The sequence below is a fragment of the Melitaea cinxia genome, chromosome 1, assembly GCF_905220565.1.
Source record: "Melitaea cinxia chromosome 1, ilMelCinx1.1, whole genome shotgun sequence".
In the NCBI taxonomy this organism is placed as follows: domain Eukaryota; kingdom Metazoa; phylum Arthropoda; class Insecta; order Lepidoptera; family Nymphalidae; genus Melitaea; species Melitaea cinxia.
In genome coordinates, this window is record NC_059394.1 from 20,547,128 (window position 1) to 20,619,216 (window position 72,089).

Below are 72,089 nucleotides of genomic sequence, written 5' to 3' on the forward strand. Positions count from 1 at the left end.
TAATATTAAAAATGCGAAAGTAACTTTGTCTGTCAGTTTGTCGCGCTTTCACGTCTAAACTACTGAACCGATTTAAATGAAATTTACTACACAGATAGACTAAAGAGTTAGAAAGAAGAAAGACATTAAAAGGTGGGGATGAAAAATTGTATAGAAGTATCGCCATTTTTAGAGCTAGAAGCTTAGAACTTTTTTTAGGCTGTTGATTTGATATAAATAAATATCAAACGCTTCAGCCTGTAATATCCCACTACTGGGCATAGGCCTCTTTCTCCATGTAGGAGAAGGATCAGAACTTAATCCACCACGCTGCTCCAATGCGGGTTGGCGGATATATTCCCTACTACGAGTAACGATCGCTATCAGGTGTACATGATAACAACCGGGACCGACGGCTTAACGTGCTCTCCGAGGTACGGTGGGGAGACCCACAAGGACTGTACGAACACCCAGACCACGGCAAACACCTGTATGGCCAATACAAATGCTTGTCATGTGCGGGGATCGAACCCGCAACCGCCAGCGCAACAGATACAATCCATGGCTGTAACCGTCAATATATCGACATCATCGGCGTCAAATATGACATAAATAAATAAATATGTCATTCAAAATTTACTATCCTTCCCTTACTCGTTCCCGTATCGTTACTCATAGTAGGAAATTTATCCGCTAACCCTCCTAGGGGCAGTGTGGTGGAATAAGCTCTAACCTAAGAAGCCTATGCCCAGCTGTGGGATGTTACAGGCTGAATCGTTGATAGGTTTTCGTTGTAGCAGGAATCGATATCTAAGATAATGTAACTTTCACACCACTTTCCAGAATGTTAGCCAAGCAAGTTGATGTTGGAAAAGAAGAAAGATCTACCAATTTCTTTCATGATAACATGTAAACGCTCATCACTTCCACCGCGGTATAAGCACGGAGAATGTACGCCGAGCCCGAGGCGGCCACAATTAGATTGTTCTCGAATGCCCCCGAGCCCGGCGCCGATGACAGAGACCACGTCGGAACCTCGTGTGAGCCTCTTATATACAGCCATTTACTTAACACTGTTTTACACATCATCATCATATACATGTACATCATTATTTCTTAAGAAAATTTGATTAATTTTCATAAGTCGTTTCTTGTTTATCTGACGGAAGATGTGAGGCCTTAATCAAATTTAAAATTACATTAACATGTTAAAAGGGAAAAATTATGTAATTAGTATTTAATGGATAACATTTCCCGTATCATGAAAAAAGTAATAGCAAAAAAAAGTGACGCTTTAGACCAATCGACTGAAGTAAAACTTTTCTAGCTCCATCTATACTCCCTCTCAATTTCCATTCGCCTCGTACGATCACAATTTTCGTAACGCTCTCGTCACGCATTCACCAGCTTACTCCCCGTAAATAAGTTTTACTAGAAAATATCAAAATCGTTTTAGCAATTTAACTGAGATCACAAACAATGTTAGCTTCACACGATAAAAAGCCTTAATACGATATATAATTAAAATAAAAAAAAATATATAAATTAACCTTTGCTCGGATCGAACATTCACAAGTATTTGATTGTGAATAATTCGCATAGCAAAGGATCCTATTCGAAATTATTGGAAACCACTTTCGAGCTCGCCTTTGAAAGCTGTTGTTCGAATGTCGGCATGGTTTAAGAGCAAGGCCTATCCCGTGTCACGGAAATGTCACCCCTAAGTACATGTACCATAGGAGTTATTATCCTAGATGCGTACAAATGAACGAGGCTCGTATATGTTAACGCGTGTTGCGAAGATTACATTAATTCCGAAGCATGTTCGAAGACGTGCAATACATTTATCGGTACTTAAAATTTAAATAGATTACTCGGAGTATTTTAGTATGCCGAGGCTGCGGATCCATTTTGCGGTTTTCAAACATAAATTATTTATAATTAAATGTATTTAATAAGTAAAGGAAATATTAAATTTGTATTAATCTAACTGAACTAATCTAACATAGTTCCGCTACCACCTTGGAACTTGAAAAGCCGACCGATGACGGGATGACCAACTGCTGGCTTTGAAATACACAGGCCGAAGACGGGCAGCAGCGTCTTCGGCGCGACAAAGCCAGTACGGTCACCAACCCGCTTGCCCAGCGTGGTGACTATGGGCAAAACACATGAGTTCACGTTATTTTTGGCGTAAACTTGTGGAGGCCTATGTCCAGCAGTGGACTGTATGGGCTGTAATGATTGATTGAATAAGTAAAGCAAATATTAAATTTGTATTAATCTAACTGAAGTGGGATATAGCGGGATATATCCTATTCAATTCCTGTGGTGAGTGAGGTGACCAGAGCTCCTGCGGGATTTGGGGTTGTTCTGGTATCGAAGGCCTCTATAGGCTACGGTAATCTCCTACCATCAGGTGAGCCGTACGCTTGTTTGCTGACCTAGTTGTATAAAAAAAGAATAATTATTACTGTTGAACTGTCTGTATAGGTGTTTCTTTGTCGCTTTGTCTATTATATGTTACCGCTTACCATCAGGTTGAGCGGTACGTTTGCTTGCCGACCTACTTGTATGAAAAAAATATACGTTTCGAGACAAAATGATCTTTTAAAATAAATTTGTGGTCTGCAAATTAATTTTCGGTAACAAGCACAGTGGTCATTAGTGGTAGGTTGCCTGGTGGTCACGTTTTTAATGCTGTGTGTTCGGACACCAGACTCACTCACATCCGAGGTCCGCTGATTCAAGATCATGATTCAGCCTGTAATATCCCACTACTGGACATAGGCCTCTTTTCCCATGTAGGAGAAAGATCAGAGCTTAATCCACCAAGTTGCTCCATTGCTGGTTGTCGAATACTATTAGTAATGATCACTATCAGGTGTACATGATAACAACAGGAACCGACACCTTAACGTGCTCTCTGAGGCACGGTGGGGAGACCCACAAGGACAGACAACCAGAGCGGATATAAATATTTGTATTAACGTAAATATCCACTCCGAGTGGGAATCAAACCCACGACCTCCAGTAATTATACGCCGCCGACACGGCACACGCACCATTACACCAGAGCGGCCGTTTATTCTAAAATTTCAATTACTTAATTTGGTCTAGATTCATTCTAAGCTTAAGATGGCATAAATCTTCATATCATAAATCTTTAGCTTTATGAAGGACTCGTAAATTAAGGCAATACTAATACAATCAGTTTGTCGACTAAAGGAATTTGATGATATATAAGTGCAAAATCATTCAAAATGTGAAGTTTCACTGATACACACACACATCGATACACTGGTCACATATTATTTATTTCATTTCAATCATTTTAATCAAATATTTAAATTAACAAAGGAAACTATTTACTATCAATTAAAAATTTTAAATACAAATCGCTCTGTTAATCTGTAATTTAAATTATTCATTAAATATGCTTTTGACTTAATCTACAGTTTATGTAACAGCATTAACATTGAATAATACTGACATTACCGATGCAAATGTAAACAGATTGGAGACAGTGTCTTGTCTTATATAAATATAGCGCATCGAAGTACATAAGGGGTATGTAACGAGAAGTTACAATCTGAATTTTGAATGATTTTGACTACCCCGATCTCACCGACTCATTAAAAAATGCGTTTTATTGTAATATTGGCAATATCTTGAACCGATTAATACTCTTCAGATACTAAATTTTTTAAAATGTTTATTATTTTTTAAAATGTGTGTAAAATGGGTGTTTGTGCAGTCCTTGTGGGTCTCCCCACCGTGCCTCGGAGAGCACGTTAAGCCGTCGGTCCCGGTTGTTAATGTGTACACCTGATAGCGATCGTTACTCATAGTAGGGAATATATCCGCCAACCCGCATTGGAGCAGCGTGGTGGATTCAGCTCTGATCCTTCTCCTACATGGGGAAAGAGGCCTATGCCCAGTAGTGGGATAGTACAGGCTGAAGCGAGATAAAAAATTTATCTATTTATTTATTCCATCATACATCTAACATTACAGGATATTATCCTAATGCGTTAGTGTCGTTGTCGTATTAAATACGTGTCATATGAAGATAAAAATACAAAAATTGACCTCACTTTCAATTCCATTATTTCATTTAACAAAACAAAACTAAGTTATTACTAAAATTCACAATACATACTCAAATTACATAATCTATATTAATATAATTGTGTTTGCTCGCAAACGAAAAAAAAAACCGACTTCAATTACATCGACAAGTAATACAACGTAAATCGACGAAAAAATAGTCAAGCAACTACGCGTTATTAAAGACTACTCAAAAAGTAGTTATCAGATCTCGATAAAATTTAAATGGGACCAATTGGCACACACCACCTTTCGATTAAAACAAAATTTGTCGAAATCGGTTTACCCGGTCAAAAGTTCTGATGTAACATACATAAAAAAAAAAAAAAAATACAGTCGAATTGAGAACCTCCTCCTTTTTTGGAAGTCGGTTAAAAAACTATAATAATTTCGTAAATTTAATAATTTTCAAAATGTTTCAAAATGTTTTAAAATAAAAACTTTAAATTTATTTTCATCAACATGCCCGATATATACGTGTAAAAATTCAATAAAGCTCCGTACAGAGTGTCGAATGTCCGTAATTTAGGTAATACGATTTGTACCCGAACGCTCGTCCGTGTCCAGAATTAGATTAAAAGTTCCCGCCTCTCTGGTACTTGAATTTTGATAAACAATTTAATAGTTGTTTTGTATTAGCAGTGCTGTAATATATGTATTAAAATTAGCTATAGTACATACAAAAGTGCTTATCCTTGTTTTATCCATAACTTTTTTTTTATGTTTACATAACTATTTTTATGCTATCTGTGATAATCTATAGAGAGAGAGAGGGTTCCACCATTGGCAAGAGGAAGGTTTACGGAACGGCTAAGATTTTGATGAGAGTTTCACTGGAAGTTTGCCGGGAAAACTTTGTGACACACTAATTTCAACGCGGGCGAAGCCGCGGGCACAGCTAGTATTTATTATAATTATCCGACAAATACGTTAAAACTCATTCTGAATTAGAAAAAAATCAATGATATTTTGTTACTTAATTTGCGTATTTTAACAAGCCTTTTGCTCGTAGTGCTTCATTGTGGAAACCATATTTCTAAACGTTTGAAACGTTTTCTAAACGTCAACTTCTTAAAATGTTTGACTAAATTAATCTTATATTAAATTTACGAGAAAATCAAAACTATATAATATTATTTTTCTTATTTTTATAATTGTTGAATGTATGAGAAGAAAACCTACAAATTTTTCATTATTAACACGTTGATCATATAAGCTGTACTACGATTACAATTTACTGGGACTTAATCGCAGAGATATCGCATGACAGAGGCGACGACCGGCGACGTAGTTCACAGCATAGAACATAATAATCGATAGAAGTTCTATATTTGGAGAACTGTCAACAACATCCGTGTGGCGTATGAAATTAAATTTTCATGCCTTTAAGCTGCTATTTTTTGTGCATATTGTTTTGAGCTGAAAACGATATGACTTACAGTCATCCATGAACATCCACTGAATGCTACCTAATTTGTTGATGTATGAACATTGTCACCTTAATTTCTATTAAAATATTAATCGTAAGGGTAACAGATGATACCTTTCCAGGACTTAATAAAACTAAAATTCCAGTAATATACTATATATCGACGACGCGGGTTCGAACCACGCATATGACAAACATTTGCATTGGCCCTACAGATGTTTGCTGTAGTCTGAGCGTTCATAATTGTGTATTGTGTGTGTTTTCCGACCCCAGACATAGGAGGAAATTCTACTGGGGGTCGTTGAATGTGAAACATATCATGTAATTTGCAGGACGAAATTTAAAGATTCCAAAATACTACTAGTGTGTGATAAGAAAGCGTACTATCCGCCAGATGGTGAATGGACATCGTAGCTTGTGCACACATGCGATGCTGGAAGTATTGTAAGTACGTTACTGACCCTACACCCAACCCTCACCAGGATCTTTGACTCCTTTACCACATGAACTAAACACTACTTAAAAGCTAGTCGCTAGCTAGCATTATTATTTTGCTCTAATCTCCCTTGTTAGAGTTTCTGAGTTAGTAAAATACTATGCCACTTTTAGCGCACTCCTTGCTCCGAGGCTAGCAATATTAATAACAGGCGCATGTAGTGACGCAGTTACCTGAGTCTGTTGCATCGACCCGATGCGTGCTTGCGTCATCATATGAAACCGTACTACTACTGAATATATTAAGGGGAATGATTTTAATTAAATTTTTAAATTTAATTTTGTGTAATAAAATTTATAACAACGCCGCGTCGGCGCAGCGGTCACACCCATGGATTGTACCTGTTGCGTTGGCGGTTGCGGGTTCGATCCCCGCACATGACAAACATTTGTATTGGCCATACAGGTGTTTGCCGTGGTCTGGGTGTTTCTGCAGTCGTAGTGGATCTCCCCACCGTGCCTCGGAAAGCACGTTAAGCCGTCGGTCCCGGTTGTTATCATATACACCTGATAGCGATCATTACTCATAGTAGGGAATATATCCGCCAACCCGCATTGGAGCAGCGTGGTGGATAAAGCTTGATCCTTCTTCTACATGGGGAAAGAGGCCTATGTCCAGTAGTGGGACATTACAGGCTGAAGCGATGAATAAAATTTATAATGTATTGAAATGTGCGTAGAATATTCTTCAATCCCATGTAAAACTAAAGCCTATTTTACATAATTCATAAAGAATCAGTGTTTTCTCTGCTGTAATTGGATTGTGTTTCTAAAACATAATTGCGCAATTTGGTTTTGCTAACATATAAGAAATGAAATTGAAGGATAAGTCAAATCATTCTCTTTTTGTGTATGTCTCCGACTGCATGTCGTGTACGATGTTGCATAAAATTTCGAAGGACTACCGCATTGATATTTTTAAATGTACAGTAGGTATATAATGTTTGATATTGTTTCGATTTATTTCACTGACTTTGTCTAATTATTGAATTTTTATCTTGCTCCAGCCTTTTCAGTTGATTTTCTTTTAGTTTTTCTTCACGGAGGCGGGTTTTTAGCTTTTACTTAATTATTATTTTTTTCATTAAATAATTAGCGTCCTAATAAGACATAGCTGTCCCATGTCGCATTATCTCGACGACTTCTGTACCATGTATTCAACGTTCAACTCTCATACGTACCTCATATTAAAATACATTTTATAAAGACCAACAGAATATTTTTTCATGACACATCCTAAATAAATATACAAGAACGTCTTCTGATCTTTCAACATTTATCAAATTTCCATTTAACTTCGTCATCCTCCAAGTATCTAACTTCAATATAACTTTGTGATAGTGAAGATCAAAGGTCGGCCAGTGGAGCAATTTCTACATTTTAATTCAGTTTCAAGCGACGACCGTCCGTCTACAACTAGTCCACTGGCTCTCAAACTCTGACACTATTACTCCCGGTTATAAGAACGTAGTAATATTATTTTTTCCCCTATTTTAGTTGAGATGAACTTTAAAATAATAACATTGAAATTTAAATAATTTTCTGCGTAAAAATAAAAATATAAAAAAATATAAAATAAAATTGAAAACTTTATACCAATATGAGATTTTTTATCTATTATACACCAAATTATTTGACAAAATATTTGTATGATCAATACTAATATTATAAAGCTGAAAAATTTGTTTGTTCATTTATTTAATACACTTAGAACTAGTTCGAGTTGAATAATTATTTTTGTATTGAATACACCATTTACCGTGCAAGGCCAAAAAGAAATATGAAGGTCTTAAATTAATGTCAAATGTATATTTTTCCTCAAGTTCAACTCGTGTAAAACCGCTGGACACGGCCAGTATGGAATATAACGTGAACAGTAAAGTTGATCAATAACAGTAGTTATGTAATCATTGTCTTACAAACAATAAAAATGGTATAGTCAACAAAATACCAGTTATTAAAAATATTTAATACTTAACAATTAAAATTAAATATTAATTTATTTAAGTAGACTTGATAGTCATTTTACAAATCTACTACAACATACACAAGTGATAATCTGATCATTTGGGTATGTTATATAAAAAGATTGAGTACCTCTGCACAAGCCCTTTTGCCAGTAATATCTCTTTATTTCGTTAACGTGTGGGCGGCAACTGCTTTTTGTTCATAAATATTTCGTAATCACGTTACTCGTATTCATTTTACTTACATTTATATATAAATACTTACACAATAAATTCATATAATGAATAAATTAAGTACACGACATTTTGTTTATTATAGACATAGTGTTTCTTTCTGGTGGTTGTCCATCCTGATGGATCTCCCCACCGTGCCTCGGAGAGGCACTATATTTTATTTTTATCGTCTTTCTTTTATATGAACAGACCAACTAAAAATACTAACAGATTTTCCCTAGTTGCTTCTATTTTAATGTATAATATTGAATTATATGTAATTTTGTTAGAGGTAAATAAATTAATTTACAATCAGTACCCAAAATTATTATTGACTCACTAGCTTTTGCCCGCGGATTCGCTCGTGCAGGAAACCTACCTAAGGAAGTACCTAAGGGTACCTAAGGGTAGGTACTATTTATTTTCTCAGTCTATGCTGAATGACAATGAAAATAAATATAGTTAATGTTAATGTTATAATGATGTTTTCAAAGTTTGAAAACTTATAATTACTTGTTTTTTTTATTGAACAAACAATTTAATTAATTTTATGTCATGTCCGCCGTCTAGACTTCGAAATAACTGCCATTTTTGCAATCAACGTCCCAAAAAACATAAATAACGACAACCATGTCGATTATTAGGTTTATTTATCCCATTTCACCCCCTAAGGAGTTGATTTTTGGAAAATCACGAAAGACGTATTTGCTTATTTACTTTTGGGAACACTCCTACGAAGTTTCGAATCGAAATGTCTATTCATTATTATTTCGCCATACAAATTTTGAACCACCATTTTACATTTTTAGGGGTTGAATTTCGAAATATCATTCCTTCTACCTCGGTTAATATTATTTTATTGGAAAATATTACAATAAATTTGTATTACATTGACTCACGCGAATAATCTCAAAGAGTATTTCTACATAATGTGTGTGTTTGCACAAAGCTCGTGTTACGTCGATCTGAATTTCGTCGGGCCTTTGACGAGTCAACTATTGAAAACTTTCAGAGTGAAATCAAGGGCTTAGTGGCCTTTAATGTTTTATATTAATAGTTCATATATCTAATATATAAAATTCTCGTGTCGCGGTGTTTGTAGTTAAACTCCTCCAAAACAGCTGGACCGATTCTCATGAAATTTTGTGTGCATATCGAGTAGGTCTGAGAATCGGCCAACATCTATTTTTCATACCCCTAAGTTATAGGAGGAGGGGGGTTAAGACGGTAATTAAAATATTATGAAATTTTGTGTGCATATCAAGTAGGTCTGAGAATCGGCCAACATCTATTTTTCACTGCCTTAAGTTATAGGGGGGGAGGTTAAGGTTAATAAAATATATGGCAAAACAACGTTTGCGGGGTCAGCTAGTATTAATATAATCTTGGAATTTAAAATTCATATAAAATATGAACTTCGAACCTTGTGTGCTTGACAAATATCCATAGATGCAACTGTGGCAATATATAGTTATAAAATGATATCAATAAATCACTATTTAACCAGTTGTAGAGAACGCTTTTTGACGGATAATGATATCCGTCAGAAACTTTTTTATTGTATTAACGAGATATTTCTATTTACACAAATAAATCTTCAATATACTATAAAACAGTAAGAATGTACAAAATATACAAATAATAATGTATCCCTAATCCCTAATAATATTATAAATGTGAATGTAAGTTTGTTTTTTACGTTTCCATACGAAAACTACTTCATCGATCATCGTGAGATTTTGTACACATAGTCTTGAAGGTATTAGAAGTAATTTAGAATACTTTTTATTTAAAAAAATCAATGCAAACGCAGCCTCGGGTCAAAGCTAGTAAGGAAATAAGAAAAATTTACAGTCGCCTTAATTACATCATACGATTAATAAATTTTGATATTTGTAACAGCGTAATATAGTTGTTGCAAATGGTCCAACAATCAGAGTGTGGGTCGACAAGCAGACATGAACTAATTTGTATATGGCTATTTACATTCGCTGATAATGAGCGAACTCCCGCAGCGCCAATCGCGGGCTACGCGGTTCAAAGCTTGCGCAATCTTTAATAATTTACCATTACTATTGATCATTAGTTTTTATATTTTTCTATTAAACTGTGTGTCAATAATAGATTATCAAAATTTACAGAATTGTTTTTTCGCTCAAGTTTTGTCCGAAGACAGCGAAAGAACGTGTTCAAAAAAACTGCACTTTTATATATTTGAACCGAGTAATTTTTATTAATTTCTTTTTAACTACTATTATCAAATTATTACTATATATTTATTTAATAGTATTCATACGATGGGAAAAAGAAAAGTAAGTTAAAGATGCATGGAAAATTACGTTACAAGCCTGTAATATCCCACTACTGGGCATAGGCCTCTTTCTCCATATTGGAGAAGGATCTATGATCCTATAAGCTATGGCTTAATCCACCACGCTGCACCAACACCCAGACCATGGCAAACACCAATGTATGGCCAATACAAATGTTTGTCATGTGCGGGGATCGAACCCGCAACCGCCAGCGCACCAGGTACAATTCATGGCTGTGACCGTTGCGCCAATTATTAAGATAAAATCAATAAGTCTAAACAAAGTGACTTAGTTAAAATATGTTCTTAACCATGCATATACAATACAATTACAAGAAACCTATGGACATAGTCCAGCGATTGCTCACAGTTAGTCAACTTATAACCAATCCGCCGCATCTTTTGTACCGTATAATTTTAAACACGTTCCAAATCCCTCTACAGAGTATAGAGTATTTTCCCAGTAACGGACGTGATCACGATCCAATAAATATTATAATATTGCTCTTTTAAATGTATTCGAAATAACATCAATACGCAATTGTGTTATTTCATTTTGTTTCTTATTTATTTTTAATTTAAATGTGTGTTTGAATGAAAATGTTATTTCGTCGATTGAATCGATGTTGATTAATGAAAAAAGCTCGTCAATCGTAACGTAAGTCTCGACTAATATTTACGATTTGAATCCGGACCAAAAAATTATTTGGTGTTCCGATTAAAGCAATTTTCTTGCAAATAAAAAATATTCGTTTTTTTAGGCCGTCTATGATTTATATGTAAAATTGAAAATAACCATGTTTGCCGTTGGTCGTTTCCTGTTCCCGATATTTAGGCACTTTAATAAGTGCAATGACATTCCTGTACTTATTAACAACTTAAAGTATGTTACCACGAAAATGATGAAAACATCTATACCTCTAAAACCTGTTAAAAAAACTAATTTTGGAACGAAGTTTCTTACGGTAGGCTTAAAATTTGGCTGGGCGACCGAACTGAAAAAAATGTGATACTAAAACTGTAAGAAAAATATATAACGGAAGTGACGTAATATGAGTCAACTGTAAGAAAAATATATAACGGAAGTGACGTAATATGAGTCACGCGACTGTATAGTATGACGTTTGTAAAACCAAAATATTACTAGTAAACTTTTTTTTTAAATTATGTATGTAATTTCAAAGTGTCGACAAAAATAAATAAAGACACATGTTTTTTTTTGTTTCACTTAATAGTTTGAATTATTATTATTATTTTGTTTGATTTATTTTATTTTACGGTAGTGTTGTGTTTCTGAATTGAGTAAGGTGACTAGAGGTCCTAGGATTGGGGGTATTGGGAAGATTGCGGTATTCACTCCTCGTACTAATTGTATATAAAAAGCAGCGCTCGTATAGCAAGCATTCTTTTAATTGTATAATAACTAACTATACAATTTATAAAACATTTTAAATTGAGCCGTAACCGTTTCCAGCTACCGAACAGTCTAACGAACTTAAAGCCCCACAATCTTTATAAGGTCGCTTCAAATAACTTCGCTCATACATAAAGATACGAAATTACGTCGCCGCGCCGCACTGGAGCGTACTAGACACTCACAATAAATGTATATACAACCTGTTTGTGTTTAATTTGATTTCATCTCATGTTTGTATCAGCTTGTAAGCTGATGACGAGTTGGGGCAGTGGTTACAGCAACTGGCTACTGTGGTAACGGTTGGGTTAAGTCCCCGCATATGGTCTCAGGATATGAGCCTTGTTTTGTGTGTATGATTAAGCAATTATTTATGAAAAACCTTGTAAATACAGAGAGGTGACAATTGGACAAAGATCTCCTCTTCCACAAAGAAGAAAAGTTGGAATTAATTTTACTACTCTGTTCCACTCCATGATAACAGATATACATATCTTTAAATTTATTTCAGAATGTTTGTTTTTCCCTAATATTTTCCTCAAAGTCGAATATTAACTAAGGTAGGGCACAGCAGGAATTTCCTGCTCAAAATACGGAGCAGCCCGACTGGGGTAGTACCTCGACCTTACAGAAGATCACAGCTAAACAATACTGTTTTCAAGCAGTATTGTGTTCCTGTTGGTGAGTAAGGTGACCAGAGCTCCTGGGGGGATTGGGGATTTGGTCGGCAACGTGTTTGCGATGCTTCTGGTGTTGCAGGCGTCTATAAGCTACGGTAATCGCCTACCATCAGGTGAGCCGTACGCTTGTTTGCCGACCTAGTGATATAAAAAAAAAAATATTAAGGAAAACATAATAAGTCGTAATAAAATAGATGGCGAGATGGTGCCGGCTTGGATTTGAATTCGTGACTATCTGTCGATTCCTATCTATACTAATATAATATACCTGAAAAGTTTGATTGTTTGTTTAAGCTTATCTCTGAAACTAATGGTTCGATTTGAAAAATTATTTTCGGTATCGAATAACCCATTTACCCCTCATATTTCCCCTCTAATTAACTTGTGTTAAACCGCGGGGCTTAACTAGGGCTCTATATATCACGCTGATCAACTTGACCTATCATCGTTTTTCATAAGTCACTGATTATATATTTGTTTCCGTTTATAAAATCATAACAAACACCCGTTCAACCCAACGCTGACCTTCATAAAACTTGGCTAACTCAATCCCTTTAGCTGTGCTGGGGATTACTCTTTTGTACCGATATAACTGCTCATAACTTAAGTCTCGTTACAGAAACGACAAAATTAGTTTTCATGTATGTATAGATTTCTTTCAGTGACAACTCAATTTTTATGACACACACAACAAGGAAATCACACACACACATACACACACACACACACGCTCGTCTGTATCTAAAGTAAGCAACTTAATGCTTGTGTTATAAGTAACAGGTGACTGTTATAGCTACACAGACTTCTTTTTAACAATTATTTATAAAATGTCTATACAAAATAAAAATAAATAAATTTCCCATCCAATTCTCCAATTCTCCATCAGCTATAAGCAAAATCTGTTGATATTCTGCGACTTATATAATCATTTACTGCGAAAAAAGAGGTGTATTGACTACTTAATTTCAGAATACACACTTGTTCAAAGCATTTTATTTATTCATCTCTGTCATCAAAATCAGTTTGACTTTCTTTCTTCTTCTTCTTCCGAGACTCTGGCTCCATCAGCTTTTTGCCTATAATTTTGCCAATGACAAGTGCTAAAAGTGAATCACAAAAGTCCGGAGACAGGATCCGGTTTTGACAGTACATTCGTGGGTTAAGCCGCGGCTAATTGACTATCCACTCTTTGGCCAATTATAGTTTTATATCATTGATTTCAATAAACTTAGCTAAGGCAACACAAAAAGAAGTTGGTATAGCACGTGTTATCTCCTAACAACTCGGGAATACCTCGCTTTCTTTGTTACAGTCTGACAAATAAAATTTACCTCGCAAAGTCATAATAATCATTACTATCCATGAAAAATTAAAATGAAATCCAAATAATATTAGTGTAGAATAATCCAATTCCACTCCAAAAGAATGCACTACAAATCACAGCTTTATGTATATCAGCAATTAATCAGATGTCCAATAATTTAGTTTCAACAGTAAATAAAGTCGAATTAACTGAATTATAGGGCAATCAACTTTTGCAGTCACCCGTTCATTTAGCCGTATGTACGGAGCTATGTACAGAGTACATAGATAATATGGGTGTGTGAGTGAGTTACGTCATCTCGTGTCATCGATCCGCCCCAACCAATTATTCACGTACGAGGCTGTGTTCTCCGATATTGTGACAATTATTTCGGTCAATTGTGGATATTAGTATATTCGACACTTATCTTCGTATGACTACTTATAAGCAATCTCTGGTGTAGTGTTAATGTATCTGGTATAAGTGTTTGTTGATGGTATTTGACATCCAAAGTAACTGTTGTGCTTTAAGTGTTACCTTGCAGCTCTTTTTTAAGGCTATCAGACTTCTTCGCAATCGTATGATTCGCAAATCAAAATATTTTTTCGAGTCGTGATGAAACTGTGAAGAAACTTGTATGTTTTGGAGTAAAAAATAAAATGTTTGTTTATCCGCCAACCCGCATTGGAGCAGCCTTGACAATTAGGCTCAAATCCATTTCCTACATGGAGAAAGAGGCCATTGTTTAAAATTGGGATGTGACATGTTCATACAAGACTATATATCACATAAGTAAACCCAAATAAAAAAATAAAAAAAAACAACGCAGCAGTACCTGTACAGTCAATATTATAAGCACAAAATATTGAAGAACATGAAACATTGCGTATTCTAAAATTTGAGTTCACTTTTTTCACCTATGTCCTGCATCATGGTAACCCTGCCTGTATGCATTTTAGGTTCTATACATCATAATATAACTGGAGCACGCAGGCTAGTGAAATGTGATATTGAACCCGATGTAGTAGGAGTTTATACCTTAAGGGAAGTAATAATATTCAGCTATTTCACGACGCAATTGTACAATGGTCACTGCTTTGGCTGTTGTTTTTGGCCACGGGCTCGATCTCTGCTCAAGACTAATATTAACAACCTATGCAGGTCATGAAATGTTTGCAGTTGTCTCCTTCAGTCTCCAACAGAGGGATAAATCCCACTGGGGGTCGTTGAATGTAATCGTGAATCAGTCTGTAGCATCCCACTGCTGGACATAGGCCTCTTTCTTCGTGTAGGAGAAGGGTTGGAGCTTAATCCACCACGCTGATCCACTGCGGATAATTAAATGTAAAGCGTTTATTTAATAATTATTAGAAGTGTTAAATTAAGGTGTATGTTGATATAACCCTTATTGATATTGTTATTGCGTTGTCAATTTTTTTTTTACAACTAGGTCGCCAAACAAGCGTACGACTCACCTGATGGTAAGCGATTACCGCAGCTTATAGATTCCTGTAACACCAGAAGCATCTCAAGTGTGTCGCTGATACTACCCCTTATTCCCCCTCAGGGGGATTTGGTCGCCTTACGTACCACAGAAACACAACATTGCTTGTAAACAGTCTTAATTAGCGGTGATCTTCTTTAAGGTAGAGGTACTTCTCTAGTTGGGCTGCTTTAGATTTTGAGCAGGATAATTATGGCCTGCTGTGCCGTATCTCAGTGAAATAGATTATATAAAGGCCTACAGAAGCAATACTAGTATTCGTCAATATAAATTCTATGTAAGCCAGGTAATTTGGATATTACGGTAGCATACCACTTCCGACAAAGGGAAGTTTGACTATCAATAAAAATTGGTCAAGTGGATGCGGGTCGCTTATTATGATGAGTTTAGATGCCAGCTAAGGATGGCCCTGTTTTTAAAGCTGAAAAGTGCCTAATACTAATGCAATTATGTAATTTTGACTTAATTCCAAGAGTTATGATGTCTGCAATTTCTGAACTAACAAATGAGCCTTCCTCTAACAAATGTTCATTGAACAGACTATAAACTAATTATTTTCTAAATATACGAAAAATGAAATCAGACAATGAGTCTATATTGTTGACTTCCTTTATCTAAAGGGAATATTCTTTAATTTCACGATAAAAAGTACCCAAAGCTTAAAATTAATGAACCTTCAATAAGTTTAATTCTTTTACTCATTAAAAATGTCTTCTAGATACAGACATTGTTCACACATGACCGTCAGTCAGAAATATGACACTGATTTAGTGCCTCGACTACATGACGCAGTGTTGTACTGCAACCTTTGACAAGCGGTGTGTGAAATTGCCGTTGCGTTAATAGGAATCATTCCGGTTCATCGGAGCATTATGCAAATTTGAGCTTTAAACACGTATGGATGCTCGTGACCCGGTCAGGGCTCGGTTTCACAGAACACTAGATTGGAAGTGGCATTGGACACATTCAGGGCACTTGATTTTTGTAACACTAGAAATAAATTGTAATCAATATTTAGTAATTGGTCACGTTGAGATGGTACGCAAAGACTCCGGTCTTAAGAAGAAATTATCTTATGCATGCATCAAGGAAATAATTGGAAAAAAATCAGCGTATTTTTATAAATATTATGGTTATTTACTTTTACCATCTTATTAAGTAGTACAACACTTACAGGTTGTTCCAGTTCAATACAACAAATGTATTTGAGATTGAGTGATCGGACACTTGCTCAAATTGGATTTTAAACACGAATTCAATTTCGACAAATTCTAAGATTCCTTTATTTATCTGGTTTTTTGGATAAACAGGGAGCCATAAACAAAATACCACATTACAGAAAAGATACTAATGAATGTACGAATAATTCAAAATCAAAATCAAAAACAGCTTTATTCAAATAGGCTCTAAGAGCACTTTCGAATCATCATTTCACAAATTAAAACTTAAAAATTAAATTATTATTTTTATAAAAGTAAAGCTACCACCGATTCGGAATGTAGATTCTGCAGAGAAGAATCGGCAAGAAACTCCACAGTTACTCTTTTGAAAAATAATATATAAACTGTGTTTTAGTACAAAATTAGTAACATGTTGCATAAAATACAGCATCACTAAGTCCACACATTACACCACAATTAGGTACATAGGTGTATATATACTGGTTGAAAGGTTTGAACCTTTTTAAAGATTTATTAAATGACAAACTATAACGAAGGCTAACGGCTTCCAGCGACAGTATCACTGTGCATAATTCCTATTCTGTGATCTGTATCACAATAAACTGACACAGATGGTAGCGAACTGAAACGTTTCCTCCGGGGCGCGGTTTTTATTAATTTTTATTGCCCATAACAGTGCAGCTTTTAACTCGTATTTGCGTTTGTATTCACCAGTGTCATATAGACGCGGGCTATCGCTGACAATATTTGCTGTAACGCGATAAATTCTAATTTTACCCTAAAGGCAAATATGGACGTTGATCCAACACGAGGTACACGCTGTCGATTAACTTTCCCAATCCAGTTAATGTTGTTAGATGTGGGGTATTATCACATAATTATTTCGTTTATTTACGAATAGACACAAATGTATATAATGTAAACTGTAATATAATAAAATAACAAAAAATAAAAAAAATTTAAAAAAATAAAAAAGCCTTTATTTCCTCATCCTTAATTTCCATTTCAAATGTTTGTTAGTGTTTGGTTAGTTATTAATAATATTTTTGCTTATTGTCTAAATGCAGTAGGTATGAATGATTTGCTTATTGTCTAAATGTTAGTAAGTTATTTTATTTTATTTTTTTTGCTATTGGATATGGACCCCTCCTCGGGTGAAGGCCTTCTCCAGTCCTTGCCACTCATCTCTGTCCCTGCTGATAGTTGGCCAATCTTTTCCTAATAATTGGGTTATATCGTAAACTGTAATATATAGATAGTTAAATATTCCAATTATAATTATGTATTATTATGGCCAATAACTGAAAACTACTGAGCTAGGATTATTTTACATGATACGTGATCAATTTCACCTACAGAACCCTCCATTTGAAGGGACGCAGTTAGAAGTCGAACAACCTGTATATCAATACACCTGTTTATACCGTCCAACCCAGTAGTTATGCCAGGAAAATTAAAGACAACCCAACGTTTGTATTTTCTACGGACTTGACGAGGATTGACTGACTGACTTCAACTTATTATATTACAAATCCTGCTCAAAATTTAAAACACTCGACTATGAAAGTAACTGAATTATAATGTGAACGAAAAACGATGTAATGACGACATACCTAGCACTTCAAGTGTCACGACACTTCATTTATCTAAACCAGATGAAATCACAAGCTTGAATGACTCATTTGATGTGATTTGAAAAATGTGTCAGTTTGATATTAAAATTATAGACGTTTCTAGAAAGTATAGCAAAATAAAAACATTTATATATTATACTGAAAGTGGTCAAATTGACGTTTATTATATTTTTTATGTTGTGGGTTCGATTCCAAGTGTAGCCTTATTATTTATACATGTATAGAGTATTGAATGCTTGCAAATATGTATATCAATCAGCTGTAAAAAAATTACAATCCTATAATCCCCCCCCCCCACTCCCCACTTACAAAGTATACTTTGTAATGTTGTAATACGTATATCTCATCATAGTCAATGTAAGTGAGTGTGTGATCTTTAAAAAGAAACAGAAAAATAACGCAATACATAGGCCACAGGGCGTAATAAATATGGGCGTAATATCACGGGTTGACTGGAAGAAAACTTTTTTAGAGATAAGTTTGCCTTTGCCTACTTCCTGTATTATAATGACTATTGTAAAATTACTTATTGCAATAAAGAATATAAAATAAATTTAGTCGCTTATATTCGATCAAAAGCACGCGCTTGAAATTACAAGGAATGGATTACGACCAACGTTTAGCATCACGTTGGATTGCTATGGATTATTTAGACCAATAACTGCCAAACATACCCAAGCATATCCAATTTTGGGCGATTATCTCTGCCAACATCAGTAATAATATATTCAACAAGGACATGCAGTATTGTTATACCTACTAATTACATATTAATCATAACGATGAAGCGTAGATATGTATCAATGTACGAATGCTAATAATAGGTCTTTACTAATTCAAGGGTAAAAAACCTGACACCCGAGAATATACCCGCAACCTGGCAACGCATTATTTAACCACGTAATATTGGGAGAACCCCCCCCCCCCTCCTCCCTCTTTTATAAAAGGAATAATAAATCTGTTAGATTAAAAAAATAAAGTTATATAACTCCATAAATATAGCTCAATTAACTCTTTCATGGAGAAAATGGCCTATAACCAAAAATGGGATATTACAGACTGAATCCAAAAAATTCAATATGTAAAAAATCTGGAAAAGAAGCTGGCGTTACGCATTCGAAAATTAAATATCTAGAAACAGAAAGTCTAATACAAAACTAATTACAATAGTTTATTCATTAAAATGTCCAGAAATTAAATAATACAATCCATCTAAATGTTTAATGGAACAAAAGGCATTAGGCTCTATTTTTAATGGGTATTTCCCTCATTATCGGCGCCCTGTTTTGCGTATTAACTCATGATAATGACGAATTTTAGATGTACGGATTAATGAGCAGACCTTAATTAAAACTGCTAAACGTATGAAATAATCGTTTTTAATTAAAATCCAGCTGTAATTGTGGAACCTGGCATGCTGTCAGTATATAAAAATAGCACATATGGATAGGGTAATGATGCCTACAGGTAAAATAGCCTATATTTTAGGCTTTATTACATCGTAATACATAAATTATCTAGTACTATGTGACAATATGGAATACATTGCATCTCGATAGTTATAAGAAAGTCGCTTCAGCGTGTAACATCCCACTGCTGAGCATAGACCTATTTCCCCATGTAGGCAAAGGATTAGAGCTTAATCAACCACACTTCTCTACTGCGGCTTGGCGGCTATATACCCTACAATGAGTAGCAATCGACACACGACAGCTTAAGACGCTCTCCGAGGCACGATGGCGTGACCCATAATGATATACAACCAGACCTGAAATAAATATTTGTAAAAATATCCACAATTGACCTGAAAAAAATATCCACCCGTGACCGTCGGTGTTTAGACGCCGCCGACACGACAGACGCACCATTACACCAGAACGACGAAAGTGAAATATAAAGATTAAATGCATGTAAAGCCACGTTTTAGCTAGTGTTGTGAATCCTTTGAAATAATCGTATTTCGAACTAAATTCAGTGTAACTATTGGTAACCGTTCAGGCAGAACGGAACCATCAACGGATGAAAGCAAATTGACCGCAGTGGACCGCGGAGCCACTAAACCTAGGAGAACATCAAACGAAATTCTGCAGTTTAGTTCAATCACTATTTTGTATTACCAAATCATTATTATTGTTGAATATTTACAGACGTAGATGCAATATTATTGACTCGACTGCGCTCTTTGTGACCCTGCTTTCTGCGCCGTGGGTTGTGGGTTCGATACCCACCTGAGTTTGGGCGTATTATTTATATATGTATTATTTCCATATTTATAACAAGAATATTTATCTATAATCAATCGGCTGTTACCTGTAACATCAGCATTACGTTGCGTACCTTAGGAGCAGATGACATTGTGTTAGTGTGTTAATGTAAGAGATATTTATTTGTATTTATATTCATTTACGCTTCAGCCTGTAATATCCCACTACTGGGCACAGGCCTCTTTCCCCATATAGGAGAAGGATCAGAGTTTAATCCACCACGCTGCTCCAATGCGGGTTGGCGGATATAATCCCTACTATGAGTAACGATCGCTATCAGGTGAGCATGATTACAAACTAGACCGACGGCTTGACGTGCTCTTCGAGGCTCGGTGGGGACACTCACAAAGACTGCACAAACACCCAGACCACGGCAAACATCTGTATGGTCAATAAAAATGTTTGTGATGTGCGTGGATCGAACCCGCAACCGCCAGCGCAACAGCCACAAACCAGTGCAGTGACCGTTGCGCCAACGCGTGGTTATATTCATTATTAGACATATTTAAATTTAACAATGTCAATACTGCTAATTATTATATGCAGATGAAAGAGATATAGATCAGTAACAGACAGCTGAGATGTACAACAGATGTGATACGATATCTTTAAAGAAATTCATATCTATACAAATAAATAAAATTGGAGTGTCTGTTTGTAATATTAAAATAACCGCTTTTAACTAAATACATATGTATGTATAAACGGTTCATATACCTAAATAACATTTTTTACGATTTTTAGTTGTCGGTCTGTCAGTCTATTTGTTTTGGCTAATTTCTGAAACGTTGGACCGATTTTGACGAGACTTTCACTGGCAGATAGCTGATGTAGTAAGGATTAACTTAGGCTACTTTTATTTTTTAAATTTATTTATTTTCTGACTCTGCAAACTGAACAATAACTTTTTTGTTAAATTCAACGCGAACGAAGTCGCGGGCACAGCTAGTTATAAATATTATGTCAGTATTACAACCATACTCAAGGACCATAACAAGAAAACGCGGTCACTGACAACTGAACCAACAAACCAGCCATATTATTATTACCTTTAAAATTTCACTCAAAACTATTTATAACATTATAATAGTTTGAAAATAATACTTACAATAAATGAATCATCTCGCTAAAACTTCAATATCTTCCAACGAACACGTCTTAATAAATTAAGCAATATTGCTGTAAAACTGTCTGCAGCGAACTCCAACTGATAACAATAAACTTCTAAATCCCGATTAAAGTGCAAAAGATTTGCCTTAAAGGAGTTCGGACGAGTTTCGTACTTAATCCTAGACTTAGTAGTTTGAACACAGACCCGGCGAAAAATAATTAACTGACAATGAGACTGTCGACTCGTTGCGAGGTTTTCTTAATTGCGTATTAAAATCAAGCTTTACTTGGGGTTTAATTAGCTTTAAAATAGAATTACGGGAAATTAATTAAAATTTCAAATATTAATTGGTTCCGTTTTACCGACGCTTTCAATCAGATGTGTACAAATATAAACATTGTAACTCGAAGCGATATTGCTTACAAACCAGGGGCGATTCCTGACTTTTATTTAAATGGGTTATATGTATGATTGTTAAGCAACTTCAAAAAAGGAGGATTTTCGACCTCAATTCGACCGTATATATATTTTATGTGTTCGCGGATAGCTTCGTCACTTGTGAACCGATTTTGCTGAACCTTTTTTTTTGGAAAGGAGATATCCCAAGGGTGGTACGATTATAAGGAAACCAGGATCGTATAATGGCATCCCAGAGAAATCGAGGGGAACCTCCGAAAATCGTAGTGGCGAATCAAGTTACCAAACGCACTAGGCGTTTGTTAATTTTTCGTCTACTTACGTTGTATTACTTGTCGATGTAATTGAAGTCGGTTTTCTTCGCTTACTAGCAAACAGAACTATTATTGACTTTTTCTAGTAGTATAAAAAATGTACTACTTAACCATCAAATACTCGCGCAGAAAAGCACTACAGATATAATCGTGCACGGTCTCTGAGGCCTCTCAACAGCAGCATCTTCAGTGCGACAAAGCCAGCCCTGCGGTCACCAACCCGCCTGCCCAGCGTGGTGACTGTGGAATACATGCATGAGTTCACGCCATTTTTGGCGCGAACTTGTGAATGCCTATGTTCATATATAGTCAGTTATCTATCAAGACATTGCGTAATAATTTCATAATATTTATCATGTTCGAAAAAAATAAAAATAAACAAAAAATAAGTAATGTGATTACATTCACCAGAATCTGTCTCGTCCAGAAACTAACCAAGTTAACTCGGTTTTAATGTAGCATTCTGCGAGGAAATCAACCCTAATGCGATTTAAAAGAGATGTTAATACCACCGATTGATTTGACAATGATGGAATAGTCGCGCATTTGAGTTCTGCACACTAATAATATATAGCTGAAGAATTTGTTTGTTTATTAATTTTAATAACGCGCTAATCTCAAGAACTACTTCTTCGAATAAAAAAAAATTGTTTTTGGATAGTCCATTTACATGTCAAGTGTATAAAGTTATATATAAAGTTTTAATGCAAGTGAAACCCCTGAGGTTCAGCTAGTGAAAAATGTTTAAATAAGGCGTACATATGTTTAAAATGTTTTGGGAATTCGGGTTTGTGCTTTGATTTTCGGAACATTGGGTTTTATGTATAGTCTCTCGTATTTTTTTTTTTTTTGTATAGCTAACACAAATTAAGTTCGAATGTGGCAACAATTTACGTTCTTCTATCCATACGTTGTAAAATATGGTGATGATACATTTAGAATTAATTTCCGGGACGTCGAGCTAAGAGTTAATTAAACACATAAATTTGTGCTACAGACGACCGTTGCTTCATTATATTTAAATTTATCATCGTTATTGCGGGTTAAACATAAATAGTGTGTGGTTTTTTTGATATAAAATATATATGATATAGTTGGATTTAACATTTTTTTATAGATTTATTTTAACTGAGGTAGGGCACAGCAGGAAATTTCCTACTCAATATATGTAGCAGCCCGACTGGGGTAGTACCTCGACCTTACACAGGATGACAGTTAAAAATACTGGTCCCAAAGTACTGTTGGTGAGAAAGTTAACCAGAGCTGGGGGTATTGGGGATGGGGTCAGGAACGCACTTGCGATGCTACTGGTATTGTAAATATCTATAAGCTACAATAATCGTTTACCATCAGGTGAGTCATACGCTTGTTTGCCTGCCTAGTTATATATATAAATTTGGATAAATATATTTTATTTTATTACTCCTAGCTAGGATCTACAGTTAGGAGATTACTCGTCAATGTCCAATCAAATCGATATCATAGCCGCTCTAAAGTTCTGGTTTAAATAGTCTCTGAAGATCGTGGAAGATCGAAGATTGTGGGTAAAACGGTCGCAAGATGGGGCATATACAAGGATAAACATCCATACAAAAAAGTTTAATCCCATAGATACGAATAAATCTCTCCGATCGTGGATCGTATTGTGAAGTGTACTTGGATCTTTTCTTCACTATAGCTAAGCGATGTAGTTATTTTAAGGATTTCATAAACAAACTAAGTATAACTAGCTAGAACGTCATATTATCTACATTTGCTATCCGAGGCCGTGATTGTATGGCATCCTAGTAGAAAGAAAATAATTGTGTGTGTTCGTAAACGATTAAAACCGACTTCAACTACATCGACAAGTAATGCAACGTAAGTAGAATAAAAAATAGTCAATTAAAAACGCATTATCATAGATTACTCAAAAATAGTCATCAGATCTCAATCAAATTAAGGGACACATTCTTTCAACAAGCTTTTGATTAAAACAAGAATCATCAAAACCGGTAAACTCAGTAAAAAGTTAAACGTAGGTCGACGAAAAAAATAGTCAAGTAAAAACGCATTATTACGTATAGCTTGAAACACTAAATGTCAGATCTCTATTAAATTTTTATGAGATGACATGAGAAGCGGCATTTTTCGAAGAATCATCAAAATCGGTTTAGCCTGTAAAAAGTTCTGAAGTAACTAACTTAAAAAAACTTACAAAAAAAAAACAATCGAATTAAGAACGTCCTCCTTTTTTGGAAGTTACTTTAAAAGTTACTTTAAAATACTAACGAAAACATGCCAATGCCATATCTGAACGAGTAAAGTCGCACGCAACAGCTAGCAAGTTCATACAGTACGTCGTATCATCTCCTTGTGATGTCCGAGGCCGAGCGCGACTCATTTACCGCTTACGCGTAGATGCAAGTGACAGCGGCGACCTCGTACGTTGCCTAGATTGCGTTCAGTCACATCCAGAGGCAATGTATCATACGTAGGCGCAAACTAATAACAATAATTGCGCTTCGAATCATAATAAGGTATGTTTTTAATGATTATACAAATACTTTTAATTTTTGAAGTAAAATTTCTTTGACTTGGGGAGTAAGCTGGTGAATGCGTGACGAGAGTGTTACAAAAGTGTGATTGGGTAAGACGGACGGAGCGAGAGAGGGGTGCAACCACTCTTTTTCTTTCTCTCTTTCTTTCATAGCCAGTTACGTTTCGTATATCTAAAGACACAGTGCAAAACTATTGTGCGGGCTTTTTGCTAAAGAAGTTTTACTTCAGTCGTGTGGTCTAAAGTAAACTTTTTTTTTCTTACTTTTATAAGCAAAGAAAGAGGATCCTTTCTGTCTCAAAATTCAGAGGAGTTTCCTCTGAAACGTATAAACACAGACGAAAAGAAACAAGTGTGTGTGTCAGCTCCGACGCACGACTGGAGTTTACTCCTCCAGCCTCCAGCCATATCAAATAGTAAATAAACTAATCAAATAACGCCATCTATTGGTACCCAATTCCGATATATGGTGCACAAAAACGTTACGATGTCATTCGTTCAGTACATTTTTACTTCTCATATGTTTTCCATTCAAGTAAACTCCAAAAGGGTAACTGCAGAGTTTCTTGCCGATCCTTATTTTCATAATCTAATTCTGAATCGATGGTAGCTTTACTTTTAACTATAAATAATTAATTATGACAATTGTAAAGATTTATAAAAAAAAGGATTTGAAACTCATATGTACACCTTGTAATGAAATAAGTTATAAAATTAACATTCAATAAAGTTGAAAGCCGCAGCATTTGTAATATTGAAAGTACCCTCAGGGCTTTAGATAAAGCAATTTAAACATTCTCCAACGCTTCTCGCTGAACCCGTCGATGAAGGAATATATTGAAAAAAGTTTTACCACACCGAGTCTGCTTCGAACTTAACTTTATTTTAGAACATATGATTCAAGAATTTCTGATGTAACGCATTAAGCGTTACATTACAAATTCTTGAATGTTGTGTTATGTCTTCTTCTTCTTAAAATGGCTTTCATCGCTTAATATGTACTTTTATTTCTATTAATATACTAGCTGCCGGGACAGACTTCGCTCAGTCAAAAGTTAATAGTAAAAATTGTTATTATTTTTTTTTAATATTAAAACCTTCCATAGGCCTTAAGGACACAAAAAATAGATTAGCCGAATTGGTCGAGCCATTCTCGAACTATGCGCTTAGCAAAATTCATTTTTATTTACTTTGATACGTGTAAGATTAATGTCTGCTTCAATAGACACTTTTTCAATATTCTTATCGATTACCCTTATGAGGAAATCCATACAATATTAGCACAAATATCCAAACCAGAGCAAACATATGGCCTGTACAAATGTGGTATGTTCCCAAGATAAGCAGCTTAAGGCTTGTGTTATAGGTAATAGCCGACTCATATAGATAGACACGTTATTTATTTTTTTTAATTTTTAATTTAATTATCAATGCTTACCGAACTCATTTGTACGAATTATTTGTACTTAGTATAATAATTATTCACAATTATTAACCGACTTCAAATAACGTAGAATATTCTAAATTCTACTGTATAGTTTTTTCGATATCTGTTAGCTTATAGCTTTTTACTAGTTGTACCGATTTCTATGCCCTTTTGTTTATTCAAAAGCTAATGCTTATTACTTTAAGCGAGATTCAATTGACCATTGCGTATTTAATTGACTATTTTTTCGACTACCCTTAGTAACGTTAATGATGTCTCATTTTATCACTTGTCGGTGTAAATTGAAGTCGTTTTTTTTTAGTAAACACAGTTATATAATATACAAGCATTATGTAATTAACTAATATACAATCGTCATTGTACGTATAATTAGAGGAAGTCAATAGCGTCGACTCTGACCTCATTGCGTCTCTCAATTTAGTTTAGATCAAACCCTGCCTGGATGTAGGTCACTGAATACCAATTAAATGGCATGTTTATGCATGTATTTCGATTACGCCCTTCCATCAGGTATACACATACATAGGAAATTCATATTAACGCCTCGATTGCCGCTCGGAAAGTCGGATTATATGGAAACAATCGGTCTTCCGACTAGGAAGATTATCAGCCAAGCAGAATAAGACATAATACTCCCATACATGGAGTAAGACGAAGCCCAGCTGTAGGGTTCGAGCGGCTGTTCCAGTCCAGTTCATTTCGGGAATATTTTGCAGACGTGTATAATACGAGTAAAATGATATTAAACAAGTATATACAATTATTTTTATCACAGCAAATCATAAAGGTCAAAAAATATTCTATTCAAGCCGATCTTAAAAACATTTTTGAATTAGATATCAATCAGCTGCGAGTAATTTTTATTAGCCGTTACGTAATCGTTTCACGTCAAAACAAAAACCCCGTGGTGTCGTGGGACACCAGATAGGAACGAAGTTTCTCGTTATAAAATATTAAGTTCAAGTTCTATTCGAGGTATAAAAAAAAAAATCTGGTACACATTTTTAATATAATTTTTTACACCTTTATTTTATTTACAATGATTTATAAAAATATATAATAATATTATCGCATGCTATAATAATGAAGGTTACTATTGGCAGCACACATGAGTTAATTAACGCCATTTTTGGCGCGAACTTGAGGAGGCTTATGTCCAGCAGTGGCGATAGGTAAACGTAAAAAGTTTCGCAACATTGGGGTATCGAATACATTACCGTTCGATATCGATACTTAACTTTCGATACTTTTACTCACTACTATCAATAAGTACTTTTTGACAGGTATCGTTTCGAATGATTTGAATGAGTATTACAACCTTTTTTGGTTTGATATAGATTTTTTTTTTTTTTTTTCGAATCGAAGAGTGCTGTTGGCCCTAGCGGCCTTTACAGCGTCACCGGTGAGAGGGGCCGGGCACTTAGGCAAGCCGGCCGCGAAGGAAGAATGGGAGCCCTCTGGGAGGGCTCGGGGGGGAAAGACGCCCGCCCTAAGGGTGTCTCCTAGCGAGATCGCACCTCGGCTTAGAGCGTCGTCGGAGTGGAACAAAATTTAGATCTGTTAAGTACATCTGTGAAATAATCTTGACAGTACGATTTAACAGACTGAACACTGCCATCTATTAGTAAATGAAGGAACTAAATACATTAGTCTTTACTCGGACGCACAACGCCATCTATTAGTAGATGAAGGAACTTAATACATTATTCTTTATATCAAATCAATACTAATCTTTTACTCATTGACAATACGTAAAAATCTTATGCTTTTTTTAACGTTACGGACGTTTTTTGCCGGCTAGGGTACCACTTCATAACGCCCCATAAGGAATTTCGTTCCAAAAAGCTTCTGTAAATAGTGTAATATATACAGCTAGTTGGCGTGATCAGGGCGTTTGTAGGTTTACCGCGTAGGGCGTAATTCTTTCGACTGTGATGCGTATTCCTTTACAATAGTCAATATTCATAATAAAATTATACAATTAATTGCATATTTCTCTTGAAAGAATTTAAATACAGCAAAAAATCGAACTAAATCTGTTCGTCATTATCATTCATCAATATTATTAACACTTGCAATTATTCAATCAAAATCAAAAAATCAAAAACAATTTTATTCAAATAGGCCCCAAGCGGACTTTTGAATGGTCATTATATAAATTAAATTTTTAAAGTGATCTTTATTTTTTTAAAATTAAAGCTACTACCGATTTCAAGCAATAAACTAAAGCGGCCTATAGGCCTCTTTGTGTGGCAATTAAAATAAAGTTAATTGGCTGTAAAATTAGTTATCTTCGTAACCAGGTCCAGTTCCCGTGTTTGCCGATGTCGGAATGGTACCAGCGAATTTATCACGAGCGGTCTCGCGTCGTTTGTCACTGTCGACCTCCGCGGCTTAATTGAAATTTATTATAAATTCGGCCACAGTGTTTATTGCTGAGCCGACTTCGTTTTCATATTTCTCACTTGACTTTTAAATTTAATGACATTATACCCTTTGATTTAAAACGTATCCTACGAAATTTATATAATATTATCCTTACATATTATAAAAAGAAATTCCCCGGCCGCATCTTTCTGTCCTCCTGTCTGAACGCGATAAACTCGAAAACTACCAAACGGATTTTTATACGGTTTCCAACAAAGGAAAGAGTGATCTTTGAGAAAGTTTTAAGTGTATAATTTATTATGCTTTTATGTAAATTAGCCGAAAAGCGGCCATAAATGTTGAAGAGGTCGCAAAAAATCTCGCCAACTGCGAGCTATCAACGAAGGACCGCGTAAACAAGCTAAGACATAGTTTAATAACGTACTAGCGAATTCAAAATCTATAAAAAGGCTACAAAAAAGTCCGCGACAGCATATCTTTACCTCTTACGGTTGACTTACAATAACATTAAAACATTATTACCTTATTTTCAAAGCCATTTTCTTTAGTTCAGTATTAATCCTTATCCAAACGAATATGTTTATTTTATAACTCTGCAAACTGCAAAATTACTTTTTTGTTAAATTCACGAAGTCACGGGCACAGCTAGTCTAATATATAAAATTCTCGTGTCATGGTGTTAAACATTGAACTCCTCCGAAACGGCTCGACCGATTTTAATAAAATTTTGTGGGCATATCGGGTAGATCTAAGAATCGGCCAACATCTATTTTTCATACCCCTAAGTTATAAGGGGGGGGGGGGGGGTAAGCGGGTTAATAACATATATGGCAAAGAACCGTTTGCGGGGTCAGCTAGTTAATATATAAACATGATTTGTGGATTGATTCGCTTTCGAGAACAACTTTGTGTGACACAAACAGATAAGAACAGATATTTCTCGTAGACTGGCTTTTTAAATAAATTTTGTGTATTTTCTAGTCAGAATTTTTATCCTACCCAGAAAAATTGAGTAGGGTTTAATTACTAAATACAACCTGAAAGCATACGTAGGACGTCTATCATTATGCAGCGTCAATCTAAGAATTGGACGTTCTAACGATCGATTTCTAAACAACGTTTTATAAACGAAACAGAATTTGTTTACAGTAAAAACATCAACGTAATCAGCTTGTCCTGAAGGACTCTAAACAGCGGCATCATACATATTTACTATCGTCCGTCACACGCAGAGAAACTCAACTACACGCGTGAAGGTATTGGAAACAAACTAGTTGATCTGTAATAAAAAGAAACCATCTACATATATACAAGATAGTCTATGTTTTTTGTATGTAGGAGTACTGAACTAAAACTGTTTATGCATGTCTTACTGAAAGAAGGATTAAAGCCTTTTTATATTTTATTTTTTTTTAACGTGGGGAAAATCCATCATGGATATCCTCCGGCGCGGGGACGCCAGAGGGTTATGTCAGATTAGAAATATACTTCAAAAATGTACGCTTTAGCCTGCAATATCCCACTACTGGGCTCTTCCCATCTTTCCCCATATAGGAGAAGGATCAGAACTTAATCCACCATGCTGTTCTACTGCGGGTTGGCGGATATATTCCCTACTATAAGTAACGATCGCTATCAGATGTACATGATAACAACCGAGACCGAAAATGTACACAATAATATTTTTACTTGTATTCTTACCAATATAGAATATTTTCTCCTTTCTTAGTTGTAAATCAGGCCACGTGTTACTTACAACAATATATAATACATATTTCTACACGTTTATTCAATCAAGGGTCCTTTTATTAGTGTATGATTATGTTGAAACTGTTTCAATATATATTTCAATTGACTGAGATAATATCATATATAAAATTCTCGTGTCACAATTTTAGTTAAAATACTCCTCCGAAACGGCTGGAACGATTTTTATGAAATTTTTTGTGCATATAGGGTAGGTCTGAGAATCGACCAACATCTATTTTTTATACTCCTGGCAAAACAACGTTTGCGGGGTCAGCTAGTATTCATGACAGCCTATACAGTCCACTGCTGGACATAGGCCTCCACAAGTTTACGCCAAAAATAACGTGAACTCATGTGTTTTGCCCATAGTCACCACGCTGGGCAGGCGGGTTGGTGACCGCAGTACTGGCTTTGTCGCACCGAAGACACTGCTGCCCGTCTTCGGCCTGTGTATTTCAAAGCCAGCAGTTCGATGGCTATCCCACCACCGGTCGGCTTCTTAAGTTCCAAGGTGGTTGTGGAACATTGTTATCCCTTAGTCGCCTCTTACGACACCCACGGGAAGAGAGGGGGTGGCTAAATTCTTTAGTGCCGTAGCCACACACTACACAGCTAGTATTATATAAATATTATTATGTTAAGCAAAAATACGAAATCCACTGTTCGTGAACGATAAAACTTGTATCAACATAAACGGGTCGACCGGTCTGGCTGACGGGTCCTGTGTTTGGATTTAGAAATATCTTATTTTTTGCGCGTTTTTCTTAATTTTTTTCATAAGAATTTTTCCAGCCGTTCTCGAGTTCTGCTTTACGTAGCAACATATTATTTAGTGATCCATTTTTATTTATAGAGATTTCTGGCAATAATTTAGACATTAAAATATCGCCCTATTTAGAAGCAGAGTACTAAGCAATAACATTCACTTGAGTAAAACCACAAGTAACGACAAGCTATAAATTCAAACGTTCTTTACAATATCACTTTTCAGTAATTTCGTAATTTGTAATTTTTATTATCATTTCAAGATTTATACCTAACAGCGCCATCTAGTATTAAATACAAATACTACGCTTAGCATTGTGAATCCTAAACTGTAGTTTAGTAGGGAAAATAAAAGAAGCTGTTCTCTAACAACGTTTTACAGTTATACCAACCTTGTAGTAACAATATGTTTTCATAGATGGCGGTAATTCAAATTTATTTGGAAAAGGTACTTACAACGCATTACTCTCATAAACAATTTTAAAAATGCTATATAATTATGTAAGACCTGTCTATTTAAGATATCATTCTTTAAATCCGTACGAGATGAATTTGAAAGACTAATTAATAACTCATATTTGTACCAGGAATTATCGTCTATCGTTGTGGTAAATCAAGCTTTGACGCCTTTCCTTTTCAAAACTGCCTTTAAGCAATGGGATGTTTAAGGGTATTAAAGAAAAGAAAATAACAATGTTAAAAAAATAATAACTTTGAAACAAATAATTGATTTATATAAAAGAGATTGAATAATATTCGAGTGTAATAATTGACCGCTCTGGTTTATGGTGCGTGTGCCGTGTCGGCAGCGCCTAAACACCGACGGTCGCGGGTTTGATTCCCACTCGGACTAGATTATTTGATTATAAAAGTATTCATTTCCAATGTCATTGTTAGTCCTTGTAGGTTGTTATCATGTACACCTGATAGCGATCATTACTCATAGTAGGCAGTATATCCGCCAATCTGCAGTAGAACAGCGTGGTGGATTAAGCTCTGATCCTTCTCTGACTTGAGGAAAGAGGCCTATGCCCAGCAGTGGGATATTACAGGCTGAAGCGTAATTTTAAATCAAGAGATCGTTAACAGAAATTGTAATTTTATTTACCAGAGAGTGTTTACAAACAAATAAAGTTAATACTGTGTTCCTGAACGATGACAATCAACGCTTTCGCTTCACTAAATAAAAACAAACAAAATCTAGAGATTGATCGGTGAATGTGCAAATACATTGGAATTCGGAGAGAATTTAGCGACATTTCAGGAGAAGCGAAGAAAGTAACAAGAAAGTCGCCGGTCTAACTCACTCAAAAACTCGCCTCGCTGTTTTTATATCATTACAGCCTATACAGTCCATTGCTGGACATAGGCCTCCACAAGTTTACGCCAAAAATAACGTGAACTCATGTGTTTTGCCCATAGTCACCACGCTGGGCAGGCGGATTGGTGACCGCAGTACTGGCTTTGTCGCACCGAAGACGCTGCTGCCCGTCTTCGGCCTGTGTATTTCAAAGCCAGCAGTTGGATGGTTATCCCGCCACCGGTCGGCTTTTTAAGTTCCAAGGTGGTAGCGGAACTGTGTTATCCCTTAGTCGCCTCTTACGACACCCACGGGAAGAGAGGGGGTGGCTATATTCTTTAGTACCGTAGCCACACAGTACACACGTTATTTTTATATACACCTACCTAACACTCAAAAGAAATAAACGCTACATACCCAATGGTACTTAGTCTTACTGAAGTCAAAAATTAAATGTCGAGGGCCTGGAAAAAACGTTTTAACACACACACACACTTCAGCCTATCGCAGTCCACTGCTTGATATAGACCTCCCCAAGTTTGCGCCAAACTCATCTGCAGTCCTCATCCATCAACACAAACATCCAAAACACAAGCAGCTGAAACACGATAAATATTGGAATGAACCGAACAAGCCTTTGTTGTAAGCGAAGATTAAAGGTTCAATCTAGAAGTATTGGAGTAGGTACTCCAATACATCGTCAAGTCAAATATAAGTCCTTAAACTGTGTCGGTCACTACAAAAACGTTTTCGAATCTTCTGTAAGTTGAGGTGTTTTCTGTTTCCCCTACCAACATTCTGTGCATAATTGTGTTTACTGGCAAACGAAAAAAACCGACTTTTATTACATCGACAAGTAATACAACGCAGGTAGACGAAAAAATAGTCAACTAAATACGCATTATCAAAGATTACTCCAAAAATTGTAATCAGATCTCGATGAAATTTAAATATGACCACATGAGAAACATCGACTTTTAATTAAATTAAAAATCATCAAAATCGTTACACCCAGTAAAAAGTTATGCGGATTTTCAAGGGTTTTCCCTCGATTACTCTAGGATCCCATCATTAGATTCTGATTTTCTTATCGTGGTATCACACCTGGGATGTCTACTTTCCAATTAAAAAAAGAATTATCAAAATCGGTTCATAAACGACGAAGTTACCCCCGAACATACATAATTGTACGGTCGAATTGAGTAACCTCCTCCTTTTTTGCAGTCGATTAAAAATAGGTGGAACGTAAGCTTGTTTGAAAGTAGTGGCTTAAAAATCTGAATGTTGCAATTTCTAGCTCGTGAATACCACTTAAGTAGAGGAGAATAATAAATCAGGCTTCAAACATTCTCTTTATCATGATAATAAATCTATTTCCAGAAATGGGACACGCATTACTTACATCGTTGACTTATATTTAGTTGTGGACATAATGATATGTGGGAACATGTGGGCTATTCATAAAGATTTCCATCTAAGTCAAAAAAATATACGATCTTGTAGTTCCTGAAACTAGTACGCTGATTTAAAAAAACTCCTCACACTCAACGCCCTCCACTAGGATTAAGTCCTGCGTCAGGTGTTCAGAAACACACGCAATACACAAGCACCATGTGCGAAGATCCAACCCGCAACAAAATAGTGTTGTGCCCGCTGCTCTAACGCGTCTTCTGAATTTACGACTAATGTATAATCAAAATGGTATTTTTGATTAAAAAATAATTGACGTCGTTAGCACACTAAGACCGAATATCAAGTAATATTAGATACAGTTGAAAAGAAATCTGGTTATTTTAAGCTTGGAGAGGGTACGGGCGAATAAAAAATAAAATAACTCAAAAACGCTTGTAAGCGTATATATGGTCAAAAGAAATTTCTTATTTACAAAAAAGGCATTAAAATTGAATTAATAATATTGAAAAAAACGCTGAATTTGGACAATTACTACCCTTTTGGTTATAAGAACAAGGTAAGAAGGTTACTAATAAATAATACATGTCAAAGTACATTCGGCTGATTTTTTGGAGAGACTTGAACGGTTTGAATATGTTGTTACACTTGGGTGTACTAATTTTTTTTCTTGGATAGGTACGCATAAAACAACAACGTCAGACAGAGCAAATGAAGCGGAGCTGATAACGAAACGTGATGATACATCTCGCAAAATAAATCGAAGACAACTTTCTACATTGTGCTTACGCCAGCCAACATTGCTCAACAAATAAGCCCCTTCGGGTAAGTGAATCGGAAAATCTTCGGGTCCATGGTAAGCCTGTCTAATCCCGTCGCGGCCCGTCTCTCCTATCACTGTATGCTAATGCCACGTTTACATACTCAAACGAAGAATTCGGGTACGAATTCGAACATATTTCTAATCGGTCAGAAACGTGATTTTTGAAGTAACAATTCTTTATGTATGCTTGACTTGGGAAGTAAGCTGGTGAATACGTAACGAGAGCGTAGCAAAAAGTGTCTGTATTAATCTCTTTCTTACACTAGTAAGCCTTTTTTGTGGCTATTTAGACAGGCGATCTGAAGGAGTATACTCCAGTCGTGCGTCGGTTTGACACACACACTTTTTTATGTTAATATTAACTTATTATTAAGAGATGTTAGTAATAATCGTTTGAATTTTAATAAAGATATAAAGCGATCTCTTTCTGAACTCCCAACGCAAAAAGAGGGGTCACATAAATTATGACATAATTATATTATGCAAGTTCAAATATTTATTTTTATTTTCCAAGTATCATCGCGTCGGGGGAACGCTAAGTAAGAAAAGTAAGTGTAGTCGCAGATTACAACTAAAGATCTTTTTCTGAAAAATTCGCAAAATCGACAACCGTCGACGTCGTCTGCCATCACGTGTCTGCCCGTTCGGCATTACGTAGGTAGAACGTAGACTATACATGAAACTTAAGATCGCTCGTGTCTAAATGTAATTCGTAATAATTAATTAGCTGTTGCTGGAAAAATACTTTACAAAATTTAGCGGTCCCCCGACGCGACGACGCTTGGAAAATAATATTTGAACTTACATAATATACGTGACGATATTAATTATAATAGGTTTAACATATTATTTTTTAGTTTTTAGAGTTCATTTTTTGTGACGGGGGTATTTAAATTTTTTTAATTTTACTTTTCTTATAAAACAATGTTAACAAACAAACTTACGACTAACGTGTAAGCAATTACAATAGCCTATAGACACTTGCAACACCAGAAGCATCACAAGCACGTTGCCGACCTTACCCTCATTCTCCCCAGGAGCCCTGGTCACCTTACATACCATAGGAACAGAACACTGCTTGATATGCAGTATTATTGAGCAGTGATATTTTTTTTTCAGTCGAAGTATTTTTCAGTCGGACCGCTCCAGACTGAGTAGGATATTTCTTACTGCGCCCTAGTGTAGACAAGTGTTTTCGAATCCATATTTGTTTCTGTTCGTCTGTGTTCGGAGAGCATGTAAACGGAGCACGATAAAGAAGACCTGTCTTGTAAAATCCTACGTTAATCTTTACACCACTTTAGTCCTTAACAGCATGAACAGAAAGACTTTTTTGCTACCGTTATATTTTGTTTTCCCATTTTCGCGATTATAGCCCCTTTGTCTCTGGATATAACATTCATATTGTCATAGAATGTTTTGTGTTTTACTTGTCTAGTGAAGTATGTGCTCAGATCTTACGTAGCTGACAATAGAGTCCATAATCTAATAGTGTGTGCAATTTGTAAATGTTCTACACTTTAACATATCTTCTTACGGGAATTTCGCTTTTATGACGATATCTTTAAGGGTCGTTATAGTATGTGGGTGTTACTGTTCATAATGATGTATTGTTTGTTTTACATGAGTGTAGGTTGTTTGTACACGGCAGTACATGCTGTATCTCACCATCTTGTTAGTGCTCTCTCGACCGCACAAGTTTGAAACGTTAAGGAAAATGAACATGACTTTTTTACCTTTCTATGAGACACATAATCTTTCTTTAAAAATTAACTTTTAGTACTACGAAATTTCCGAAAGCTATTTCTGTTACTTTTTGTTATGTAGTAGATACATAGTAAAATATACAATACAATACAATACAATACAATAAAATAAAATACAATACAATACAATACAATATAATACACTTTATTATATAAAGCAACATTAACAATAATTTGTAGAAAAAAAATTTACAAAAGGCGGCCTTATTGCTTAAAAGCAAAGTTTTCAGGCATGAGTGAATGTTTTTTTTCTATGTTATTATAGGGCTTAGTAGATTTTTTCACATTTCGCCAAAAACAAGCCGAATTAGTCTAATCATTCTCAAAATATGCACATATATTCATTTATATCTGTGTAAAGACTACTGATGAAATCTTCAGCAAATAATCTGATTATGTAGAGTCCATTATATACGTATTACAAGTATATACGCCGTTCAAAGAACATTTCAGCAACATTCCCCTTTACTTCGATTTTCGCCGAGTCATCGCGTCTCGAGAAGCTCTACCTTTTAGATACAAATTTGCCGTCCTCCGTCGGCTTCAAGAATTCCATCTTACGTCGAACGATTTCTTGGAAAAGTGCCCGCATTTAATAGCTATATTACCAGTGTTACTATGTGGTAATATTGTTACTTTTCTATGTGTTTTTATTGTATATTTAATTTACTTTCTTTAATATAGTTTCTACTATCAATTATGTATATATCATAACCTACCGTAGTTGATGGTATAATATTCAGGAGACCGCTGAAATTTTCCTTCGATCGCCTCTTAAGATCACCACGTGAAGAATGGTAGTGGTGATAAATTCTAATGCTGGAAACCACACGGCAGTCAACGATAGTATACCAGAGTAAAAGTACTGAGCAATTTTATAACAAATATTTTTAGAAATAAAATAATTACAAAATAATAAAACATTAATATCAATTTATATTTAAATCTGTCTGACGTATAAAATCACAGAAAGATTTTACCATCACGTGTAAACCAGTCGGTACGTTCAGTCGAACAGCGCAGACATCAAACAAATCCGCATGTTGTCAGCCGTCGAAAAAAAAAAGATCTTATAGAATATTCAGTCAATTTGCCTTTCAGTCATATTATCCTACGTATGAACTGTTCGACATTTTATTATAATATCAGACGGCCCACGCCGAATCGAACGAGGGTTATGGTAAGGTCCTATTGCCTAAATCACTTCAGCCTAATACAGTCCACTGCTGGACATAGGCCTCCACAAGTTCGCGCCCAAAATGGAGTGAACTCGTGTGTTTTGCCCATTGTCACCACGCTGGGCAGGCGGTGATTGCCTAAATATGCCCTAAATAAGCCTTGATATCCATGGACAAAGATTAGACACCACAATGTAGACAGTTATTTGACAGTATATGACAGTTATATGACATTACACTGAGGAATACTTGTACCAACCCAAAGATATTTTTATTACTTTGAGTGTATTTCGATCCCCGCTCACGACAGACATTTGTATTGACCATAGAGATGTTTGTCGTGGTCTGGGCGTTTGTGCTTGTGCATTGTGTGTTTTCCGGACCCCCGACACAAGAGAAAATCCTACTTGTGGCCGTTGTGTATGAAGCGTTTATTATTTATTATTATTATTTACAACTATAGTTTTTTAATGATTCTTACTGTCATTAAAAACTCTTAAGCCTTAAGTAATATAAGACAAGTTAAGCCGTAACAAACAAATTAAAACACATTCTCAGCAATAAAACTCTTAGAGCGAACCGACTCGCTTCGTTTGGTTGTAACGAAATGTGAAAATTTCAATAAAGCATAGCGACGCTCGTCGCGTCGCTCCGTCGAATATCAGCGAGCTCGTCATTGTGATGAAAGCGAGGAATTTTCATCGGACAGCGCGATGAAAATTCCTTTTGTGAGTATTACCGATGTGTGGAGTTTGTCGGAATGTGTTTGTTGCTAAATTAGCAACGTTTAATATTTATATTTTATATCGCGATCCGTTTTGAACGTGGCTTTAGTGTGTTTAATATTCTGAATATTACGTTGTATTGTAATATTTATTTTGACATTTGTATGTTTCAGGTCATGTCTCAGAAATATAATATATTATGTCTAAATTATATATTTATTGATGTTCGTCTTTTAAGAAATAAACATAAACACACAAGACTGGTATGGACACTAACATATGTAACTGAAATAGGGTACAGCAGGAAATTTCCTGCTCAAAATCTGGAGCATCCTGACTGCGGTAGTATAGTAGTATACTGCTTTCAAGCAGTGTATTGTGCTCCTGTTGGTGAGTAAGGTGACCAAATCTCTTGGAAGGGATTGGGCATAGCGTTGGCAACGTGCTTGCGATGCTTCTGGTTTTACAGGCGTCCATAAGCTGCGGTAATCGCTTTCCATCAGGTGAGATTCGGCTAAGACAATCATATATAAACATTTTTGAATATCATATCAAAAATTGACCTCTTCAGCGGGGTTCGAACCCGCGTCTCCGACTGACCGTGTCGGCGCTCTAGCCAATTAAGCTATGGAACGATGTACCCGCTAGGACGAAATTTTTGATATGATGATTTTTATATTCGGTTTAAGCGAACCGTGTCAATCATATATACACAAAACCTGCAGAAATACAAAAAAAACTGCCTTCATTATCGACTGTAAAATGTACCCAACAGAACTTTCACAGGCCGAAGATGGGCAGCAGCGTCTTCGGTGCGACAAAGCCAGCCCTGCGATCACCAACCCGCCTGCCCAGCTTGGTGACTATGGGCAACACACATGAGTTCACGCATTTTTGGCGTGAACTTGTGGAGGCCTATGTCCAGCAGTGGACTGCAATAGGCTGAAATGATGATGATGATGAATAGAACTTTAAACTTATCTACTACGATCACAATGGAAAACGTTGACGTTTTGTTGCAAATATAGACATTGAAATAATAAATTTGAAACTATGATAAGAAATGACAAAATTTCAGATTATTTTCGGCAGTTGAACCGAACTAAATATGGAATGATAGTTTTATTCAATATGTGAAAACTCAGTGAACCGGCAAATCCATGTTTAATCGCTCGAATGATGAGTTTCTATACGAGTTCTGAACTAGTACTCTCATTTTGCTTTACTTTATAATAATCATATTCTGTACTAGCTGTACCCGCGACTTCGTTCGCGTGGAATTCAACAAAAAAGTTATTGTTCAGTTCGCAGTTAAAAAAAATTCTAAAATAAAAGTAGCCTAATTTACTCCTTAGTCAAAATCGGTTCAGTCGTTTCAGAGATTAGCCGGAACAAACAGACAAACAGACGGACAGACAAAAATTGTAAAAAATATTAGGTTGGAGGAGACGGGTCCTAGAGTGAAGACTGCGTCTTGGCAAACGCAGTGTGGAGCGTCCTCCGGCCCGTTGGACCGACGATATACGTAAGATTGCTGGTGTCGGCTGGATGAGGATTGCGGAAGACCGGAATGTCTGGCGCGAACTTGGGGAGACCTATGTCCAGCAGAGGACTGCGATAGGCTGAAGTGTGTGTGTGTGTGAGTGATATAGGTATATACTATGTATACATCCATATACATTCAGTAAAAAGCGGTTATTTTAATATTACAAACAGACACTCCAATTTTATTTATTTGTATAGATTACCTCGTAAAATTGTAAATGTAAATTATATGAGTATGGATATATGTATGGAAGGACTATGACGGATATTGTTATCCAGATAGCGGGACAGCAATAATATAGCTATAGGATACTTGGTATCTTTAAATTTTAATATAGGAACCGTCTGATACACTTCTGTGGTAAACTTTATCGTTCTACAACTAGGTCAGCAAATAAGCTTACGGCTCACCTGATGGTAAGCGTAGGTGTAGTAATCAGAAATAAAAATAGCGAACATTATTTTGGAAAAGAGTTGGTACTCTTCAAACTGCTAGATTTTTTATCAAAAATGACTAAACAAAGAAATTCGACTTAACTTAATAAATTGTGTATGTGTGTGTGTGTGTGACGCATGACTGGAGTTTACTCCTTCAGATCGACTGTCTAAATAGGCACAAAAAAGGCTCACTAGTCTAAGAAAAAGATTAATACCATATCAAATTATAAATAAACAAATCAAATAACGCCATCTATCTATCCAAGATAGCGTTATTAGGAAACGTCATTACGCCATCAACCGGGACCCTATTTGTTCCGATAGATGGCGTTACAAGATATGTAACGAGGTCATTCGTTCAGTTAATTTTACTCCTGTTTTTTATTCTTACCGGGGGCCTTATATGAAAATCAATTCTTAGGGATTATTCTTTCCAAAACTAATATCGAATTCAGTCCAACCGCTCTTGAGATGCTGTACTTCAGAAAGGCATTAAAATCAAACTTATATGACACACCTCTTTTTGCGTTGGTGTTAAAATAAAGTTCAACGCATATATGAACGTATATATTAACATTTTTAATTGCTGCTAATGCTCCATATAAATAAAAATGAATTCAATTTCAAGCACCGAACGAATCCCTTGCATAATGCACTCGTATATCAAAACAAAAATCCTTTCTAATCAAGCATTAAGCTCGTACCGTACCGTACTGTACCGTACTGTACGTACTGTACCAACTGTATTGTTTCAAACAGCGTACCGGCGGTTATTCAGCGGCGCATTAGCTTAAATGAAGGAGTGGCTAGGGATCGAGTGTTACTGCTAAATACATTTACACGTTACGATACGACGCAAAGTGATTAATTAAGTGTTTTGTGTATTTGAGTGCGTGTGTCAGTATCTACATGCATGTGTGCGTGTGTGCGTTCATTCTTGCGTCTATATGTGTATAATGTTTGAATTGTATATTTTGAATTAAAATAATTTTAAAGGCTCAATATTAAGACTTTCAGAGAAGTTTAGGGTTTTAGAGTAAGTTTTTTTTACCACGCTTTTATTAGCTTGGGTTGTATGTATCTATGTATGTAATGGAATCTTTGAGCATAATTTTCACCAACTTCCAGAAGTTTGATTAACTTGAAACTTTGCACACGTATCAAGGACCGATGATCCACGTTTTTTTACTCTGAATTGAATTATTCTCTTGATAACTTAAATTTTATTATAATTTTATTTTGAAGTTAATTTTGATTGATTTGATTGATTTAATTACGATTGATTGTTCGATCTTCTACTCTTTGTAATTAAAAATTATTTTCTACTTTTTAAGACGATTAGCTATAGAAGCGTGGTTTTTTTAATTTTTTTTTATTTCTATTATATATAGTACGCATATAGTAATATTTCATTAACTGAGTATAACTAGCTGTGCCACGCAATATCATAACACGAAAATATTTGAAAAAAAAAAAACATAGCCTACAGCTTTCTTCAGTAAAGAGGGTATCCAACACAAAAAATAATTTCTTAATTAAAACCGATTTAAACAAAGAATTACTTTTTGTTGTTTGAAGTGCAATAATGTTACATCTACAAGTATGTCTATGCACAATTGAAGCTGAGCAGACATACACTTATGCATGTTCCTCTCGATTCGACTTTTTTGTGTGCAACGGTCACAGCTATGGATTGTGCCTGTTGCGCTGGCGGTTGCGGGTTCGATCTCCGCACATGACAAGCATTTGTATTGGCCATACAGGTGTTTGCCGTGGTCTGGGTGTTTGCGCAGACCTTGTGAGTCTCCCCACCGTGCCTCGGGGAGCACGTTAAGCAGTCGGTCCCGGTTGTTATCGTGTACACCTGATAGCGATCCTTACTCATAGTAGGGAAATATATCCGCCAACCCGCATTGGAGCAGCGTGGTGGATTAAGCTCTGATCCTTCTTCTACATGGGGAAAGAGGTCTATTCTCAGCAGTGGGATATTACAGGCTGAAGCGTGAAGCTTACTTCATAACTTTTAGTGGGTGGATCGATTTTGATGACCTTTTTTTAATCGAAAGCTAGGTCTGGTGCTGGTCGAGTAATCTGATATAAATTTGATCGAGATTTGACGACAATTTTTTAAGTAAACGCTAATAATGCGTTTTTAATTTACTATTTTACCGACTACCGTATTACTTGTCTATGTAATTAAAATCATTTTTTTTTTCATTTGCAAAGGTAAAAAACATTAAAAAGGTGCAAAACTAAAATAGAAATATATTTTTCTTTCGAAACGATATATCGTAGTCGTCTCGTGCACTATTAAATACTTAAAGATCGTTACTAGCAAGTGTAAGCGTCAAAGTCGTAGCCTAATTGAATCCGCCAGCGGAGCTTGACGCGCGGCGCAGCGGAGCACCCAGGCTGAAGTTATTTAATATTCGCCTAGTGGAGCGGAGTCAGACGCGTCATAGCTCGAGCTGGATAATGTATTATTTATGCCGCATTCATAAAACAGCACATTCTTTTCAGCTTTTAATCCTTGTAGAAGAACTCAAAAAAGAGTAGTATAAGCGAATGTGTTGACGTTTCTAGTATGTTTATACAGATTCTTGGCTTATAATTAGATTGTTAGGTTCCATAGCTCCATAGAATACGCGAGATAATGGAAATGATTACGTTACTCGTAAATATTGCATCAGCCTGACGAGCGGAGAAATGCTGATCGGCTCCACGGGACCCGCAGTTGCGACAAACAAAGGTATCAAATTCAGGGCACTATTACCGCATTTATTGTTCTCACATCGAACACAGTTGTCATATAATTAGTATTAAAGGTCACAGCTCACTACAGCCTCACCGGGGCGCCTCGTCGCTCAGCGCCCACTCGTTGTCGACAGGTGGTCCCCGGGTGGACGACGCATTGTTACTTATTAACGTCGAGTGGTCAAACAGTGAACCTCGCAAGGGCCACGATCTATGACCTTAAAAATGCATTGTAATTGTATTCAATAAATATGTTGCAATAGTTTCGTTTTTCTTGCAACTTGCCTACCGGACTGACTTAATTAGATGGCTTGAAGCGGTTGTTCATTTTGATAGTAGTGTAATCAATGTTGTGTCTAAACCGTCATCTGTGGGCTGCGACTGTGTTTCTGAAGAGAAGCTGCGGGCAATCATAAAGCAGGAAGTTACTAGTATTCTTCACATGGCCATTGATCGTCGAGTCACTGACAGATTAAAATCTATACAAGGCGATTTGCTTGCGGTTCAGGATTCAATCAGTTTTGTAAACAATGAGTTTGAAGATCTAAAAAAACAGATCGAGGAAAAGTCGTCAGTGATTACTAAACTGGAAGCTGCTGGTTCCGTAATGTCATCCACGATTGTTGAGCTGTCTCGACGACTTGCTGTAGCTGAACAGCATTTGCGGGAGAGTAACATTGAAATCAACGGTATTCCTGAACATAGGTCTGAAAACGTCTGTAGCGTTGCGAAACAGCTTGCAGGCACTGTTGGTTGTTCTCTGGATGACTGCGATATAATTCATGCAACTCGTGTTGCTAAACTCTCTAATGAGAATAACAGACCTCGTCCCGTAGTGGTGAAGCTTAAAAGTCCTCGTCTGCGGGATTCACTTTTGGCGGCAGTGGCAGTGTTCAACAGGAAAAACCCAGAGGACAAGTTGAGTTCTAAACATCTTGGTATTGCTGGAACTCGTGTGCCTATCTACGTGGCTGAGCACCTAACTCCTGCAAACAAGGCTCTTCATGCTGCGGCGCGCATAAAGGGGAAAGAGAATAAATATAAATACATTTGGGTACGTAATGGAAAGATATTTGTTCGTAAAGATGAAAAATGTCAAGCTATTCAAATTCGAACCAATGAAAGTCTGAAGCTTATTATTTGATTCATATAATGTATTCTATTGTTCTTGCTTTGGCTTATGTTTGTACCTCATGGCTATATTAGATATTTATTATCAGAATGTTCGGGGCTTAAGGACAAAGACGAATGACGTTTACAATAACATTCTTATGTCTAACATTAAGGTGATAGCTTTTACTGAAACTTGGCTCAATTGTAATATAAATAATTCTGAACTGATGGACTCTCGTTACGTAATTTATCGTAGGGATAGAGTTATTACAGCCACGTCCAAACAGGATGGGGGAGGAGTGTTGCTGGCGGTCTCTAAAGAACTCCATTCAAGGAGAATGCCTGACTGGGAGAGCGCAGGCGAGGATCTATGGGTTGTTGTTGATGTTGATCTTTGTGGTAAATCTGAGAAGTTGGCTTTGTGTGTCGTTTATCTACCTCCTACGTCTAGCACGCAAATGAAGTTAAAAACCTTGAGTGATTTTTTAAACTCTGCCAGTCGCGTCTTACTAAAAATGAATAAAGTTGTCATATGTGGCGATTTTAATTTAAGTTTTATTGATTGGGTGTTTGATAAGGATACGCTGCAGATTATTCCTAGCAATTATAATAACTCTATTGGTACCGCGTTTGTTGATTTTATGCTTACTAATAGTTTGAATCAAATATGCGCTGTTCGAAATTGTGATGATAGGATCCTGGACCTGGTCCTTACTAATGTTTCTGGTGATTCGGTTGTGCAATCTTCAGACTTACTAAGTAGGCTTGATCCGTTCCATCGAAGTTTCGAGATAACATTTAGCCTTTCACCGACGTGTTTTTTGCGTCCAGTATTGGGAGATTATCGTAGTTTCTACAAAGCTAATTATGATAGAATTCGGCAGCACCTGGGCGAAATTGACTGGAGCGAGAGGTTTAGTCATTGCGATGATGTCGATAGTATGACATTATCTTTCTATAATGAATTATATAGTGTCATAGACGCTAATGTGCCTTTGACGACTATGAAGAAGTCAAGGCATCGACCGCCCTGGTATACTAACGCTCTGGTGGGAATGCTCACCGAAAAGGAAAAGATTAGAAAAAGGTACGCCCGTTATAAAAATCCCCGTGATCATTTGGAGTTAAAAATTTTGAGAAACCTTTGCCATAATTTAAATAAAACTTGTTTATCTCGTTATAAAAGACGCATGGAAGAGAGTATTCAGAAGAATCCCAAAACTTTTTGGTGTTATATAAATAAAAAACGTAATGGCGATAACTCTGTTCCTTCTGTGATGTATTCTGGTAGTGAGTCTGCGAATTCTGGTCAATCTATAGCGCAGTTATTAGCTGATCATTTTTCCTTAGCCTGTAGTGATTCTCAGCCTGTTTTACCGCTGTCTGTCGAATCAAGTTTTAGTAATATTCTGTCGTTTGGTAATATGTCAAGCTTGCACTTTACGGTGAAACAGGTTGAGAGGGGTCTTGGTTCTCTGAAACCGTCAGGGGGTGCGGGTCCTGATAAAGTTCCACCAGTTTTCCTAATTCGTTGTGCTTCGGTTTTGGCTTTGCCTTTGCAACTTATTTACAATCGGTCTATTAGCGATGGGAGGTTCCCTGTGGAGTGGAAAAGAGCTAGAATAGTCCCTGTTCATAAAAAGGGGGATATACATGACGTGAAAAACTACCGTCCTATTTCCATCCTCTCGTGTGTTTCTAAACTCTTTGAACAACTAATACGTCCGGTTTTAACATGCTTTGTTCGTCCATATATTTCTACCTGTCAGCATGGATTTATTCGGGGTCGGTCGACTATGACTAATCTGGTTGAGTTTGTTGCCGATGTGATGACTGGGGTTGACAGGGGTCACCAAATAGACGCCATTTATACTGATTTCAGTAGTGCTTTTGACAGGGTCAGTCACAGCTTGCTGCTTACTAAGCTGGAACGCATTGGTATTACTGGGTCTCTTCTGCATTGGTTTTCTTCTTATTTGGCTGATCGGTCTCTAGTAGTTAATATTAAAGGACACTCATCTAAATGTTACACCGCAAGATCAGGGGTCCCACAAGGTTCAATTTTGGGTCCCATTCTTTTTACAATATTTGTCAATGATATAGCAAACGAAATTAAGCATTCAAATTATTCCTTATATGCAGATGATCTAAAACTCTATAAAACTATATGTTCTTTTGACGATGCGGCACTTTTACAGAGTGACTTAAATGGCATTAAACGCTGGTGTGACGCTAATGGCATGATACTAAATGTAAATAAATGCGTTCATATTAAATTGACTAAAAAAAGAGTCCCTATTGCTAGCACTTATTATATTGAACATGCTTTACTGCTTGAGGTGTCACAGGTGCGAGATCTCGGCGTCGTCATTGATAGCAAGCTCAAATTTGATATACATGTGGACAGTGTAACTTGTAAAGCTGCTAGGATGTTGGGTTTTGTCAAGAGAAATGCTAGAGATTTTCGACTCCCATCCACAAAGATACTTTTATTCAATTGTCTGGTTCGTAGTCACCTCGAGTATGGTAGTGTTGTTTGGAGCCCGTCGTATGTTGTGCATTCGCAGAGGCTAGAGGGTATCCAGAGAGCTTTCACTAGATACCTGGCTTTTACGTCTCCAGGAATTTCTCATAGAAGTTCCTATGATCAGCGCTTGGATCACTTCGGCTTGATTACGTTAAGAGACTTTTTGACAACTTTTTGAGAATCTTTGTGTCCCCTATAATAGTCCTCGCAAGCCTATCTCTCACATTTTTGAATGCTCTCGTAATAGGACCAATCTAGGTCGCCACTCCCCCATAAACAGAATTTGCGTGGAATATGGCGAACTGTGCAGCCGGGCGCCGGATGTGGACATTTTTAGACATTTTTAGCGATTCTTTACGTAAATTTAAAAATCACATACTGAAATCAATAGCGGGCTGTAATTAGATATGTTTTTTCCTCTTTTTTGTCTTTGTCCTATAAACCCATTTAATAATCAATTTGTTTTTTTTTTTTTCTTTTTGACATGATAGACAATTTGTGTATAATGATTTTGACAATGGTATTACAATGACACTTTATTTCCTTTTGATTGTTTAAATAGTAACATATAGCAATTATTGTATTTTTATATGTTGATATAATTATTTAAATTTTAGTTATATTGGATTATTAATATTCTCTTGACTTACCTTTGACTTTTTTTTTATATAAATTTGATTATTGATCGTTTAAAATGAATTTTATTGTTAATGAGTAGGATTCTTGCTTTTTACTTTAAAAATTTTTATGTGATGTTATCTTAATTATACTTGCTTAAGGTGGAATGTTGTGTACTCCGTAATGGGATACATATTAGATAATAATGTAGTAATGATTCATATATAATGTTTTGTATGTATTCTGTGGATGTACCTATAAAATAAATAAATAAATAAATGTTGTTTTTAGGGTTCCAGATATACCTTTGCCTGCCTACTGTTTTTTTTTTTTTTTTTTTTTTGTGTCACTAGGTCGGCAAACAAGCGTACGGCTCACCTGATGGTAAGCGATTACCGTAGCTTATAGACGCCTGCAACACCAGAAACATCGCAAGCGCGTTACCGACCTAATCCCCAATCCCCCCAGAAGCTCTTGTCACCTTACTCACCAACAGGAACACAATACTGCTTGAAAACAGTATTATTTAGCTGTGATCTTCTATAAGGTCGAGGTACTACCCCAGTCGGGCTGCTCCATATTTTGAGCAGGAAATTCCTTATGTGCCCTACCTCAGTGAACTGTCTACTTATAAGTCATTTTTTCTTCCAATTTGTCCTTTATAGGTAGAATCATATCAAAACTTTATAAAAGAAAATAAGATAAGATTTAAATAAATGAACACCTCTTACTCAAAGGTCCTTAATAGTTTATATCAGCCTTCTTCAATGGACCTCATTTTACGAAAACCGATATACAAAGTCGATGCTGTGTCGAGTTTAGTAATTTTAGTTTCGTTGTTTTACTATAAAAAACTTAAACCTGAGTCGGTTTTTTTTCGTTGGCGAGCAAACCCAATTATTCACATTGCACGCCTTCTATTGGGAATACGAAACTGTATCTCCGCTTATTATGGTTTTAATAATAGCTAACATTTCCAACTGTAGAGTAAGTTCTAGCATCTTAGGTAATTTAGTGTCGATCGCACAGTTGAGCAGTTCTTGTTAGAGCAGGCAATCTGTTCGACTCGCAGGTGATAACGTGATTAAGATACCGCAGTGTCTATCTTGTGAGATTATCGGGTCTGATTGTTATTTTGCGAGAACTTGCTTTGATATACACATATTATAATTAAAATTAAATGTCTGTTATAATGATAAAATTAACTAGCTGTGCCCACAACTTCGTCCGCATGGAATTAAACAAAAAGTTATTATTCAGTTCGTAGAGTTATAAAATGTTTAAATTTCTAAAATAAAAATAGCCTAAGTTACTCCTTATTACACAGCCATCTGCCAGTGAAAGTCCCGTCAAAATCAGTCCAGCCGTTTCAGCGATTAGCCGGAACAAACAGATCGATAGATAGACAAAAGCTGTTAAAAATATAAACGGACACTCCAATTTCATTTATTTGTATAAGGTTGCGTAAGGTCGAGGTACTTCCCCAGTCGAGCTGCTCCATATTCTGAGCAGGATATTTTCTTCTGTGCCAACCACACTCAAATTCTTCTGTTTCTCCACTGTGCCTCAACTGCAAGCCATATTAATTCAACACATATCTCCAAACACGCTAACACTTATAAAAATATTATTCTATCTCTCAGTCGTGCTTAGTTTTTTATAAATATGTATCTTACCACATTAACACGCCTAAATAATAAACTGAGGTAGGGCACAGCAGGAATTTCTTGCTCAAAATATGGAGCAGCCCGACTGGGGAAGTACCTCGACCTTACAGAAGATCACAGCAAAATAATACTGTTTTTAAGCAGTATTGTGTTCCTGTTGGTGAGTAAGGTGACCAGAGCTCCTGGGGGGATTGGGGATTGGGTCGGCAACACGCTTGCGATGCTTCTGGTGTTGCAGGTGTCTATAAGCTACGGTAATCGTTTACCATCAGGTGAGCCGTACGCTTGTTTGCCGACGTAGTGACATAAAAATAAAAAAAATAAATAAAAAAAATTACAAAAACAACATCATAAAAGATGTGAATTACTAGGGATTCCGTGGTATCGAAAAGACATATATATTAAAGATCCCTCCAGACGGCTCCATTACTTGAACAGATAGCGACCGGCATTGCTCGCGAGTCGCTCGGGACGAGGCGAGTTTTATCCCCTTTTCCAACTTAAGCTTATTTAACTCGAGGTTTCGAAGTTCGCGGAACCAAATACTGTTATTTGTTCATGTCTACTTCTTACTGTTTGTTATTTTACTTGTTCCGTGACGTCAGAGATATTTTGTTTTTCTGGGTTCCGTTGCAGGGGATGAAAATGACTCTCATTATGACCTTTTATAATTCTTAAAATGCTTTGTGTCCTAGTTAGTATATATTTGTATCAAATCTACTGGAACTTGAAACCCTGGTAAACCTTAAATTAATCGCACATAGTTTGGACAATTAACTAATGACCTAATTTTAATTGTAACGACGGTAACAAACAGAACAGTTCGGAGAAAGAGGCTGCGAAAATTATGAGATATAGCCAAAAAAATTCAAAGAGTTACATTTATTTATTAACTTAAATTATAATTCACAAAATTTTATTTAAATTAATAATTAAAATTAGCAAGCTAAATTGTATAAAATAAAAAGGTACTAGCGTTAATAAGTTATGGCAAAATTTGATGGGATAAACCGTAGTTTAGCAAACGTACTTACTTACTATGTAAACTTCACTGTTTTGTAACGATTGATACAATTTATTTCAAAATTTTACAACAATCAAAACACTGTTCAAAGTGATACTTGAAAGATTCTTATCTAATTATATTCCTGTCAAAATATGTCACGGAACCCGTAGCGTGATAATAAATTCGATCTCGGCAAGTTACGGTAGTGTCTCAAGTTAGCCATCGCGTAAGTTCCCAGAACTAGTTAACGCCTTTTTATTTGCTCCTCGCCTCGAGCTTGTAATCTTTGATCGAGTTAATAATGGTTTCAACGTCAATATTATCATTTATTTGTATACTTTTATTAAATTATTGTTAGTTCGAGTTGAAAAAATATTTTTGCGTTTAATAATTCATCCGAGGAAGTCCATAGACTATATAACATCATGCTACGACCAATAAGAGGTGAGCAATAAAATATCCTTTTTGAGAGCTTCCATTGCCTACGCTGCGTACACAGTTAAACCTAACCAGAAACTATTTATGACGGAATTGATCGCTATTAGAAGTCCTACAAAAAAGTCCGCGACAGCATATGGCTATTTCTTAAAGTTAAGTCATTATAACCTTTTTTATCTTACACTTACGTGAAAAGAATTAAAAAGGTGTGTCCAGCAGAGATTTTTATGACATCTAACCTACTTGTTTAATTTGGCCAAGAAAGTGAAGTAGTTCGAGAACAGACCCGCCTTCTTTGAAATGCAACGTACGCGGTCTTAATATTACTATTATTCATTTGCATTTTGTCGTCACCTGTAATTGTGCTGGCACTTAGTCATATTACTGTTGATTATTATATTTTATGTAGCAACAGTGTACAGTATGTTGATGATCTTATAAATAAATAAATAAAGTAATCAAGCCCTTTTTTTAAATTGGCTGGACTCGCTACTGCGTGCCTAGATATTGTACATTATTTCCCCCTAGTTACATAATGCATAATATATAATCAAACCATACTTTATCATTCTACGTTCCCTGCAAACTTAGAAAAACATTTAAATAAACCAAGCCTTGTAGACCTAGTTTCCGAAAATATCGTAATACCGAATCCTTCCTTGCTATTCTACGCTCCACTGCTAAAGCGTAGCGTGTTACTAACTCATAAAGTTTTCCAGTAACTTTTAGAAATAAAATAGGAATTTTCCGAATTGTACTAAATAATTTGAAAATTGAATTACTGGAAACTTGTTTCCATAGATAATTTATTGCGCTGTTATTTTATTAAGTCATTTTTTAGTATACAACTAGGCCGGCAAACAAGCGTACGGCTCACTTAATGGTAAGCGATTACCGTAGCTTATATTAATGGATGTGTACAACACCAGAAGTATCCCAAGCGCGGTGCCGACCCTATTCCACTCAATCCATCTGGACTCATCTATGCCTAAAATATGACCAGATCTCCTGAACTCATCCAGGAGATCTGGTCATATTTTAGGCAGTTCAAAATGTTTACAGGAAATCAAGCGTTTCGTGTTAAAACTTCTAAAAGCTATGTAACTATCACTATAATTTAGTCTATATTCAGTTATATTGGTGTCCTAAATTAATTGGTAAGTGGTGACATAAGTACATGGTGCTGATACATTAAAGACTAGTTGTTGTACCTGTTTAAATTTGGTAAATTTAATTTTAAATTTAGAATTTTAGACGTCGCGTTCGTTGATTTCGTATATTTCGAACCTGGTTATATTGACTTTCAAATTTAGAATTTTAAAAGTCAAGTTCGCTAATTAATAAAACAAGACGCCAAAAAAAATATTGTGTCCTATCAGTGTGTGCGCTACGAATCCTCCATTAAACTTTAATCCCGAAATTAACACTTCCCTGCTCCCAACTTATAGAAACGTAAGCAGGTCGTATCACGGCAGTTCCTTTGTGACACGTTCTCTTTTTGCGAAGGCTTTGTCCCCCACCCCTCCCAACCCCCTCTCGCCCTCAACAAAGCGCCTCTCTTTAATCTCCGCCCCGCGTAATTAATTCCTGTTTTTGAAACTCTTATACAGTTTATCTTCCACTTAACTTTTTTATCATCGTTTAACTGTAGTTCGCGCTGGAAATATGATGTTTGAGAAAATTAAACGGCTTGATTAAATTTCACTTCGTTCGCTTTTGTTTATTATACAGTTGGTAATAAAGTTGAACAAGTTGCGTCGCTGGATGGATATCCGAGCTGATTCGATTAGAACCTTCTTAAACTTTGTTGCTTTTTAAACTTTCACTCAGCGATGAGGAAGTGAGTTGTTAGCGTCTAACTGGTGGAACAGAGTTAAGAACTACGCTTAGAAGCATAGAATTAAAGTGTATATCCGGTGTTTGACTGTTGGGACGGTGTTCAAAAGCGAGCGTATATCTGAAAAAGTTAATACATTACCGTTTTTTTTTTTACACATAAAATGTGAATGTGGTACTTTTTATATTTGACCTTTTTTATTTATGAAGAAAAATAAGGTTGTTGATATAAGAACGTCAAAAAATTGGGTCTTGCAATGCCGTTTTTTTTTTTATACAACTAGGTCGGCCGAAAAGCGTACGGTTCACCTGATGGTAAGTGATTACCGTAACTTATAGACAGACGCCTGCACCACCAGAAGCATTGTAAGCGCGTTGCCGACTCTGGTCACCTTACTCACCAACATGAACACAACACTGCTTGAAAGCAGTATTATTTTGCTGTGATCTTCTGTAAGGTCGAGGTACTTCCCCAGTCGGGCTGCTCCATATTTTGAGCAGGAAATTCCCTGCTGTGCCCTACCTCAGTCTGTTACTGTTGTTATATAAAAGATATATTTTAGTGATGAAACAAAAAAAATTCGATATCAAACGAATTTGAGACGTAATTTAAAAAAAAAAACAATATTATTTTATTTGAACTAGTCGTCATAAAATTTCCTGTCCTTGTTTAAAACTCTATACTGTATAAATAATGCTGGCGACTATTTATCTTGTGTATAATAAATACTCTTTTGTACAGTTTTTCGCGTTTGAAACATTTTCACTATAATTGTTTTGTTTTTAGTTGCTTTCTGTGTTCAAAATAAAAATTTATAAAACTATTATTAATTTTTATAAAATGTCTGATGGAAAATACGTTGCAAATCTTGACAAAATTTAAAATTATAATGAAGTTTCTTTTTAAATTGTATTCGTAACCATAACTCAGTAGAAAATTAGGTTAAGTAATTGTGTTTGAATGCAAACAAAAAAATGACTTCTAAAACAAATTTTACTTACACTAGTTGAGTTTAAATTTTAAGAATACAATTTTTATTTACAGCAATACAACTTAGACTCACAGACGTCATATCATTCATTAAAATAAAATTAAAATAGTGTTCGGTACTCAATGAAGATAAAGAAAAGGGTTTGACCCTTTAGTGGAATCATAAAACGTTAAAAGTTAAAAGAACGCGGCGACAGCTCTGGGTAATGAAATAGGGACACGAAAACGTCACAAAGGAAATTGCGAAACGCCTTTTGCTCCGAATTACCGAGACGGTATTTAATGTAAAGACGTGTATCTTGTGAGAGTCTTGTGAGACAGGCATACCGGCGCGCGGCGCTGCGCCCGATATTGAATCTGAGAGAATTTTTCACATACATGTTTCGTAGTTACAATGGAAACTATTTTTAATATTAAATTACTATAGCGGTTTACCTGTAATTTGTTATATTATGTCCCGGACGTCTCTTTTGTAGGAGACATTCGAGTCGAAGTCGATTGTGTATAGACTATAAAAGAATATTCTAGGCGCGTGGAGATTTAACAGATTGATCAAAAGTGATACAAACGTCCAAACTTTCACCCGAAGCCTTTTTTTTTATTTTTCATCGTGTCATCTAAACTAGACATAGCCTGTATCTTAGATATCAGTCTCCTTTGTTACATATTTCAAGTAAAAATTTATATTGCATGCTCATCACAAGTACACTATTTGTAATAACATGTTAACAAATAAAAATAATTAATGTGAGGGTAGAATAACAATTACATTGTGTTCAACGAAAAATGTATAGTCTGACAACAACTACTATGAACCTAAGAAAGGATCGGATAGGATCCTAGGATCGGATGTGGCGTAGGCGTGAGATGCCGTGCGTCCTACCCGTTTTAACATACAGTGCTGAGGCGTGGACACTGATGAAGGAACTGGTACATAACTTTAAAGTCACACAATGTGTAATAGAATAGGTTATGCTTGGGGTATCTCTTAAAAATAGGATTAGAAATGAGACTAGCCGTGAGACAGCAAAAGTCCGAAAACCGACATAGCCCATAGAATTAGCAAGTTGGGGTGACACTGGTCACCTATGTTGTAGAACCGATGGTTGTTGGAGCGGACGTGTCTTGAAGTGGAAACCACGTGTTAGCAAACGCAGTCTGGGATCTACATAAGATTACCTGTGTAGGCTGGATGAGGATTGCGGAAAACGGGGATGTCTGGTGCGAACTTGGGGAGGCTTATGTCCAGCAGTAGACTGCAATAGGCTAAACTGAAGACGTGATAGATCCTTACTTTTAAGCATATTGTTTACGACGCATTAGCGCAACGTTCACAGTACTGGCTTATAGATACTTGCTGTAGTTTATGCTTGTGTGTACTTCGGAACCCCGGCATAAGAGTAAATTATAATAGTTGAAAATATTCTACTGGTGAACAAATAGATATTTTCCTGTAGAGCATTTGATTTAATGATTAACACATTACTAAACTGCTGGTTTGCAAATAAAAATGTCTCAAAATTTCTCCCAAAGTACACCAGTTTTGTTAACAAAGTTTTATTCCGCTTTCGAGCGTGGAATTGAGTTTTAAAGACAATTATAACACTTGAAAAATCCAGTGATACGAATAGGAGTATATTCGCATCTCGGTGGCCGCCTCGGCTCTCGGACAAAAAATGTACTTAATGTTTTATAAAAAAGTTTTGTACTTTTCTTTCGTAAGTTGTATTCGCCTGAAGTGGTTTGCAATCCTCAGTTGATGAGTTCCAGTTCTTAAGTGTGCCAGAACTCAATTGGATAGATCTCATAAATAATTGTTCAAAGTGGATGATATAACTGAAACTATAACTGTATGAGTTAAGAACTATAACTGAACTGTACTTCAGCAATCGTAAGCTATGAATGGCCAATAAAAATGTTTTCTTTTTTTCTTTCTTTCTATGTACTCGTATATATTTGACTGTGGTTTTATATTCTTTTGCTATGTTTATTTCTGTTTTTCTGTATTTTCACGCCAACTACATATTTGCTATAGCTAAATATTAAATATAATTATATTTCGCTCTTTTTATTCTATTATATTTTATTACGCTGGTGGTTACATTTTTACCACATTTGCAATGTTCATAAAGTCCATACAAATAAATTTCTACGTGATTTGAGGATATTTTCAGATCCCAGATGCTGGGTTTTTTCAGCAGACGAAGCCAGTCTCCTCGTACGAGTCCTTCCTTAAGCAACAATATAGGACCTGTAGTATGAAAAAACAGTTTTTATACAGATCAGTAATCCCAGATAGTTCCTCAGTGAATTAGGGGTTTTCAATTACCAATATCTTAAGAGACATACAAGACTGGACCTAAAAAGGAAACATTACAAACACACTCCTCCCAAGGACTCTATTATTATTTTTACAACACACACGTTTTCAATACGTAACGAAACTAAAGGCATTATTTTTTCGCTGACATTAACATCGTATAAAAACCACACGTTAGATTTATCAAAGAAAAAGTAAAAGGATTCGAAGATAACAAAAAAACGTGTATATAATAGAGAGTAACAATAGATATCGCTGAAAGGATCGCAGCAGACGACGGACTCGCCAATTACTTAGTACTCATTACGAGGAAAAACGAGATAACTCTGTTTAGAATCCTTTTACATTGTTATAATACTAGTTAGTTTGTTCATAACTCCGATGTTCGTTTGTTGAGCCTTGGAGAGTTAATTCATTTTTTTTTTTAAATAATGCAGGGAACCGTGTGGCGGATGTCCTACATGGATAAAGAGGTCTATCGTGGGATATTACAGACTGATTGCATCAGAATAAGCTGTTAGATAAGATTAAAACATTGTGATTATACAGATGATAATTTTGAATATGAATAAAAGCTATATATTTTAGAAATTCAATAATCTGTACCCAAAGAGGATGAGTGATGTTAACTTTAAAAATGTCGAAGAGAAAATTCAAAGATGTCTTTAGTGCCGCAAGCGATCGTAACAGGAAAATTGTGATCGGTTTCATTAATTCTTTCAGTTTTATTTAAAAATTTATAAAAAGTAATTTCAAACGATGTTTTCCTTTAAAACCTTTCGGGCATATTTTTTTAATTTTTTTTTATATAACTAGGTCGACAAACAATCGTACGGCTCACCTGATAGTAAGCGATTTCCGTAGTTTTTAGACGTCTGCAACACCAGAAGGATTGCAAAAGCGTTGCCGACCCCATCCTCAATTCCCTCCAGGAGCTTTGGTCACCTTACTCACCAAAAGGAACACACAACTGCTTGACATCTGTCTTATTCAGCTGTGATCTTCTGTAAGTTCGATATTCTACCCCAGCCGGGCTGCTTCATATTTTGAGCAGGAAATTTCCTGCTGTGTTCTACCTCAGTCATAAATAAAATAAAAACATTTAGGTCAAATTATAAAAAAAGACGTAACCCTTCTCTCAAATAGAGAAAGAGGTCTATGTACAGCAGTAGAATGTTACAGGCTGAATGCATGAATGCAAAAAAGACAATTCTAACATAAATATTAAGAATTTTGGTAATTTACTTAAAATCGAAAAATATCAAAAAAAATCTCCAAAAAAAAAACTATAGCACCTTTCCAATTAGGATTTTTTAAAATATTTCTTGAATTTTGAAAGAAGTGTGATCTAAAACTTAGTAAGAACTCATAGCGAAAAGCAAACTCGAGGCCGTTTGGGCTTTATTCAAGAAACTAAACTTCCCCAAAGAGCTTATTGCAAATAAGGTTTCTGAAGTAATTTCATATTACATCAAATTTAAGAAATGTAATCCTTTACCAAAATGCAATATTTGAATGCTGACTTTCTCAGTTCTGTATCTGCAAAAGAACTTTCCTATTTATTTCTATCACAGAATATAAAAAGCGAATTTACAAAATGCGATTCATATAAACATAAAAAGCGATTTATAAAAATGCAATGTAAAAAAATATTTACAATAAGTAATTTAACGCATATTTTGACCCTCAAATAATCTAATATCTATTGTGCTGATGCCGATATCTGTACAAATAAATAAAATTGGAGTGTCTGTTGGACCCTTTCAGGCGGAAACTACTTAACTGATCATCATGAAACTTTGTACACATATTTGTGGAGGTATAAGAAGTAACATAGGATACTGTTTATTAAAAAAAATTAAATGCGAGCAAAGTCGTGGATAAAAGCTAGTATTAAAATAATCGGTTTTTACTAAATGCATATGAATATTTATACGGTACATGTACTAAAATAACATTTTTTACAATTTTTGTCTGTCTATCTATCTGTGTGTTTGTTCCAGCTAATCTCTGAAATGGGTAGACCAATTTTGACGGGACTTTCATTAGCAGATTGCTGGTGTAGTAAGGAGTAACTTAGGCTACTTTTGTTTTAGAAATTTATTTTTTTTATAACTGGGAACTTAACAACTTATTTGTTAAATCCAGTGGGCCAGCTAGTTTTAACATAAACTTATCGGAGATACAATCAGTGTATTGACGAGGCTCAAGCAACCGGCAGCGAAATTAAGATAGATGGCGCTGTCCCAAGTACACGCTTATCCACAGATACTAAAGATGGCGTTCGGAAAATAATAAATAATAATCAATGAAAATACATATATAGAACACCTATCGATTCCAATTGTTACAAACATGCTCAAAGTATTATTTTCGAAGCAGAAGTATCAATATAGTACAATAGTACATTAAATATTGTTGTAAGCTCTACCAACCTCTTCCACACTGTCGAATAATATTACTCGTTGAAATACGATTCAATACGAATGAAAAGCATCGCGGGCAAGAATCGGAGAGGATACAATGAAGTGAACGCAATGATACTGGATATTACAAGACGCGCCCTGTATCGAGCCGCTGGGTGCTTGTAGTACGAGATAGGATCGCCTACAGTCCATTGTTTAGATTTTATATTACAGTTGATAGTCCATTATGTACACAATTATTTATATTATAAATATTTGATTTATTGGAAAAAATATTGATCAAACAACTGTTGCTGTGGAAGTCTATTTTAAAGTATTTTTGTAATATTAAATAAGGCAAACAAGCAGTAAGGCTACTCCGACCCTGTCTACAACCCTCCCCAGGTGTTTAAGCTACCTTTTCACCACAGGAACACAACACTTTTTTAATTCAATATTATACCACCAAAATGCAAAACTATGAATTTCAAAGAAGCCAGTTGAATGAGCCAGAATGAAGGTTATCAAGAAGAAATCGCTATTTAGCGATAAGATCGCCTTTGTACATCTTGTATTGTATCTTTCTTTATATGTATGTATCTAAATTTCGATGTACACTAAGAATAAATAAATAAATAAACAAATATAGCCATCCAATACAACCTATATACATCTAACTAATTATAAGTCGAACCATAATACTACAGAAAACTTTCGTTTGAATAGTATTAATAAATTTAAGTTTTACGTCATATGTTGGAAATCAACATTAAAATAAGCAGACACGCGACCTCGTTCAATGACAATGTCGCTACATATAACAATGTACAATAATATCCTTCAGACGATGTTTGCGGTCGCCGTTCAGCCATAAATCTGTTGTTTGCTCACACGGTTATTGCGTTACACACCATCTCCGCGGTCATAGCTTACGTACATTAATTCTTGTTAATGGAATGTACACTATGAAGTCTGATTGCTTTCATTCGGAGCTCTCCGGCTCGCTATTATTTTCTCACCATAATGCCCCTGAAAGGTTTGAGCCACTGAATTAGCGTGCGTGTCTCTTGTGCTCTTTTCCGCTTAATCTGGATACCTATTTGTGTTATTTGTGTGGTTTTTAAAAATTTCTAGGACATTTTTAAATCTTTGTTAAAGTGGTAATAAGAAGATCAGTATTGCTCTCCTAAGGCAAAAAAATAAAATTTCGTTCAACTATAGGCGAAGTCAAAGAAGCGTGTTTTTTCAAAATTAATTAAGGAAAGATGATTTTAATGTCACTGTATCTATTTCTTGTTTTGTTTTACAATTTTTTTAATTTTAGGAATTAATTTTAAACGAAGTCATCATTTTGTACCATCTCACGGTTAATATCTAGATATTGTAAAGGCACTTTGTACTTTATCTTGTTGTATCAGTATATTAGTCACGTAACGTAGAAGAAGAAAGAAGAGAATAAGAATAAGAAAAAAAGAAGAAAAGAGAAGAAGAAGAGTAGGAATACTTGACTAGTTAGCTAAATAGCGTATGTATGTTAAATCTATGTTCTCCCTCCACGTCAAAGAAATATTTAGATATATGCATTATTGTCAACCGAAAAATACAAAGTTTGGCTTAAGTCTTAAGAATTTTCCTCAATGCAGAAAGAGTAAACCTAATGCGGAGCAGCGTGGTGAATTAAGCTCCCAGTCTCTTAAATCAAAAACAATTACAATTTTTACTTTGTAATGCCAAACAACATTTAAAATTTAAATGTGTTCAGAAAACACGCAAGATTGTACAAAGTCGCAGTGCAGGGTGTAAAAGTCATAAAAGTAACAGAGCAGTGAAACGTGAAATCGTATCAAGATTTAGCATAAACGCTGACTTTACGGCCACATTTTATTAGTCCCCCACATTTGCAACGGTAAAGAGCGCGAAATATCTCCGCGTCGAACATGACAACTATTTCCACGTTACCGTTCTATTAAGATCTCCAACTTACGTAATATTTAGCTAGCCTTTCTATATCTGGTATATAACTGTAACCCAATATTATCGATAACATCTCTATAAGTAAATATAAGAGATCATAAAACAATAACACGATATTTTCTTTGGTTTTACTAAACAGTCATATCTGTGGTAACTTATAAAACAATTTGCATAAAACTTTATCGTGACTCATACCACCAATCGATACATACATAGCAATCGATTGCGCGACGATTGCATGGTTATTGCAACTTAATTTTGCAGTCATCAACAGCCTTTCATTACGGGCAGCATTTCCAACCAAGCTGAGATTAAACTTTTAATCTCATAACTAGTTTTGTGTTACAACCGCGTGTGAACATTAACAGTAATACGACGGTTCTTTTGCAATCTTCTCGTACGAGCAAATATAATTTCGCCGGGTAATTGTGAGCATTAATTCGCACGAGTCGCAGGGGACGTCGGCTCCGTTTTAATATTCCGCTCGCCCACTTGTACGGAAAATCGTCTAATTGCCCTTGTAAAGGTGAATATTACGTGTATACATTGTATTGTTACGTATCCACTGTGGTTATTGTCGGTTCTGTGTTTACTTTAAATTAATTTTTGATGGGTTTGTTTCTATTTTGTATGACTGGTTTAAATATTAATAATGGCTCGTAACTAACTTGGAATAAAGCAATTGGTTTTATTCCAAGTTATGTTGTCTATATCCGATTTTATTTTCCATGGTTTTTTTTTCTACTGTATGCCGATGAAAATTTTGCTTGTTAAATTGAATACGCTATGTTCCTCAAATCTGTCAAAAAAAAAATGGAATAGAAGGTATATTTAAAATTATAGTTCCTAAAGATACACATTTATCATTTCTCCTCCATCCATCCATCTCCATATAATAGAGTATGATATCAATGGATTTGATATTTAACGACAAAATACAGCATAAAATTGATTTTCAAGGATAGTTTATTTAGTGAAGACTACTAATACCGCTGTGTAAAGAACCCGCGCCACTACAGAGGCTTATTCAACACGTTCCACAGTAAATAAAACTTGGTTAAGTAAGAAGTTTTTCCTCGTAAGCAATTGCGGTCGAGAGAATTAACGTAAACGCTCGCAACACATGATTAAAGTCGGACGAACTCAACGAAAAGTGAATTACGGAAGTTACCCTCGCGGGGTCGGCTCAATCAGAGATCTACGCGGTCTGATTTCGTCGGCCACGTATCAGAATACTTCAGAAGCCCCAAAATAAAGTCCATACTAGTTCATCGAGTGACCATTGACAACAAATCAAGGCATCTTTGTGTTTTAAAGAAACTATGTTTATGGAGAAAGTAGGAAAAATTCGTCTTAAAAACCAGTATATTTAGAAGAAAATTTTGCCACATGTATATTTGCACAGCTGGAAATATCATACATGTTAAAGAAGATCACAGCTATATAATATTGTTTTCAAGCAGTGTTGTGTTCCTGTTGTAAGGTGACCAGACTATCCAGGGGGAATAGGGGTAGAGTTGGCAACGCGGTTGCGATGCTTCTAGCTTTCTAACCTAACCTAACCTAACCGCTGGCTTTGAAACACACAGGCCGAAGACGTGCAGCAGCGTCTTCGGTGCGACAAAGCCAGCCCTGCGGTCACCAACCCGCCTGCCCAGCGTGGTGACTATGGGCAACACACATGAGTTCACGCATTTTTGGCGTGGACTTGTGGAGGCCTATGTCCAGCAGTGGACTGCAATAGGCTGGAATGAATAATTTTTTCCTAAAAGCCAAGGAGAAAGTGAACATTTTCATACAGAAAAGAATATATATATAATGTCTAAATTTAATGTACTAATTATCGTACCCTGTACTAAAGAGGAAAACTTGTTCCGGCCAGTAAACGTAAGTAGCGAATGATCATCGAGGTCAATAGAATAGTTCTAATAAAATATTCTTAAAATTTGCGGTTCTTTCAGTTTAGCAAAATTTTGTACATTGCAATTTTATTTTTCGTTTTCCGCTTTATTTTGTCTATTTCATACAATCTTGACTTGAAAATGCATATTAATTTAATATTGTTAATAACAAATTTGATTATAGGAATCCTGTTTGCAATAATGCAATAGATAGTGTCTCCTATTTTAGAATTATAAGTTTCGAAGCGCGCGTCTAAATTCTAGCGAAATATTGATATTAAGCAGTAACTATTGAAATTGGTTTCAGAGACGTCGAAAGATATTTTGATAGCAATCAATGCTGTTATATAATATTGGCAAACGATATTACTATTATACTCGTATATACAGGAGATATATATATATATATATATATATATATATAGCTATCAATTTTGGTGTACCGCTTCCCCATTAACTACTTTTATTTTATTAGTTGGGTTTAAAGCTTCTTTGTTCTGTAAATAATATATTTCAATCCTGTTAAATTGCATGTTTGTTAAAACCTCATTCAAGTTTCGAATAAATGGCTTTCACGAGTGCATTTTTTTATATAACCAGGTCCTCAAAAGATGGTAATACTGGCTTCTGATGGTAAGCAATTACCGTAACTTATAGACGCCTGCAAGACCAGAAGCATCGCAAGCGCGTCGCCGATCCTACCTCCAATCCCTCAGAAGCTCTGATCACCTTACTTACTACATGGATACAACACTGCTTGAATGGGGTATTATTTAGCTGTGATCTTTTGTAAGTAAGTACTACCCCAGTCGAGCTACTCCACACTTCGAGCAGGGTATTTCTCTGTGCCGTACCTCAGTTAACCAAAAAAAAGATGTTTTTTATGTTTATCAACAATACAGAACAACGATAAACACACATTATATTATAACCATTGTTTATAACGAATATCGATTTTACTTTTATTTAATTTATGACATCACAATAATGACGATATAATCAACAAAAAAACCGAAGCCAATCCTAAGCACGTGGCGTAGGTATCACTAAGAAGTTACATTTAACACTTAATATATATTTTGTGTATATACTTCGTATGTTTTTCTACGTCTTAAGGCTGATTGGTATACACAGCTGTATGGATGCAAGTCCGTATTGTAAAGTTTTAAAATAAAAATAAATAAAAATGTGTCCGCTATAATGTTTGCTCCCATGCACCACTAGGACAAAATTGGGAGATGTGTTCCGCGCGACCGACGCTCCCCGGAGATCACCATGGAGCCCGCTCCAACGGCGAGAGATAGATGTGCGGACTGGACGTATCTGTAAGTCGATTTAAAAAGATATATTAGGAACTGTTCTGCACTAACCGGGCTAATATTTTTAGAAAAGTAACTTGAGTTTGACTTCCTCTTTTTCATTCTACTACTGTTAGATAACGTGACATACTTATCATGTGAGTAACCCCTCTGTAGTTCTATCATTATATTCTTAATTCTATCTGTGTATGTATGTGTGTGTGTGTGTGTGTATATGCTGTGACTGTAAATGTCTCGATGTCAAATCCTATGAATTTTAAAAATAAATACTTAAATAAGACAAAAATAAAATTCATACTATTCAAAAAAAAAATTAAAAAATATTTAAATAGGTTATTTTAATTTATGTTTCACACTTATTATAACTATCCATCCAGAGTGTTAGTTCAAACGATTATTTTTATTTATTTATTTATTTACATTCGCTTACAATGACTACACAATTTCCTTGCACTTGCTGGAAAACATAGCTGTGTGCGTATAACAATTATTTACGACTAAAACAAGCAAAGCAAAAAGTTGTACCTACTACATACAGACACGTCAAACAAACACGATGGCCTTATAAATAATGTCAAGAGAGTAAAAGCCTACTCATATGAAGTATGTTTTGACACGACTTAAAACAATTCTTTAACATAGCAACGTGTATTAACATGTTCTGACGTAGTGACGGCTTGTGACTTGTTCCCTCGTTGACGGGAAATGAGTTGGTAACAGGTTGCGTTATTGTTTACTTAGAGTCGGTACATGGGGAAAGAGGCCTATGCCCAGCTGTGGGATATGATATATCAAAAATAGACATTGATATATGTTCGCAAATGTTGTCAAGATCACAAGAATACAATTGCTACGCCATATGATACTCATCTTATAATGATTAACTAATATAGACCGCTTGCTTTTGTATTGATGGGATAAAAAGAGCTATTCAATTAAGATATATACAATCGAACGAGTCCCTTTCATTATACGTCAATTTCAAGTCATTCTTAAGAAGAAAAATAAATTGAATGCCGTCCCTTAATGTAGACTAACTGTGGCCGAGACTTCGTTCGCGTGAATTTTATTTTTCAGAAAATGAATCTAGTAAATAAGCTGTATATTACGATGTCACAGGCAAATTATAAATTAGACCCCCAGAATTAAATTTTATTCCGTATTTTTTGTGTACAGACATATAGACAGATCAAAACCCTGAACACATTTACTGGCGAAAGCAACTAAATGGTCTTTAGATATTTCCTTTTTTTAAAAGCAATTGTTAAAATATATCACTGTATACTTTCCTAATAAAACAAAATAAAATAATAAAATAATAAAATTTATTTCTCGAATATCATCTCTGCGTAGACTAAACTAGTTACAGTATTAACATATATCTGTCGAAGACAGCGTTATTCTGACTATCGTCAGACAACATGTTGGCGAAGTTTGGGATGATCGAGCGAAGAAACTACGTCGTCAATGTCGTAATCTTCGTTAAAGTGATTTTTATAAATTTATTCGTAATTGTGCGACGCGCCTCCGTCTCGGCGTCTTGACCGAATTGCGCGACAATGCTGCCAATCTCAGGACGCCGCGCTAAACCTCATTTTTCATTTCCTGTCAATGACTGTCTCCGACATATCTCGTGTTCTTAACTTCTTTGTACGGTTCTATTATAATGAAGTAAAATCACCACATCCTGAGCTCGCTTCCACCTGTAATATCCCACTACTGGGCAAAGGCCTCTTTCCCTATGTATGAGAAGGTTCAGAGCTTAATCCACCACGCTGTTCCAATGCGGGTTGGCGAATATATTCCATACTATGAGTAACGATCGCTATCAGGTGTGCATGATAACAACCGGGGCCGATGGCTTAACGTGCTCTCCGAGGCACGGTGGAGAGACCCACAAGAACTGCACAAACACCCAGACCACGGTAAACACCTCTATGGCCAATACAAATGTTTGTCACGTGCAGGGATCGAACCCGCAACCGCCAGCGCAACAGGTACAATCCATGGCTGTGACCGTTGCGCCAACGCGGCGTCATGAGCTCATAAAATAAATATTACAAAATAAATTGAACACTTTAATTAGTAGGTATGAAATTTTCTACTTGAACGAAGTCGCAGGCTTTAACTAGTTAGTTTTATTTCTAAAGCAGTATTTAATCTTACACTGGGAGATCGCGTGATCCCACGAGAGGACTCGAGCGCGCTCGCCCGTGAACCGATAGGTGGGGGGACGGTAGGAGAGGGGGGTCTATCTAGAACTTTATTTACTCGTTGGGAGCTTTTAGTACGAAGTAATATAAATGATTGCGGACCGATTTCTACGTTTTTTAACCGACTTCCAAAAAAAGAGGTGGTTCTCAATTCGACTGTATTTTTTTTTATGTATGTTACATCAGAACTTTTGACTGGGTGGAGCGATTTCGACAAATTTTCTTTTAATCGAAAGGTGGTGTATGCCAATTGGTCCCATTTAAATTTATTTGCGATCTAACTACTACTTTTTGAGCTATATCTAATAATGCGTTTTTACTTGACGCTTTTTTCGTCGACCTACGTTGTATTATACCGCATAACTTTCTACTGGATGTACTGATTTTGATAATTCTTTTTTTGTTGGAAAGAAGATATCCCTAGTTTAGTACCATGATAAGGAAACTTTGATCTGATGATGGGATCCCAGAGAAATCGAGGGAACTTCTTGAAAATCCGCAATATCTTTTTATTGGGTGTACCGATTTTAATGATTTTTATTTTAATCAAAAGCTGATGTTTGTCATGTGGTCACATTTAAATTTCATCGAGATCTGATAATTATTTTTTGAGTAATCTTTGATAATGCGTTGTTACTTGACTATTTTTTCGTCGATCTACGTTGTTTTACTCGTCGATGTAATTGAAGTCGGTTTTTTTTTTCGTTTGCGAGCAAACACAATTATTTTAGGTACGAATTGTTTGATATTATATATTTTTAATGTAAGTTTTAAGCATTTGATGAGATCTTACATCTAACTAGCTGTGCCACATGGTTTCATACACAGTAAACACAATGACGTCGACTTCACAGCAACCGTTCAAAGAGTCATATCACTTCTAAAGATCATGATGTAACAAGACCAAACTTGCATCGGATTTTAAAAGAAAGCCTCCATGATTATAATTGTGAAATTTAATTCAATTTTTACATTATATCACGGGAACAAATAAAGACACAAATGGACAGGCCAAAATTCTGTAATATGGTTTTTTTGCTCACTCAAAGATATACGCTTCAGCCTGTAATATCCCACTGCTGGGCATTGAGCCTCTTTCTCCGTGTAGAGGAATGATTGGAGCTTAATCAACTACGCTGCTTCATTGCGGGTTGGCGCTCACAACTAGGTACTACATAAAGATATAATTGTTTTTATTTTATAACATAAATAGAACAGTAGACCGAATGCGATATCAAATCGTAGCATAGATATAATATTCAGTGCACACAGCATTGAATTGAATCTGATGAATTGATTACACAATACACACACATATACACTTCATAGATAAGTTATAGAAATCAAGCAGGACCCGGAAATAAGCAATAACGTGTATATACATATCGACCGCTCTGGTGTAATGGTGCGTAAGCCGTGCCGACGAGGCTAAACACGGTCGCGGGTTCGATTCCCGTATTAGTAACGATTGCTATCAGGTGTACTTGATAACAACCGGGACCGACGGCTTAACGTGCTCTCCGAAGCACAGTGGGGAGATCCACATACTGACTGCACAAACACCCAGACCACGGCAAACACCTGTATGGCCAATACAAATATTTGTCATGTGCGGGGATCGTACCCGCAACCGCCAGCGCAACATGTACAATCCATGGCTGTGACCGTTGCGCCAAAGCGGCGTCATTCATCGTCGTCTTTCGGCGTCGTATTGAAATACTACCCAGTCAAAAGTTCTGAGGCAACCTACATAAAAATACAGTCAACTTAAGAACATCCTCCTTTTTTGAAGTCGGTTAAAAATGAATTCAAATTAAGAACTTTGTTCTAAATCGGCTCGGCGGATATACTGCAGCTTTTACAGTTGCTAACTAAGTTTTAGTGATACAGTCCAGTCGGCGCTGTCGTAGTCAACTGCGCAGACAATAGGCCGCAGAACGTACAGCAAACTCGGAGAGGTTTTAATGCCTCACAAAGTCCTAGTAGCTTTATAATATATTTATTTATATACTATTTATTAATACCGACATAGTCATCATGCTGTAACTCCACAAACTCAAAAAGTAATCTCTCAAATAGATAGGCCCTATTCATTCGTGTATCAGGGACGTCGATAAAATGGCTCGGCGTCGAACGCGCGAGCGCTGAAACTATCCATTTGAACGATGTAACGAGCCCTCGAAACCTTATCGGCGTTCACTATTCATTAACTTTCCGATCACACGCCGACCCGACCGGTCGGGAGCCGCACGCACTAACGACTTAATCTACTCCGCTGTGTGCGGCGGCATATGTAGCGATTCGCAAAGTTATCCGGATGTGATACTTTTGGTTCTACTGGATACCATGATTGTCATAACACCTATTGAGTTGAAATTGGTGTTTTGAATTGCCCGTTGGCGCAGTTTGTATTGGCCCTGCTTTCTGTTCCGCAGGTTGCGGGTTCGATTCCCGCCTGAGTCTGGGTGTATTATATATCGATACCTTTGGGTAGAAAGGTCGTATAAACCATTTTGGCCAAATTGAGTTATATATACCATTTTTCTCAGAATTTTTTTCTCTATCGATCTGTATATACGAAATGCAGAAATTCGCACAAAAATGGTTAATACGACCCAGAAATTTTCGATCATAGTCTCTAAAAAAAGGTAAATTTTCAATGTAAAAGCCGAATGTTTTTTTTTTGTAGTTTTGTTATGATGTAATGACCATAATTTATATTAACTCAGGGCGTAAAAATAGTCGTTAATTGTAAATGGCTTATACGCCCTAACTTTACCAGGGCACACTTACATGCCTGTGGACTCTGTTCATGCAACTATCGAACGTGAAGTTAAAAAAATTACTGTCTGGAGTCCAACACATTGGCCATCATACATTGAGGCTGCAAGAAAAAATCCTAGGCCTTATAATGTTAATGTAATGGAGTATTCTGATTTTCTCAATTGGAATGAAATAACTGCTGCGACATTTACAAATGAAACTTCTAAAACACTGAAAATGCGAAACATCCGAATCATTACGTTGAAGAAAAAGAGTCCAAATAAAATGTACGTTAAATACTCAATGAAAGAAGAGACGTCACCTGATAAAGTAATATTATTTAAAAAATCTGGCAATAAAGAAAAATCTAAAGGTAGAGGTAAAGGAAGATCGAAAAGCCGTGCGATACTACCCGAACAAGGTGTAAGCAATGATACACATGAAAAGGTAATGACTATGTCCCCAACTGCACTTTACAAAAACAAATTGCAAATATCAGACGTAAAATATAAGGATTTAAAACGTCTATGTGATAATGGAATTATACCAAAAAGGTACCACCATGATTATTTTAACTTACCCCATGGAAATGTGGCTGACTCTCTTACGCTGACCGACGAAGAAGACGAGGAAGAGCTAATTGAATAATACATTTATTATTATAAAAGAATAATAACTTTTCGTATTTACGTAATTTCACATTTCATTCGTTAGCAAAATAATTATTATTTAGTAAAAAAAACAAGACTGTTAAATAATTGTATTCTTTGTCACCTAAATTTATTTTTTGAAAATGTGTTTGTCAATTCATAATTTATTTTAAAATATTTTATAATAATAATTAAAATAATTTATAGTAACAATTCATAAGTTATTTTAAACTAATTATGAATACAAATTTATATAATAAATAAGTTACTTTTTAGTACATAAGTTGGTCACGTTTAGTGCTTGATCGTTTTTTAATTATTTTTATTAATTGTAATTTAATAAATTACTTAGTAAGTAAGCCTTAGAACAAAGGCTTAATACAATAATTTATTGAATTACAGCTAATTATGTACAAAAATTAAAAAAAAAAACTATCAAGTCATAATTTTATAAATGATTAAAATGCCTGATTACTTTAATTTAGAAGAAGTTTGAATATTTTTTGTTTTTTTATGGCTAAGTAGATTTTTTTATTTCACTTTTCAGTGTGTTGTTATAATTGTTTTTTTAATTTAAAAATGTTAAACCTGTTAGATATGTTGTACCATTATTGAATTAATAGTAAATGTTGCTTAGAAGGTATTATAATACCTAATAAATGTTGATTTCGTATTTCAGGTAGTTTTATTTTATTTGAATCGACCATTATTGGGTATTAGAATAATAATAATTGAGTTATTACTAATTCTGGGAGTAACATGATTGTTTATTAGTCAGAATTCAATTGATCTATGATTATAAATGGTTTTTAATACAAAAAAAACTACATTTATGGGTTTTTACGACAGTAAATGTGACCATAAGCTTAGCAAAAATGGATATACGACCTATATAGTTTTTTTTAAGTACATTTTCATGGGGTGTATTAACCAAGAATTGATTTTTTCTTAGACGTAAATCCAAGCTAACTTTGAAACTATAGAAGATAGATAGGTTTTGATGATTTAACCGTTTTCATTCGAGAATTGTAAGAACCTTTCTCATATATCATTTTTTTATAAGTTCAAAAACAAAAAAAGTATGAATTTTTATGTAAAAAAAAAATCGTTTTTCTGCTCTCCTGAAAAGTCGGGTTTTGGTTTATACGACCTTTCTACCCAAAGGTATCGATATATTTATTTATATATGTGTTATTTGTATGGATGTTTATCGAAAAAAAAGTTGCTTATCATAGGAACAGACGACCATGTGTGTATGTTATAAGATATTTATATTAATTAATTAATTAATTAATTAATTTATTTATTTATTTATAATCATCAGTAACCATGGCGTCTGCAACGTCGCAGAAATAAGGGGAAATTTAAAATGATAATCGCGGTAAGTCCTTAGAGTCAAAAGTGATCATATCGACCATGTAAGTCGAAAAAGTTCTTATAATCAGAGACTATGCAATATATTATGCCGCAGATGTGTACTCAACTGAAATATGTGTCAGAAAATGAAATGCGCCGTCATGGGGAGATTCGATGACTGTTGCAGACAACCAAGAACTTGAGAAGTTTTATGTCCAGCACTGGAATGTAACAAGCTAAAGCGAAGCGATATATATAATACTAGTTCCTGCCCGTGACGTCGTCCGCGTGGAATAGTTATTTTGGTGCTCCGCTCCTATTGGCCTTAGCGTGATGATATGATGATGAGCCTATACACTTTCTAAATAAATGGGCTATCTAACACTGAAAGGATTATTCAAATCAAACAAGTATTTCTTGAGATAAGTCAAGCAAACAAACAAACAAACAAACAAACTCTTCGGCTATATAATATTATTACTATATATTCGATTAATTTAATGAACCCGTTGTACGATTTTAACAATCATTAATTTATATGAAGAATTATCGTCCAAATGTTTCTGTTTAGCAACATTCAACTTCATTGGTTAATATTTTTACTAAGCTCTGAGCTTATATTGTGTAAGTCAAAACCGCTATCATTAAGACAGCCACACTAACGGCAGACAGTCTTCAATTCGATCTCTCCCCCGTCGCTACAGAGCTCATCCCCAGTTCGATGAGGCCGGAGCGGAGGCTGGGAGCAAACATTGTGTAAATCACAAACGATACATATTCCACTCACGCGCTGCCTCGCTAATTACTCGCGTGATTGCTGCTCGGGCCACGCAAAACATTCGAGCTAGAGGGCAGAGCGGATAAAGGCTCGCATATGTCTAGTTTTGTGTAAGCTAATAATTGTTACTGGCTCCATTTCTTATATCTATATAAATAAAAATGAATGTTGCTAAGCGCATAACTCGAGAATGGCACGACCAATTCAGCTAATTTTTTTTGTGTGTTCCTTAAGACCCACGGAAGGTTTTAATACTAATTTTTTTTTTTAATATTTTATATTTTTAAAATTATTTATTAACTTTTGGGAGAACTAAGTCTCTGTCCGAGCAGCTAGTTAATAATAATTATACAATAATATCAAAAAAGTAAATTCTTTTAGGATACTTCGCAATTAAATGAAAATATGTTTGTTTTATACAAAACAGACCATTAATTTTGTATTTTAATTTAGCGTCCGGATAGTTATATAACACAAGACAAGATAATAACCTAATAAACTAAACTTCAATTTTATTATGCATTTTAAAAATATATGTATAAGTATTGATAACAATTTTTGAGGAAAGGACACTCAAAGCATAGATAAATTCACGAACAGGCGCTAGTATTAAGTAAATATCAATATTCGGGACACAAAGTGATATATTTCCGTCATCTTGAATTCCATCGGCGAGCAGTAATTGGATCATATCGAAATACATTCGAAACTATGTCTTTGTAAATTCTGATGAGAATTCGTCCAACAGTACCGTGTTTATTAGAATGCCGACCGCGACCGATGCGCGCTCAAAAAAGTTACTAACTCGATTACTATAAAGGAGAATCTACTTTCATCTCTTGCAATTATATTAAGCTGAAGGCTTTGGTTCTTTATTTAAGACACAGTTAAATTTGTTTATTTAACGCCTTTGTACGACATAATAGGCTGTAAAATAATAAGCTCATATAAAGGGAACTATGTCTGTATGTGCTGTGTAGTTACGGCATTAAAGAATATAGCCACCCCTTCTCTTCCCGTGGGTGTTGTAAGAGGCGACTATGGGATAGCACAGTTCCACT

General features: G+C 35.6%; 1 protein-coding gene across 1 annotated transcript; it reads left to right on the forward strand.

The window, feature by feature from the left end:
• The first annotated feature begins 928 nt into the window (after positions 1 to 928).
• On the forward strand, positions 929 to 44,297 carry LOC123654755. Its single transcript, XM_045590643.1, has 2 exons — positions 929 to 1,019; positions 43,417 to 44,297. Exons 1-2 carry the CDS (start codon positions 929 to 931, stop codon positions 44,295 to 44,297), a joined length of 972 nt encoding a protein of 323 aa, XP_045446599.1.
• The last annotated feature ends 27,792 nt before the right edge of the window (positions 44,298 to 72,089 follow it).

Coding starts and splice junctions, on each gene's coding strand:
- LOC123654755 (XM_045590643.1), top strand. CDS start 929: ATGTACGCCGAGCCCGAGGCGGCCACAATTAGATTGTTCTCGAATGCC. Junction 1,020..43,416: donor AGACCACGTCGGAACCTCGT/GTGAGCCTCTTA, acceptor ATGTTGCAATAG/TTTCGTTTTTCTTGCAACTT.